Genomic DNA, 70,412 nt, shown 5'->3' on the forward strand with positions numbered 1-70,412 from the left:
GTGGTTTGCGGGGACAGCTGGAGCAGCTCATGGGTCGGCTGGAGGAGCGACGCAGCTGGTGGAGTGGAGCCGGTCGTGGTGAAGGCTGCAGCAGAACTCCACGGAGAGGCGGAGCAGTCAGCCCCGGCCCACGTAAGGTGCCCCTTAACACCCTGTGTGTGCCCCCCCCATTTCCACCCAGGCTGGGGGGTGTAAAACTCTGCAGATAAACTTTTGAACTCTGGGGTGGCACTGACCAGAGACAGAGACTTTTGGGTTGTTGGACTTTGGGGTGATTGGACTTAAGACCCTAAGGGGAAAAGGACATTGCCAAAACGTACTTGGTGGGTCTTTTGCTCATGGTTTACGTTATGAGTCCTGTTTGTGGTGTTTCCCCAATATGATGCCACATTGTTTCCCTCCTTTATTAAAAGGATTTTGCTACACTCAGACTCTGTGCTTGCAAGAGGGGAAGTATTACCTCCTAGAGGCGCCCAGGGGGTGGTATGTAATTGTCCCAGGTCACTGGGTGGGGGCTCGAGCCAGTTTTGCATTTGCGTTATTGAAACGGAACCTCTGGATACTGAACCCGGCCCCTGTTGCTGCCAACTCAGAGGGGCAGAAGGGTTACAGACGGTTGAAGGATTCTGAGGAGTTTGTGTTGCGTCTCCTGAACCTCTTCTAAGGGGATATCTTGACTGAGTGCCACCCTCCTAAAAAGTTCTTGAAATTGTTTGCAGTCGTCCACGGCCTGTGGAGGCGAAGGGAGGGGGGCTTCATCTGAGGCTAGTGGAGAGTTAGGGGTCAGTGAGTCAGGATATGGTGTGTAGCTCCCAATCTCAAGAGGGGGCTCAGGCACCATAGAAGTGGACGGAGCAGGAGACTGAGGCACAGAAGGAGGATGATTGGTAGGAGGATGTTGCCACGGGTACCACTGAGGCCAAGGCATAGGGTAGGAGAACCCACGTGCCGCCCACGGGAGGGCAAAGTAGAGAAACTGAGATTGGTGACCTTGAGCCATGACCTGAGGTGGCAGAGGCGCCTGTGGAGGAGAAGCAGGAGGGGAGAACTCCGCTTGCTGCTGTAAATCAAGGTCACCGTCAGTGAAAGCCAGTTCAGGTGGAGAGAGTGGCGGTTCAAAAAATGAGTCCTGTGTATCTAGGAGCGGAGAGTGAGGCTCAGGTGGCACTGAAATGTCACTTTGAGTGAGAAACTGTTGCTCCTGCTTCCTGGGCTGAGCTGAGCCTGCTCTCTGCTCTAGCTCATTAGTAGGAGAAAGTGAGAATGAAAGTATTGCTGCAGACTGCTTAGAGGTGCCCTGCAGGGGGTCTGCTGCTGGTGCCTGGGTAGAAGACAGGCTCGGTGCCGATCTTCTTCTCTGTGTGAAGGCTGAGCGCTCTGTCGGCACCATGGCTGTTTTAGCTGCTGAGGCTGAGCGCGCTGTCGGCTCCGCGGCCGTTTTCGGTGCTGAGGCTGAGCGCGCTGTTGGCAACGTGGCCGTTTTCGGTGCTGACGCTAAGCGCACTGTTGGCAACGCAGCCGTTTTCGGTGCTGAGGCTGAGTGCACTGTCGGCACCGCAGTCGTTATCGGTGCTGAGGAGGAGCGCGGTGTCGGCGATGTGGCCGTTTGCGGCGCCGAGGGGACCGGATTCACAAGGACCTTCCCGGCGTGGGAGGTCGGGTCCCTGCCTCTGTGCTCTGTCAGAGCCGTGGCTGAGGCATTAGAGCAGGCTGAGGCACCAGCCATTGGTGCTGTCAGCACAGAGGGTAGGGATCTCGCGGGAGACCTCCTACCCTTGTTAGAGCCTCTCCTGTGATACTGTTCTGCTTCTTGCCTCCGCTCCAGGGAGGGTGAAGCAATGTTTCCCACCGGTTCTGATCTGGCTGGGGAGCGTGAGGGAGCGGGTTTAGCCTTTCCCGTCTCTGAAAGTGGCTGTAAGGATTTTTCCATCATGAGGATTTTGAGGCGCAGATCCCTGTCACAACGAGCTCTTGACTTGAGGCTCGCGCAATGGAGACACTTCGTGGGGATGTGGGTGTCCCCGAGGCACTTCACACAGTGTGAGTGCCCAACTGACCATGGCATGGAGTCCTGACAGGAGATGCATCTTTTGAATCCTGAAGCTCCTGGCATTATGAATTAGAGATGGCCGAGGAGAGTGTCTCAACGGGAGACAAGCCCGAGGGTTTTTTGTTTTGTTTTGTTTATGTTATTTTTTAAACTAAGTAACTAACTATGTAACTATACTAAAGGAAGGGAAAAAAACTGGGAAGTAACTACTAATTATTTCTATGTTTTTTGTTACTGTTTCCTATAGAGACCAGGGAAGAAAAGGCAGTACTGCCCCGAGTCCTGTCTTCAGTAAAAGGAAAAGAGAAAACTCCAAAGAGGTTCCTCCTCCCGCTCACGTACGTGAACCCTAATACTCTCTATGTCCTCAAAAAGAGACCTCAAGAAGGAGACTTGCTGAAGCAGAGCCACAGGGGTCTCCGAGGTTTCCCTAGCCCTGTGCCCCTGTCCTGCTTCGCTGATGTCAGCATCTCTCTGTGAGGTCACCACCTCCCCACCACCTTTGACCAATAGGCTGAGGCCCTGGAAAAGGCCTTTGTGATGTCACTGCCACACCCACCAGTCCTCTGAAGTGCTAATGTCCTGCTGCTGGCCAGACACTTTCAATGTTTGAGCTACTCCCTGTGGATCACCCCACTCAATCAGGACCCACTCAATCAGCGTTCACTCCAGGAAGCAAGCCGGCTAGACAGTAACACACCAGAGGCTGCTCCCAATGCTACACTCAGTTTTTCCAACGTTCGTAGACTTTATGGCCAGAAGAGACCTTTAGAGCATCTATTCTAACCCCCCGCATATCACAGGCTTCCTGTATAGCACAATAGCTACTTTTGGGGCAAACACATTCCAGAAAGGCATCTAGTCTTCATTAAATGACATCAAGAGATGGAGAATCCACCACTTTCCCTTTTAGGGAGTCCCAGGGGGCTCCACTTCCCCTTCCACTAACTCCCCATTTACAGTGAGCCAGAGCAGTACCTGCAGCAGGGAGCAGAGGAGGTTGGCCAGGGAGGGGGCTCTAGCAGGGAGGGCAGGAGGGATTCTGGCAGCAGTAAAGTGGGTTGCAAGGAGGTTGAGTTCTTGCCCCAAGTCATCCCACACACTAATGCTGAAGCCACAGGATAGCAGCCCTGGTGAATGGGGCAGATTAGCAGCCCTGCTGACTGAATCCTCCCCTTTTCTCTAGGTGGTGGCCTGGTTGACATGGACACTAGGCCACTGGGAACTGAGTGAGGCCCTGTGGGACAGGAGAGGCTCGCAGAGGGCTCACTTAGGGGATTCGTCTGCTCTTCCCAAGAGCGAAAGCACTGTGCCCTAAGAACATAAGTCCATGAGGAGGTAATGCTTCTCATTAATTAGTCTTGCTAAAGAGCTGCGTTGGAGCTGCTCTGGGGACAAGCTGGTTTCCTCCTGCTCATGGAGGTGAATTCATCTCCCTTCCCAGTAGCACCTGCTCTCCCTCTCATTCCCCACCAGGCTCCTTGCCGCCAGGCCAGCGAATGGCGATAGGATGGCAATGAGGCCTGGGCCCCGCCCCAATCTCCTGAGTCTAATGTAGCTGCTTACCTTGTCCCCCATCAGCTGATGGGCTTCCCCCAGGAGGAAGTAGGGGAGGAGCAGCCCAGCCTAGCTGACACGCAGCCGGAGGTCGTGGATGGCCAGCACTGCCCTCCGTCCGGAGGAAAAATCTTCTCTGCCTCTCAGAGAAGAACTTGCTGAAGACCTAAAACAAAAAGGATGTGAGGCATCAGCAGATTGCCCAAGGCCAGGCTCCAAATCCTGGGGCTAGAACGGCATCTCCCTATAGTGGCCACAGGTGGCAGCCACTGCAGGGGACCCAGCCACCCCCACTCCCTGAGCTGTCTCATGCCCTGGTAGAATGTCATAAGAACATAAGAACATAAGAAAGGCCGTACCGGGTCAGACCAAAGGTCCATCTAGCCCAGTATCTGTCTACCGACAGTGGCCAATGCCAGGTGCCCCTGAGGGAGTGAACCTAAAAGGCAACGATCAAGTGATCTCTCTCCTGCCATCCATCTCCATCCTCTGACAAACAGAGGCTAGGGACACCATTCTTACCCATCCTGGCTAATAGCCATTTATGGACTTAGCCACCATGAATTTATCCAGTCCCCTTTTAAACATTGTTATAGTCCTAGCCTTCACAACCTCCTCAGGTAAGGAGTTCCACAAGTTGACTGTGCGCTGCGTGAAGAAGAACTTCCTTTTATTTGTTTTAAACCTGCTGCCTATTAATTTCATTTGGTGACCCCTAGTTCTTGTATTATGGGAATAAGTAAATAACTTTTCCTTATCCACTTTCTCAACATCACTCATGATTATTATATACCTCTATCATGTCCCCCCTTAGTCTTCTCTTTTCCAAACTGAAGAGTCCTAGCCTCTTTAATCTTTCCTCATATGGGACCCTCTCTAAACCCCTAATCATTTTAGTTGCTCTTTTCTGAACCTTTTCTAGTGCTAGAATATCTTTTTTGAGGTGAGGAGACCACATCTGTACACAGTATTCGAGATGTGGGCGTACCATGGATTTATATAAGGGCAATAATATATTCTCAGTCTTATTCTCTATCCCCTTTTTAATGATTCCTAACATCCTGTTTGCTTTTTTGACCGCCTCTGCACACTGCGTGGACATCTTCAGAGAACTATCCACGATAACTCCAAGATCTTTTTCCTGACTTTTTCCTGTCCTGTCCTTACTTCCCCCACCCTGGCCGTGTTCCTGTGGCTCAGGAGCCTGCTGTCCCAATACCACAACTCATCAGCCTCCTGGATGGTCAGCCCTGGAAAAGAGACACACACATGCATTTGGCATTCTGGTTGCAGTGCCTGTGTCCTTCCAATCCCATTGGTGGCTGCACAGTGGGCAGAGTCCTCGCTGCGTGCCTGGCCCAACAGAATTGCAGGGGAGGGGTGTAGAACAGAGAAAGAGACAGAGAAAGACTCATCCTCCAGCTGGGGTCAGTCTGAGAGAAATTGCCTGGGATCCCAGTCTCACTCTTCTATTGGGTGTCATTTCCCAGCTGGGTTCCTTACCCCTCTGGTGCAGCAGCAGCTGGTAGAGGCAGTAAAGCCCCTCCCTGGCCTGCCGGCTGAGGTCCTTGCCTGGGTCACTGATGAACAGAGCCAGCTGTGCCACATGGTGACCCAGCCTGGGGAATTCTGCGGAGTTCTAATGGAAGGGAGAGAGAGAGGGGACTCCATCAGCATTTTCCTGTCAGATCCCAGTTCCTCCTGGGCCAGGACTCTCTTTTTCCCCTCAGCCGCTCTGCGGGAGATGCTAGAGGATAGAAGCTAGAGCTAGATCCTTAATTTCCTCTGCCCCCAAGGGAGCCTGGAGAACAGGGATGTGGGCAGGGCCCTCCAGGAGGACTTGCTTCCCCAGCTGCTCCAGGATGACAGGGAGGCATGAACCTGGAGCATGAGCCCCTAAAAGCCCAATCACCACTTAACCAGGACAAGAAGAACTTGACTCAAGCCAAGCTCATTCCCTGCTCTGCCTCTGGCTCCCCAAGAGGAATACTCCTAACCCACAGCCCCTGCAGCAGCAGATCCTACAGCCAGTTGGAGCCAGCCCGCCTATGCCTGGAGTCAGGAAGCTGGGGTCAAAGGTCACTTACGTCAAACTCAGGAAGGGTGATGGTGTATCTGAGCAGGGCCGTGCTGCTCCTAATGGCCCTGGCTCTCTCCTGTGACACCCTGGACACAATCCAGTAGTTAATTTGCTGTGGGGAAAGAAGGCAATGGGCAGGTGCATGTGTTGTGTTAATGAGACCCTCCCCAAACTCAGGGGGCTGAGACATTGTGTGTATGGTGGAATATCTGATTCATTGATTGCAGAGCTTTAGAAGGAGATTGTTCCCCCCAGGACGATGCTTCTATTCTGCAGGTCACAACTTGTCATTGTCTCTCCAGATTGGGACAATGCTCGGTGTTGGGGCTGGTCCCATCCTCCCTGAACTCCTGATTCCTGAACAGCTCACCAGGAAGGAGACAGACCCCTCCCCCCTCCCTGGCTCTCAAGTCCTTGGTGGGTGAAGGGTCCTTCTGTTTCTCTAGGAAGGAGCCTGTGGCTCTTCCCTGAGGACCATCTTCTGCATTTCATAGGAGGGGTTCAGACTCTCACTCCCCAAGCCAGCCAGAGTCCCTGTGGTTAGTGCTCAACAGAACCAGGCAGAGCTCTGGCTTGAAGTCCCAGCTCCTTCCTCTGTCCTTCAAGGAGGAAGGGCCTGACACTGCATTGCACTCACTGCCCCGACCGAGGACGGGCCACTTGGGACCTAGCCAGGAGGATAGACCGGAAAATGGATCTAAGAGTTAAGGTAAAATTGCCCCATCCCTCTCATCGGGCTCACCTTCAAGATGTAGTGGAGCCTGTCAGTGTCTGGGGACTCTGCCAGCAGGTTCCCAAGCATGGTGTCCAGGAGGTCTGGCAAGACCCTATGCAGATCCTGCAAAGCAAGGGAGAGCCATGGGTCAGAGTTAAGGAAAGTGGGGCTACACCTACCACAGGATGGGAAGAGGGGTGTGGCGGGTTTTGTACCTCATCAACCCCTTTGATTCAAGAGGGAGAAAGAGAGGTTAACCCCGCCTCCCTGTATCTACGTCGGTCTTACTACTTCCCCGGTAGTCAGGGCTGTACGGCCCAATGGCCAGAGTCTCTCTACACCCTCTTCCCTGGGTCAGGTAGTGCGGCCCAGCGGCCGGAGTTTCTATAGTGTGTTCCTAAGGCAGTGTGGCCTAATGGCCAGAATCTCTCTAAATTCTTCTCCCATTGGGGGATAGCATGGCCCAGCGGCCAGAGTTCATCTACCTCATCTGGGGTGAGAGAGGGGTGGGTGAACTACATCATCCCCCAAAAGGAGGGAGGGGGGTAGATACCCCCAGTAGGGGAGGCTGGGCCCACTCGACTTCACCGGGCTCCGACCCAGGGCTCTGTCAGTGATGGCATGATCCACCACAAGTCAGCGGGGAATACTACCACAATACGCTGCCCTCATAATGGTGGGATACCACTCCTTTCCCTTCCATGGGTCACTTCCTACCAGTCCTCCAAACGTACCAGTTCTTGTGGCATCAGGGTTTTCAGGATCCTCAGCACCCGATGCTCCCTGGAATTCCCACAGCTGCCAGTCTCTGGGCCCGCTTCCTGGCTCCTCAGCTCCCTCCTTCCTTGCAACTGCTCCTGGGCTGCAGCTTCTGCAGAGCATCCTTCTTCCTGAGCTGCCAGCCCGAACTAAGCAGTTCTGCAGGCTTTTATGTTTGACTCCCGGTTGGAGCATGCGCAGCAGAGCCTCACGGGCATGGCTTCCTCTGTCAGCAGGGAAGGGTTAACTCTCTCAGTCCCAGTGCGGGGCCAGTCCGTCCCGTCACAAGGGGTCTCTGGGAAGCACTGGTGAGACCTCCAAACACATATCCTGGCCTCTGTAATTCACATCCCACTGCAGGCAATTAAAAATGATTTGTGGCAGGTTGACAGCTTGCTCTTCAAACCATGACTTTAGCATGATCTACCTGGACTTGGGTGGTGTCCTTCTCCGTGCCCAGGGTGAAGATGGCATGCAGGGCAGCTCGAAGGAGGTGGGTCTCCAGTTCTGGCTCCAGGGCAGGTGTCATGGTGCTGGCAAGAGACAGGAGCCGCTATTAGACTGTGCAATGCAGGGGTGGGACTGGCAGCAGTGCGGACGTGAAACTGCAGGGAAATAGGCAGAGGCTGGCGAGAATGGAAACAGGCACCGAGCCAGGGAATGACAAGGCCAAGGTTTCCCACACAGACAGTGGCAGGACAGGGATAGCACCTGTTCCCTGGACCCTGCTGCCCCTCCTCTATCTGATCCTGGGAGTGAGCCTCTCCCCTAAGCCATTGCAATGTTACTGGAGCGAGAAGAACAGCCCAGCCAGGAGAGAGGGAACCTTACCTCCACCTCTGCCACAGGAGCCACCCTTGGGAGTTGACCTGGGAGCAGGAGGGGCAGTGACTCCCAGCCCTGTGACTGAGCAGCACCAGGGTTAGGGGAACCAGGCGGGAGGGTCTCGGTACCTGAGGTTGCTCACAGTAATCAGGGAGTTAGCGAGGACGCCGCCTAGTGGAGAGTTATCAGGCAGCTCCTCAATGAGCTCCTGTGAGACCCAAAGGAAACAAAGGAGTCTGTAGATTCGGGCCTCACTAACTCCTCCCAGTGAGGAGATTACCCAGTCAGCACCGCACACAGCCAGCAGGATCCACCCACCTGCCTCCCGCTCCTCCGATTCCTACCCACTAGTGACCAAGCTCAGAATCTATCTCGTTTCTTCTCCCCAATCTTCAGCTCCAGCAATCCCTGCCCTCAGCTGCCCCTCCAGCACCAGCCATCCCCCATCCACTGGCCTGGGGAGACCCCTGCCCATCCCATGTCTCTGTCCTCCCTCCAGCTGCCCATCACCATGTCTCACTCACCACAATCCTCTCCGTCACAGCCGCCTTGCAGAAGTGTGGGTCCAGCATGTCCTGCCCTCTCTGTTGTGCAGTGAGACACGCGGGGTGGATGGTGTGCTGAAACATGAGATGCTGGGCTTCATCCTGCATCCACCAGGAGTGGGGTTAGGAGAGGGAGAGCCAGTTAGCCAGGGAACTCCCTACCCCAACCACACCAGCTGCAGGACTCAGGCTTGAATGGGAGTTAGTGGGGACCCACCCATTGTTCAAATCACCCACAACCCCTACACAAGCAGGGTCAGGAACTGGGACAGTGTCGGGGGGGGGAAGAGACCCTGGCTGGTGTGTGACAAACACCCCCAGCTTGGGGGTCCCAGATCATGGAGGAGATAGGTCCCCATTGGGGTGGAGGATCATTGGGGACAAGACCCTCTGCAGGGGGTCGTGATGCTGGGAAGGGGCAGGACAATCTCGGCTCCAGCACAGCTGGAAAACGTTTGTACCTTTTCTCAGCCCTGGAGCTGCTCTCGGATGTTCTTGAGAGCAGTCTCCTCTGTGGCCATGTCCACCCATTCCTCCTCCTCGTCCTCTGAGTCCATGGCCGTCCCTGCACCAGGGAGAGAAGGGGACAGGGTGATCCCTGCTGCCACTCGGGGGAAGGACAGGGACATGGTGGGGCAATGTGCCCCCTTCCCACCCCTGGGACCTAGGGCAGATTGGGCCAAACACTCCCGCCACTCAATGATGCCTTCAGCCCACAACTCCTTCAGAAGCCCATTGCAAAGACACCCCCTCACACACTGTCCTGGACTCCCTGGGAGGTGCCTGCCCCCGCAACTGGAGCACCAAGGACCAAAGTGGAAGCACCTAGTGTCAGTGGGGTTCATGTGGCTCAGGCCAGACCCCTGGGCTGAGGACCCGCCCCCATAGACTGGTCGAGTGCCTGGGCCAGGGTGTTCACAGCCCCCTCCTCACCCCTCCCTGAGCCCAGTCTGGCCCCTCACCTGGAGCAAAGCAGCGGCGCCCATTGGCCTCACTGCTGCCTGAGTCCCAGGCGCTGCTGCTATCCCATGGGAAGTGGGCTGAGCTGCTGGTGCTGGGATACGGATCCTCCACCTCCTGCCCTGGGGAGGCTGGAAGGTCCTCAGTGACCGGGCAGGGCGATGCCTCCTGCTGGAATCAGGTCTGGGCTGCTGGGGCCGGTGCTACTCACACAACAAGCCCCAGAGCCACCCTGCCCGGCTTCCCTCCTGGGCTGGGTCCTGCCGGCCCAGTTGCATCCTGGGCCAGCTCCATTTCGGCCTGGCTGGTGCCTCTCCCACCTCGGCCCCTGTGCCGGGAGCGGGTATCCTCTTGCCAGAAGGCTGGGCACTTCCACCTCCTGGCCTGGCCGGGAGCTCCAGGGGAAGATGGCAGCTGCTTACCTCAGGCTCTGGGGCCACCTGCAGAGCCTTCTTCCTGAACATCCTCAGGAGCCTGGACATCCTGGAACTGAGCAAGGAGCAGGCGTGAGTCTGGGGTCAAGGCAGCCTCTCACTAACGGGCCTTTTTGTTCCCTCCCCATCCCTGCCCCAGCCAGAGCAGCTCCTCCTCCCCGCACAGGGGTGCAGGCAGTGCAAGCTACACACATGGGCAGGGGTTCATTGGATGATCTGCTCCCAACATTCCCCTTCGTCATCCCTGGTGCTGCAATAACTGGGGAGTCTCATCCTTTTCGAGCACTGGGGTCAGTCACAAAGACCATTGGTCACTTTGGACAAGCAGCTCCCTCCTGCCATCCCAGGCCACACTCCCCGCTCCCAGGCTAGAGAAGGAACAGAACCCAGGAGCCTGGACTTCTCCTGGCAAACTATTTCCCACGTCAAAGTCCCTAGGCATAGCAAGCCCAGGGCCCCCTCGTTTCCCATTGACTTCCATGCTCGGCAGCTCACAAGGTCTGGCCCAGCTCAGAGACTTTCAGCCTGGGGAACAGTCTCCCACAAGGGAAGGGCTGGGAGCCCCATTGTTGGGACATTTCCAAACACACTGGAGACGGCTCTGGAGAAGCCCCTCCCCGGTCTGAGAGTGAGGGGCCCCTGGCGGCAGTTTTCAAATCGAATCTCCTTTGGGAGAGATTCTCTCCCCCTCTTTCTGCCTCTCCCCAGACAGACAGGGAAAGCCACCGAGGAACCCTAATGCCACTCACTTGCTCTGGGTGATGGAGCGATGGAGGGTGAATGTTCAGGGTTGCCAGCTGTCCCTGGCCCTCCTCCTCACTCTCCAAGCCCAAGGCAGGCTGGAGAGGGTGGTGACCTGAGGAATTACCCTGCCCAGCCAGCAGGCAGGGTGATGACACTGGGTGATCGACTGGCTGTGAAAACAAGAGTCTGTCTTATTGACAAGGAATGGGGAAACTCAGCCAGTAGCAGGGGGTGCAGAACACTGCCCTAGTGCAGGGGTGACAGTGCCTCCCAGCTCCTGACATCCCAGCACTTTGCACACCTCTCTGGAGCCTCCCAACCCCCTTGGGTTGTAGGGACTTGACCCCAACCCTACTGATGAGAAACAGGCCTGGGGAGGGGAAACAACTGGCTCAGTGTTGTTGTTGATAACTAAAAGTAAGAAATACAAAATGGAGTCTGTGACATGTGACTTCAGGATTCAATCCTTGTTTACCTCAGGGGCACTGACTCAGAACTAGCCCCAACTGGTTAGAAAAGACGGTTACTCACCTTTGTAACTGTTGTTCTTCGAGATGTGTTGCTCATATCCATTCCAATTAGGTGTGTGCGTGCTGCGTGCACGTTCGTCGGAATATTTTTACCCTAGCAACACTCGGTGGGTCGGCTGGGCGCCCCCTGGAGTGGCGCCGCTATGGCGCCGGATATATACCCCTGCCGACCCATCCGCCCCTCAGTTCCTTCTTGCCGGCTACTCCGACAGTGGGGAAGGAGGGCAGGTTTGGAATGGATATGAGCAACACATCTCGAAGTACAACAGTTACAAAGGTGAGTAACCGTCTTTTCTTCTTCGAGTGCTTGCTCATATCGATTCCAGTTAGGTGATTCCCTAGCCTTACCTAGGCGGTGGGGTCAGAGTGAGATGTTGCAGAATGCAAAACTGCTGAGCCAAAGGCTGCATCATCTCTGGACTGTTGAACCAGAGCATAATGTGAAGCAAAGGTGTGGACCGAAGACCAGGTAGCTGCACGACATATCTCCTGGATAGGTACACAAGCCAGGAAGGTGGCAGATGAAGCCTGAGCCCTGGTAGAATGTGCAGTGAGGCGGCTCGAGGGTACATGAGCCAAGTCGTAACAAGTACGGATACACGCCGTTACCCACGACGAGATTCTCTGGGATGAGACAGGTAGACCCTTCATTCGGTCTGCTACTGCGACGAAGAGCTAGGCCGTTTTACAAAATGATTTTGTCCGCTCGATATAAAAAGCGAGCACTCTACAGACGTCCAGGGAGTGCAATTGTTGCTCCCGTCATGATGAGTGTGGCTTTGGGAAGAAGACCGGAAGGAAGATGTCCTGGTTGACATGAAATGCCAAAACCACATTAGGGAGGAATGCCGGGTGTGGCCGTAACTGCACCTTGTCCTTGTGGAACACAGTATATGGTGGGTGCACCGTTAGAGCACGAAGCTCGGAAACTCATCTGGCCGATGTAATGGCTACAAGAAAAGCTGTCTTCCAGGACAGGTATAGCAACGAGCATGTTGCCAACGGCTCAAATGGGGGAGACATAAGCCTGGTTAGAACCAAGTTGAGGTCCCATGTTGGGGCGGGGCGTCGTACTTGTGGGTATAGGCGCTCCAGGCCCTTGAGAAATCTTTAGACCATAGGGTGTGAGAACACAGAGCGGCCACTCTCCCCTGGATGGAAGATAGAGATGGCCGCGAAGTGCACCCTCAATGAAGATATTGCCAGGTCCTCCTGTTTGAGAGACCAGAGATAGTCCAAGATGGTAGGGATCGAGGCCTCAGTGGGGATAACGCTGTGTGTCCCGCACCAGTAGGAGAAACGCTTCCATTTGGCCAGATACGTTGACCGGGTGGAAGGCTTCCTGCTACCCAGGAGTACTTGCTGTACTGAGGCAGAACAATGCAACTCTGTCTGGTTTAGCCATGCAGCAGCCACGCCTTGAGGTGAAGGGCCTGCAGGTCTGGGTGGCGAAGTCTGCCGTGGTCCTGCGTTATGAGGTGTGGGTGGAGTGGCAGGGTAATCAGGTTGGCTAGTAACAGGTTGAGCAGCGTGGTGTACCAGTGATGCCTGGGCCACGCTGAAGTGATCAAGATTAGGTGCGCTCTGTCCCTGCGGAGTTTTAGCAGGACCTTGTGAACCAGCGGGAACGGCGGGAAGGCATAAAGCAGCTGGTTCGTCCACGGCATCAGGAATGCATCTGAGATCGACCCTGGTGAGAGGCCTTGGAAGGAGCAGAACATCTGGCATTTCCTGTTCTCGCGGGAAGCAAACAGGTCTATGTGGGGAAATCCCCACCTCTGGAAAACCGAATGAATAACATCCAGGCGTATCGACCACTCGTGGTAGAGGAATGACCTGCTCAGTTGATCTGCCAGAGTGTTCCGAACCCCTGGGAGAAAGGACGCTACCAGGTCTATCGAGTGGGCTATACAAAAGTCCCAGAGTCTGATGGTCTCCTGACAAAGGGGGGAAGATCGAGTCCCTCCCTGTTTGTTTATATAGTACATGGCTGTTGTGTTGTCCGTAAACACTGAGACACCACGGCCTTGTAAATGTTGCGAACGCCTGGCACGCTAGGCGGACTGCTCTCAGTTCTCGGACATTTATGTGCAGCGTCAGCTCCTGATGTGACCAGAGGCCTTGCATACGAAGGCTTCTGAGGTGTGCGCCCCAGCCGAGAGAAGATGCATCTGTCGTCAGGGACACTGAGGGCTGAGGCGGATGGAACGGTAGCCCTGCACACACCAGGGAGGGAGTCAGCCACCAGTCTAGAGAGCCTAGAGTGCTCGGGGGAATGGTGACTATTGTGTCTATTGAGTCTGTGCTCAGGTGGTATACCGAGTTGAGCCAAGTTTGTAACAGACGGAGGCGGAGCCTGGCGTGCTTGGTTACGAACGTGCATGCAGCCATGTGACCCAAGAGACCGAGACAAGTGCGAACCGAGGTCGTCGGGAAATTCTGCAGACCGTGGATGATTGTTGCCATTGCTTGAAACCGCGGCTGTGGTAAGCAGGCCCTGGCTAGACTGGAGTCTAGGGTCGCTCCTATGAAGTCTAACCTCTGTGTGGGAACCAGAGAGGACTTCTCTATATTGATCACCAGGCCTAGATGAGTGAATAGGTCCCTGACGATGCCCACATGCTGGGTGACTTGTCTCTCGGAGGTCCCCCGGATGAGCCAATCGTCCAGATACGGAAACAAGTGTATCCGACATCGGCGGAGATATGCGGCGACCACGGCCATGCACTTCGTGAATACCCTTGGGGCTGTGGAAAGTCCGAAAGGCAGGACTGTGAACTGGAAGTGCTGATGGTCGGCTATGAAGTGGAGGTACCTCCTGTGCGGAGGAAAAATGGCGATATGAAAATATGCGTCCTTCATATCGAGGGCGGCATACCAATCTCCAGGATCCAAGGACGGGATAATGGTCCCCAGGGATACCATATGGAACTTCAACTTTACCATAAACTGGTTGAGTCCTTGCAGGTCTAGGATGGGTCTGAGACCACCCTTCGACTTGGGGATTAGGAAATAACGGGAGTAAAACCCCTTGCCCTTTTCATTCTTTGGCACCTCCTCTATAGCCCCCATGGCGAGGAGTGATCGCACCTCTTGCAAGAGGAATTGCTCGTGAGAGGGGTCCCTGAAGAGGGACGGGGTGGGAGGGTGGGGTTGAAACAAATTGGAGGTGATATCCATATTCCACCGTGCGTAGGACCCAGAGATCCGAAGTCAACTGGGACCACGCCAGGAGGAAGTAGGAGAGACGGTTGGAGAAGGGAGGAGAAGGATCCTGGTCTGTAACTGGTACGCCATCCTCGGGCGCACCTTCAAAAGTTAGATTTTCGTCCCGCTGGTGGTTTCGAGGGACCTTGATTTTGGCCCCTTTGGGGTCCTGACTGGCGTCTACGCCGACCTCGTCCGCGCCATCTGTCAAAGTCCTGTCTGTGTCTAGGCACAAAGTACGGGCGGGGAGGTTGGGGGCGGAAGGGCCTGTGTTGGGTCATTGGCGTGTGCATGCCTAGAGAATGCATTATGACCCTATTGTCCTTCAGGCTTTGCAGCCTAGGGTCAGTCTTCTCCGAGAAGAGGACTTTACCATCGAATGGCAAGTCCTGGATGGTGTACTGCAGCTCGGGCGGGAGGTTGGAAACCTGAAGCCATGAGATACGCCTCATGGCAACACCTGAGGCCAGAGTCCTGGCTGCTGAGTCGGCTGCATCGAGCGAGGCTTGGAGGGAAGTTCTGGCCACCTTTTTTCCTTCCTCCAAGAAGGCCACAAACTCCTGGCGGGAATCCTGAGGGAGTAGTTCTGTAAATTTCCCCACCTCCGCCCATGTTTTGTAACTATAGTGGCTGAGGAGGGCTTGTTGATTCGCCACCCGGAGCTGTAAGGCACCTGCCGAGTACACTTTACGTCCGAGCAGGTCCATTCGCCTAGCCTCCTTCGATTTTGGGGCTGCCGCCTGCTGGCCATGGCGTTCCCTCTCATTAACTGACTGAACAACCAGTGGGCCGGGAGGAGGATGGACATACAAATATTTGTACCCCTTAGAGGGCACCATATATTTACGCTCGACTCCCCTGGCCGTAGGTGGGATGGAGGCCGGCGATTGCCATATAGTGTCGGCATTGGCCTGGATGATGCGAATAAACGGTAGGGCCACTCTGGTGGGAGCATCTGCTGACAGAATGCTCACTACCGAGTCCTCTACCTCTGGGACCTCCTCCACCTGGGGGGAGGGATAGCTCAGTGGTTTGAGCATTGGCCTGCTAAACCCAGGGTTGTGAGTTCAATCCTTGAGGGGGCCACTTAGGGATCTGGGGAAAAAATTGGTCCTGCTAGTGAAGGCAGGGGCTGGACTAGATGACCTTCCAAGGTCCCTTCCAGTTCTAGGAGATTGGCATATCTCCAATTATTATTACCTTTATTACCTGGAGGTTCATGTTGAGTGCTACCCTCCTGAGGAGGTCCTGGTGGGCCCTCAGGTCAATTGGAGGAGGGCCCGAGGAGGATGTCCCTGCCACCGCCTCATCTGGAGAAGAGGAAGAGGAGACACCTGGGACGAGAGGGTCCTGCATGGCCACTTGCTCCTGAGCAACCTCCTGCTCCAGTGGGACCGGGGAGTCCGGTGGGTAGACTGGAGCTTCCTCCGCACCAGCTGGAGGGGGACGGCTGAGTGTCGCCTCTGGCACCCGGTGCTCTGATGGTGCCGAGCGGGACGGGACTACTGGTGCACCTTGGACCTGGTGGTACGCCCAGGGTGTCCAGAAGGACCAGTGGTGTGGGCCTAGGTCCTGGGCCTGTGCCTCTTGGAAGACCCCTGTGGGCACATCGGACTTGCGGTCCTGCGCATAATAGCTGTCCGCGCGGGACCACATTGAAGCGTGCCTGGATGGCCATGGAGGAGCGGAGAGGCCCTGAGCAGAGTCCCTGTCTCTAGCTGGCCTTGCACTACTCGGCACTGGAGACCGGTACCGGGAGGTATACCGGTACTGGGAGCGAGATCGGGACCTGCAACCGGAGCGGTGCCAGGAGGTCGACCGGGATCTCAAGGCTCGACGCCGGGAGCAGCTACGGGAATCTCAATGCCTGTAGTGGTGCCAGGAGCCGGAGCGGTGCCGAGAATAGCGGGCCGGCGAACGGGATGCTGACCGGGGCTGCAAGTGCAACCAGTACCGAAGAGGAGAACGGTGCTGGGACTGCGAGCGGCGACGGGAGCGGGAGCGCCGTCGGGACCTGGAACGTCTGCGGGACCGTGATCTTGAACGGTGCCGGTCCGCTGTGCCGACAGAGGGTGGCCGTATCAAGGCCGGCTTGCCTATAGACTGTATCACCCGCACCGGCGGTGCCGGGGGTGGAGGCAGCGTTGACTCTGTCATTGCAATGAGATCCCTCGCCATGGAGAATGTCTCCGGTGTGGACGGGATAGTAAGCTCTACCACGGGTCTAGCCGGGGAGCTGACAGGCATCGGACTCGACGGCCCTTGTGGGACTGGAATCGATGGTGCCGACGTCGTCAGTGCCGTGGCGGGTGCCGGTGCCGGGTGGTCCGACTTCGACGAGCTCTCTGGCTGCGGTGCCGGTGGCACGGAAGCAGCAGGAGTCTTAGTCTTTCTCGACCTCGGGGAGAGGGAGCGGCGTCGAGCCGGCCTCGGTGCCGGTGACGGTTGGTGCCGAGGAGCCTTGGCCATACCGGCGCGGTCCGGTGCCGAAGAGGTGCTTCTGCTCGTAGATTGACCAGCGCTCGGTGCCGAAGGCGGAGGGGTGAGAGCTGCCTCCATGAGTAGCTGCTTTAGCCTAAGGTCCCGCTCCTTTTTTGTTCTTCGCTTAAAAGCCTTGCAAATGTGGCACTTAGCTGTCAGGTGCGATTCCCCAAGGCACTTCAGACAGGAGTCGTGTGGGTCTCCTGTCGGCATCGGCTTGCGGCAGGCCGAGCACGGTTTGAAACCTGGTGAACCGGGCATGGGCCCCGGCACCGGGTGTGGGGAAGGGGCTATTCCCCGAACCCCTCTTAACTATGTTATACTAAATATACTATAAAGTGATAACTGAGTTGAACTATATAAAAAGTTTTTAACTATATACACAAGAATTAATGAGAGAACTACGAGTAGCTAGGGAAGTGGAGGTCAGCTAAGCCGCGCTCCACTGTTCCAACGACCGACATGGGCGGTAAGAAGGAACTGAGGGGCGGATGGGTCGGCAAGCGTATATATCCGGTGCCATAGCGGCGCCACTCCAGGAGGCGCCCAGCCGACCCACCGAGTGTTGCTAGGGTAAAAATCTTCCAATGAACGTGCACGCAGCGCGTGCACACCTAATTGGAAACGATATGAGCAAGCACTCAAAGAAGAACTGGATTTTCCCACCTTTGGGCTCCAGACATTCCATCTGTTTTCCCGCCCAAATCCCTGAAGGGTCTATTACCTCAGATTTACTTCAGACTTGTTTGGCATTGCCATTTTGGAACAGTCCATTTTTTCCTGCCTTGACATCTAAAAGGACTGACTCCTGTGCGAATGAAGCTGCTTTCCATCTGAGCGGCAGCCTGTGCGCGGTACAGGTCTCATCGTGCTTCCGACCATATCGACGAGAGTGACACCCATCCCGAAGACACCGGAGAAGACCTTCAACACCTACCTTATCCTGCTGCTCCATCTCCAGAAGGCTTCTCTTCCATGGAGATCACCATTCATCCATTGGACTCCTCAGAGTTCCTCCTTGACAGCTTTCCACTAGCCTGATAGTAGATGTCCTGAGCATCGCCACCACACACAACCCAGCACCTAGACGGAGTAGGAAGACATCTATTTTGTTATAGGGTATTTGTCCAAGGGAGGGATTTATCTGAGTCCGGGCTTCATGCCCCACTGAAGTCACTGTCACTATTGTTATTGTCATTGGTTCTAGTACAACCAGGCCCTCATGTCCGGTCCCCCTGCCTTTGAGAGGGAATGTACATTTCCCTAGTTTGCTTGTGAGAATGTCCTATGGGACTGTGTCAAAAGCCTTATTAACACCAAGATAGATCACGTCTACTGTTTACCCACCTCCACTAGGCCCGTAACCCTGTCAAAGGAGGAAATAGGATTGGTGTGGAAGGATTTGTTCTTGACAAATCCATGCTCACTAGTCCTAAGAACCAAATTATCCTGTAGGTGCTGACAAACTGATGGTTTAATAATGTGCTCCAGTATCTTTCCAGGTATGGAAGTGAAGCTAGCTAGTCTGTAAGTCCCAGGGTTCTCTTTGTTCCCCTTCTAAAGATAGGTCCTGTCTTGTTAATGGATGGGAAGATGTTCTTTTTTGGGGATCTCAGACGAGAACTGGGGCTCAGCACCTGGTTTGTTAAGGCCACAAGAATGGAGGCAGGCACCTCTTCTCTCCTGCTGGCAAAGAACCCCAAGTACCTAAAAGAGTGGAACTCACATCCCTGAATGGGCTTTTAAAAAAACAACCATTTCTTGTTTCCGCAGACTAGACATTTTAGCAAAGCTTAGAATTTCTTGGTGCTAAACACTGTGAAATTCCCCTTTCTCCTTCACAAAGGGCTTTTATGCCCCTTATCTCACCCAGGCTCACAACTGCCCAGAGTTCGAGAATTGTCCCTGTTCCCGTTGGACAGCTCGGGAGCCTGAGGTACAGAGAAGGGAAGTGACTTACCCAAGGGCCTACACGGCAAGGCGATGCCAGAGCCAGAAAGAGAAGCCACCAGTCCTGACTTCTGTTCTAATAGACAACAAACCTCCCGGAGCAGGAATCGAGATCGTAGCGAAATGTCATTGAAACCATTTCTGTCAGAAAATCCCATTCAGCCTAAACCAGTTTGTTTCTTGAAATCATAACAAGTGATGAAAATTCTTTGCAAAAATATTTTGTTGCAAAACAAAAGCATCTCCTGTTTGTCACAGTGTGCTAAACTGTCTCGTCACACACAAAGAAGAGACACTTAGATCTCGAAAATTAGATAAGATGCTTCAGTCTGAGCTAAGTAGTTGCTGCTCTTAACCATTTCAAAATAATAAAATACAAATAAAATCGAATATTTCAGCTATTCTATTATGTCATAATCTGATCTGAGTAAACATGATAGGACACCTCGTATTATGCTCTGCTCCTAGTGACACTCTCCAATGGATCCCCATCCTCCACCCATGGGGAGGCAGGTCGGAGCGGATAGTTATCCATACTTGAAAGAAGGAGCAGCTAACTTTTAGAAAGAATTGACTTGTCTTAGGTCGTCACACAGCCAGTCAGTGGCAGAGTTGGGAGAAGGACCTAAGAGTCATGACTTTCAAACTAACCATCACATCTTGAATTTCATCTATTGAATACAATTCTGCCACCTTAAACTAGAGTTTTCCATGCCTAGAATTCAGCTGGCACCAGATGCATTAGACTGAGCAGGTTCCAAACCTCTCGGAGGCTCTTACCTTCTAAACAGGGACGTCTGTTTTCTAGTAAAGTCAGTAAAAGGAAAGGAGAAAACTCGAAAGAGGTTCCTCCTCACGCTCACGTACGTGAACCCTAATACTCTCTAAGTCCTCAAAGAGAGATCTCAAGTAGGAGACTTGCTGAAGAAAAGCCACGGGGGTCACCGAGGTTTCCCTAGCCCTGCGCCCCTGTCCTGCCTGGCTGATGTCAGCATCTCTCTGTGAGGTCACCACCTCCCCACCACCTTTGACCAATAGGCTGAGGTCCTGCAAAAGGCCTTTGTGATGTCACTGCCACATCCACCCCTCCCCGAAGTGCTAATGACCTGCCACTGGCCAGACACTTTCAAGGTTTGAGCTACTCCCTGTGGATCACCCCACTCAATCAGTGTTTACGCTAGGAAGCAAGCCAGCTACATAGTAAAACACCAGAGGCTGCTCCCAATGCTACACTGAGTTTTTCCAAAATTAGTAGACTTTATGGCCAGAAGAAACCTTTAGAGCATCTATTCTAACCCCCTGCATATCACAGCCTTTCTGTATTGCACAATAGCTACTTTTGAGGCAAACACATTCCAGAAAGGCATCTAGTCTTCACTAAGTGACATCAAGAGATGGAGAATCCACCACTTTGCCTTTTAGTGAGTGCAAGGGGGCTCCATTTCCCCTTCCACTAGCTCCCCATTTACAGTGTGCCAGAGCAGTACCTGCAGCAGGGAGAGGGCGGGAGTTCCTCGTGGCCTCAGAGGCACAGCCCCTGCTGTACCTTAGACATCCAGCGATGACATCCTTACACACCTTCCCGGAGCCTGCTGAACTTAACAATTTCAAAATAATAAAATACAAATAAAATAGAATACTTCAGCTATTCTATTATGTCATAATCTGATCTGAGTTAACGGGATAGGACACCTTATATTATGCACTGCTCCTAGTGACACTCTCCGATGGATCCCCATCCTCCACCCACCATGAGGTAGGTAGGAGAGCATTGTTATCCCTACTTGAAAGGGGGAGAAGCTAAGGCTGAGAAAGGAGAATTGACTTGTCTTAGGTCGTCACACAGCTAGTCAGTGGCAGAGTTGGGAATAGGACACAAGAGCCCTAACTTTCAAACTAACCATTGGCTCTCGAATTTCATACATTGAATGACCTGAACAAAGTGCTCTCAAATGAGCTCCAGACCAACAACAGTTCATGAACTGCTCAGAGACAATTAATGCAGAGAAGCAGCAAAATTCATCAACCATAGGAATGGTTATGATTTATTTACTTGGTCTTAAAAGAGAACAACAAGGACCTGAGTCTCCTTTCTGTCAATAACCCCCTGCTCAGCCAATCAGGGTAGAGACTGAGGGGCGGAAGGCTGAGGGTTCTCATAGTGTGGATAAATGTAAAGTAATGCACATTGGAAAAAATAACCCCAACTATACATACAATATGATGGGGGCTAATTTAGCTACAACGAGTCAGGAAAAAGATCTTGGAGTCATCGTGGACAGTTCTCAGAAAATGTCCACGCAGTGTGCAGAGACGGTCAAAAAAGCAAACAGGATGTTAGGAATCATTAAAAAGGGGATAGAGAATAAGACTGAGAATATATTATTGCCCTTATATAAATCCATGGTACGCCCACATCTCGAATACTGTGTACAGATGTGGTCTCCTCATCTCAAAAAAGATATACTGGCACTAGAAAAGGTTCAGAAAATGGCAACTAAAATGATTAGGGGTTTGGAGTGGGTCCCATATGAGGAAAGATTAAAGAGGCTAGGACTCTTCAGCTTGGAAAAGAGGAGACTAAGGGGGGATATGATAGACGTATGTAAAATCATGAGTGGTGTGGAGAAAGTGGATAAGGAAAAGTTATTTACTTATTCCCATAATACAAGAACTAGGGGTCATCAAATGAAATTAATAGGCAGCAGGTTTAAAACAACTAAAAGGAAGTTCTTCTTCACGCAGCACACAGTCAACTTGTGGAACTCCTTACCTGAGGAGGTTGTGAAGGCTAGGACTATAACAGCGTTTAAAAGAGAACTGGATAAATTCATGGTGGTAAAGTCCATAAATGGCTATTAGCTAGGATGGGTAAGGAATGGTGTCCCTAGCCTCTGTTTGTCAGAGGATGGAGAATGATGCAGGAGAGTGATCACTTGAACGTTGCCTGTTAGGTTCACTCCCTCTGGGGCACCTAGCATTGGCCACTGTCGGTACACAGATACTGGGCTAGATGGACCTTTGGTCTGACCCGGTACGGCCGTTCTTATGTTCTTATCAGAGAGCCCAAAGGATGGCCCGAGTCACCGGTGGGGATCACTGTTCGAGCACTATATCAGCCCCACATTTTTGGATGGACCTCCCACAATGGGAAATGCAGAGCACCCCCCGCAACACACACACACACCTCTCCGGGTGGTGGGAGGGGAACAGGGGAAAGGACAAAAAAAGTAAGAGATGAAGAGAAAGCTAGGAGGGATGGAGGAAAAGGTAAAACAAAAAGGACAAACCCTAATGTCCCCAATAATTCTATGGGATAAAATCCCAGGTGGGGAATAAAATTCTGACACCTTAAACGAGTTTTTTCCATGCCTAGAATTCAGCTGGCACCAGATGCATCAGACTGAGCAGGTTCCAAACCTCTTGGAGGCTCTTACCTTCTAAACAGAAACGTCTGTTTTCTAGTAAAGTCAATAAAAGGAAAGGAGAAAACTCGAAAGAGGTTCCTCCTCGCGCTCACGTACGTGAACCCTAATACTCTCTAAGTCTTCAAAGAGAGACCTCGAGAAGGAGACTTGCTGAAGGAAATCCACAGGGGTCTCCAAGGTTTCCCTAGCCCTGTTCCCCTGTCCTGCTTGGCTGATGTCAGCATCTCTCTGTGAGGTCACCACCTCCCCACCACCTTTGACCAATAGGCTGAGGTCCTGCAAAAGGCCTTTGTGATGTCACTGCCACGCCCACCCCTCCCCTAAAGTGCTAATGTCCTGCCGCTGACCAGACACTTTCAAGGTTTGAGCTACTCCCTGTGGATCACCCCACTCAATCAGGACCCACTCAATCAGTGTTCACTCTAGGAAGCAAGCTGGCTAGACAGTCAAGCACCAGAGGCTGCTCCCAATGCTACACTCATTTTTTCCAAAGTTAGTAGACTTTATGGGCAGACGAGACCTTTACAGCATTCTAACCCCCTGCATATCACAGGCTTCCTGTATAGCACAATAGTTACTTTTGGGGCAAACACATTCCAGAAAGGCATCTAGTCTACATTAAATGACATCAAGATATGGAGAATCCACCACTTGCCTTTTTAGTGAGTCCCAGGGGGCTCCATTTCCCCTTCCACTAGCTCCCCATTTACAGTGAGCCAGAGCAGTACCTGCAGCAGGGAGCAGGCGAGAGTTCCTGGTGGCCTCAGGCACCTGGCACATCACTTTGGCCGTGACATCCTCCTGCTGCAAGGGAACGAGAACCTGTCAGAGACTCAAACGCCCCGAGAAATCAGGGGCAATTAGGGGCACTTGGAACCTGCAGCATTTCCACCCAGCACCTGCACACCTCTGAGGGATGGATTCACCTCCTGACCACCAGAATGGAGTCTTCTGTTGCATCGCAGAGGAGCAGGGACAGAGTCTGACAACCCATGTGATCATAAGCAGAGAGTACTTTATTCATTTCCAGCATGCTCTTTATACTCTTAAAGCAGACAAGCAAGCAGTTGCTAATTGGTTAACAAATTTAACACACCCGCAGCTGTAACTTCATAGAACTAGCCAAGGCCAACTTCTCAAAACAAAGCTCAAAGCCTAATTAACCCATCCTAAAAACCTAAACATCTTAGCTTCCCACACTACCAGCTGCCAAGCTAGCAAAATATTCTCAACACCTCCCCCCTCCACCCAAAATCAAAAAGGAGGGGAAAAAAAAAAGGGATAAAAACATTAGCAAAACATTTCCAACTTATAACAACATAACACCACAATCTATCACAAACCAAAATTAAAACTTTATAAAGCCAACCTATATAACCATGCAATTCTTAACATAACCCCAACAACACCAAACAAAAACAAAGCACAACAAATAAATGGTGTAAATTCTACAGGATTCCCCCCTACTCAATAGCACACCAACTTGTGGCAAACTTCTATTACCAAATTATCCCTCAGATGTCAGGCAATCAAACTGACACTGAGGGAGGGGGGGGTCCTAGAAAAAACACAACATAAACCACATAAAACACAAAAAACAATCCTGGCCAGAAAAAAACAAACAAACAAACACCACAAAACAAAACAAAAAACACATAACATAAATTTAACTCTGTAAATAAATGCATGGTACATAAAATGCTATGCAGCTAACACCAATTTTCTTAATATCTAAAAAACAAAACAAAACTACCCCTACTGGGCAATCAATCATTACATACAATATACAAATACCCTTAGTACCATCAGGCAAAAAAGGAAAATTACATCATCAATTAAATCATTTACAGTAATACAATTGCATCCTAACTTACTTCTAAATTCAACTGCTATTCCCTCCAGCAACCACAGAGTTAACTTTGTACTCTGCCTAACATTACTCGCTAGTAATTAATTACCTTTTCTATCAACTACACCCTCAAGGTTATCAACCAGTATTCCAAGCTTGTTGTCTGTTGCCCGCCGCCTGGGCCCGATCCTTTTTTCCTCCTCAAGTTCTCTATCTATTGCGTGCCTGCCTGGGCCCGATCCAAAGCACTTTACATAAAGGTATTTTGGGTCACATAAATTCAAAGCCATTCTCCCAAATTTCCTAGATTTATGCCTACAACTCCCCGCTTTAAGAATACTCAACAAACCTTTAGGCCGAATTTTCTCAAACTTTAAAAACAAAAAACAAATAGGCTCTAAAAAACAGGGGTTAGTAATGGGGAGGGGTAATATCATTTACAATCCAATTAGGGAGGGCAATACATGCTAAAAAAAAATTCCACAACACAGGGCGCAGCCTGCAAAATAAACCCCAAAATCCAATCAATACCACAGTTTTTAGCAGGAGTCCCAAATTTTTTCCTGCCAGTGTGCAATTCTTTGCTTCTTTACCAGGGTCAGTTCTCAATGTCTTTTTAGTCAGGAATTTCTAGACATTGGCAATATCAATAATGTAAGTGTTTTTTCTCCTGTTCCACCACCATCGTGGTTCAAGTTCTACGGGGGAAATTATCAGGACATCATCCTATACATTCAGGCAAAGCAAAAATTATCTCAATCAATTAAATCATTCAGGGAGGATCAAACAAAAAGAATCCTGGCACAGCTAACAAGCAGTTGTCCTCCAGGGGCTCAGGGTGTGTACATCTTGTTGCTTTCTCAGTCATTCCATCCACCATTGCAGCAGTCATCTCTAATACTGACACTGTTGCAGTTTCTTCAGTCCTACTGTTTGCAGCCTCAAATCCCGAATGAGCAGTGGTAATATCTTGGACTAGTTCAGGAAATAGTTTTCCAGGCACTGCTTCTAAAGGCTTTAAAGTTTCAGCTGAGGTTTCCATAGATGTTACAGTTTCTGCAATGATTTATTCTTCAATTGCTGCAGCTGTAACAGGCACAAATGTTTTTTGAGCCCCAGAGCTTTCAATACTAAAAATGGGTGAGCCAGTATCTGCCAGCTGCACAGCTAAATTCCCTTGCTCCTCTTCGTCTCCCTTTCCACACACAGGCAGTTCTTGAGGACACATGTCGCTCTGTAGAGGGGCCCCATTTACAACTGCCCCTGGGCATTCTGATACTAGGTTAGATGGCGCATCTCCTACATCATTCTGCATGGGGGCCTCAGCTGCAACCGCTTCAGTGGGCGCTGATTCCAAGGTAAACACAGTATCTTCTACCTCTGTCGTCCCAGGTGCCTCAGTTACCCCACTCTGCATTGCATCCCCAATAAAAGCTTCCTGAGTGATCTGCCGCCCATCGGATCCCTGAAGCCGAGCGGTTCGGGTGGGCTTGCGCGAAGTAATGTGCATAGCAAAGGCAGTTTGGGGAGGGCCAGTGGATCCAAACCCTCGAGACCCGCGGTCAATTGGGGTCGATCGGGGCACACATCCCTTGAAAGGTATTAACTGAGCAAGACGTGTACCAGCAGTTATAGTCACAGGGGGACAAAGGGCGCGTACCATTATCCCAATATTCCCCGTATGGTCGGCATCAATAAGGCCAGGCAAAACAAAAATACCTTGTTTCGATGTCGACGAATGGCCAATCAAAAGGGCACTCAGTCCAAATCCTAATGGACCATCGGTGTTGGAAGGAAGAACTTGAACCTCGTCAGTGTCTAAAACTACATCTGTCGCTGTGGCCAAGGCCACTCCGGCACTGCCACGGGTTGCTCCGGTGAGGTGTTCCAGGCAGCCGGGTTGGCGGGTGGAGGCACTTGTGTCGTCGCGCTCCTCCAAGGGGCGCTCCATGATCCGTTTCCCGGCAGCGGTGTTCCATCCTTCGTGTAACGCGCCCAACAGTCGGCGGCGCGATGTCCAAACTTATCACATCGTGTGCAAGCGCCAGTTGCAGCTTCGGGTGACACATCAAGAGGCCCGCTGCCCATTTTGCATAGGGCAGTTCCGCCGGAAATGCCCGGGTTTTCCACAACCAAAACAGGGGCCGGCTGGCCGGGTCGGTCTTCTAGCCCCCCGCTGTCCCCCGAGCAGGGGTTGTAACGCCACGGCCAGTGCAGAGGCCTGTGCCTTAGCATGAATTGCTGCCTTATCCGTCTCCTCAAGCATAGCGGCCCTACCACATGCCTCGATCATTTCCATCAGGGTCGCAGTCTTGGGCAAGGTGGCTAATATACGGCGGCAAGTGGGATTTGCATTCTGGGTTGCAAGATCAAGTCCAACTGCAGTTCTGGCCTCTGGCGTCAGATTAGGAGATCTATCAATAGCCTCTCGAAGGCGATCCAAAAAGGTGGAATACGGTTCCGATGGGCCTTGTGTAATTTTAGCATAGGGAGGGACCGGCTTTCCCATCTGGGGCACCGCTTTAAAGGCAGCCAAAGCTAGTTCCTGTGATTGCTGCAGGATCCGGGGCTCAAGGCGAGCTTGCAAGTGCGGGTCAACAAAGCGACCGGCTCCCAAAAACATATCAGCAGTGGCCAGGCGCCGAGGATCATCATCCGGTAAATCCAAATTGCGGACAAGAGCCAAGTCAACTCTCTTAGCCCAATCATCTTTCCACAACAGTTTCTGTGTAGGTGTAAGAAGCATGTCAGCTAGCTTAATCGCATCGTACGGACACATTGCTTGGCCAACAAATATCTGTTCAATGATAGACTGTACATACGGATTATCTAGTCCATAAGCCATGATCGATTTCTGTGCCTCACGGATCAACTTCCAGTCCAAAGGGGCCCACCGTCTATGATTAGGGTGTTGAGGGTCTGGCGTAATCACCGGAAAGGCCTCAGGTGTTAGACCTTCAAGGATGGCTTCTCTTAAAACTCCATGCCAGCGCTGTACCGGATCCGGAGGGTCCCCAGTTGGAGGGTCCCCGGGGCCAGGCGGGGCGGGGGGGCGAGTCGAATGAAAGCACTTGTGAAGATGCGATCGCGATGATCCAGGTGGAAGACCTTCCAATTGGTCCAACTTGTCACATATATGCTGCAGCTGTCGACCCTGGCGCTCCATCTCCTTATAGAAGGCATCAGACTGAGTAAACTGAGGAAACGTAGTCAAATCGGGATATGGGTTCGATGGCACATGTTCCACCCGAGCCTCTTCTGTCCCCCCGCAATCGTGGCACCCCCAGGCCCCGTGGACACGGCATGGCTTTGGAGGGGGTGCATACGGCAAGGCTGTCTCCATAGGCTCGGGCGTATCGGGGGTTACGGGACCGTAGCAGGATCAATCATGTCGGGGCCGATAGCCACATTGGAGGGTAGTGGGGCCGTAGCAGGGGCAACATCATCCATAGGGTAGGGGTTGGAAGCCAAAGGTATCACCGTGTCCTCACCACCGAAAAACTCTCTGGCTCCAACCGGCAACACAGAAGGCATTCCGGGCGTTGGGCGGCAAAGCTCAGAAAGGGCCGCCTGCACTCCTGCCTCGGCCACGAGAGTTTCTACTATCTCCTTCGCCTTATTCCATACTGGACTCAGGGAGAAGGCCTCCTTATCGCCCCGAGCCACCGACTTCCAAAGCTCGGAGCCTAGCCGCTCCCAAACAGTTTTATCAAAAATTGTACTTGGTTGAACAGAAAGTCCCCTTCTCCGTCCCCACCGCAGCAGACGGGATAACTTATCAGAGGGGAGCTTCTCTCCCTGCCGCTCCGCGATGCGCATCAAATATTCATGCACTGTCCTTTCTTCCGCTGATGCAGCGGTTCCCATGTTAGCTGCTCACCTCTGGGCTGGGGTGTGCCTCCCTTTTCAGACGCCCTGCGGCTTGCCGCTCGACACTGAGCTCAGGTGCGCCCCTCTTTTCGGACGCCCTGCGGCTCCTAGCCGCTCGACACTGAACTCAGGTGCGCCCTTCTTTTCGGACGCCCTGCGGTCGCCGCTCGACACTGAGCTCAGGTGCGCCCCTCTTTTCGGACGCCCTGCGGCTCCTAGCCGCTCGACACTGAGACTCAGGTGCGCCTCCTTTTCCTCCTTTCAGTTCAGGCCACCAACACTGTCCTCATTCAATCACGTCGGGGTCACCATTTGTTGCATCGCAGAGGAGCAGGGACAGAGTCTGACAACCCATGTGATCATAAGCAGAGAGTACTTTATTCATTTCCAGCATGCTCTTTATACTCTTAAAGCAGACAAGCAAGCAGTTGCTAATTGGTTAACAAATTTAACACACCCGCAGCTGTAACTTCATAGAACTAGCCAAGGCCAACTTCTCAAAACAAAGCTCAAAGCCTAATTAACCCATCCTAAAAACCTAAACATCTTAGCTTCCCACACTACCAGCTGCCAAGCTAGCAAAATATTCTCAACAGTCTTCTTCTCCTTTCTAGTGACCTCCATTGCCAGCCCCCCTCCTTGTAGGCAGAGCTCCTGCCACCTCCCACTCAGTGCCCTTGACAGCTGTTCCACCTCCAAACCACAGCTCAAGTTCTCAGAACCCTCTCCTCCACCCCCACCCAGGTTGGCCAGGGAGGGGGCTCTAGCAGGAGGGGCAGGAGGGACTCTGGCAGCAGTGAAGTGAGTTCCAAAGAGGTTGAATCTTCCCCCAAGTCATCCCACACACTAATGCTGAAGCCACAGGATGGCAGCCCTGGTGAATGGGGCAGATCAGCAGCCCCTGCTGACTGAATCCTCCCCTTCTCTCTAGGTGGTGGCTTGGTTGACAGGGACACTAGACCAATGGGGAAACTGGATGAGGCCCTGTGGGATAGGAGAGGCTCGCAGAGGGCACTTAGAGGACTTGTCTGCTCTTCCCAAGAGCAAAAGCACCGTGCCCTAAGAATATAAGTATGTGAGGAGGTAATGCTTGTCATTTAATTAGCCTTGCTAAAGAGCTGGGTTGGAGCTGCTCAGGGGACAAGCTGGTTCCCTCCTGCTCTTGGAGGTGAATTCATCTCCCTTCCCAGTAGCACCTGCTCTCACTCTAATTCCCCACAAGGGTCTTTGCTGCCAGGCAATAGGATGGCAATGAGGCCTGGGCCCCGCCCCAATCTCCTGAGTCTAATGCAGCTGCTTACCTTGTCCCCCATCAGCTGCTGGGCTTCCCCCAGGAGGGAGCAGGTGAGGAGCTGCCCAGCCTGGCTGACCCAAAGCAGGGGGTCGTGGATGGCCAGCACTGCCGTCCGAATGGAGGAAGAATCTTCTCTGCCCCTCCGAGAAGAACTTCCCGAAGACCTAAAACCAACAGGATGTGAGGCATTAGCAGATTGCCCAGAGCCAGGCTCCAAATCCTGGGGTTAGAACGGCATCTCCATCTAGTGGCCACTGCAGGGGATCCAGCCACCCCCACTCCCTGAGCTGTCTCATGCCCTGGTAGAACGTCCTTACCTCCCCCACCCAGGCTGTGTTCCTGTAGCTCAGGAGCCTGCTGTTCCAATACCACAGCTCTTCGGCCTCCTGGATGGTCAGCCCTGGAAAAGAGACACACACATTCATTTGGCATTCTGGTTGCAGTGCCTGTGTCCTTCCAATCCCATTGGTGGCTGCACAGTGGGCAGGGTCCTCGCTGCGTGCCTGGTCCAGCAGAATTGCAGGGGAGAGGTGTAGAACAGAGAAAGAGACAGACAGAGACACATCCTGCAGCTGGGGTCAGTATGAGAAAAATTGGCTGGGATCCCAGTCTCACTCTTCTATCGGGTGCCATTTCCCAGCTGGGCTCATTACCCCTCTGGTGCAGCAGTAGCTGGTAGAACCGGTAAACACCCACCCTGGCCTGCCGGCTGAGGTCCTTGCCTGGGTCACTGATGAACAGAGCCAGCTGTGCCACATGGTGACCCAGCCTGGGGAATTCTGCTGAGTTCTAATGGAAGGGAAAGGGAGAGGGGACTCCATCAGCATTTTCCTGTCAGCTCCCAGTCCCCCCTGGGCCAGGATTCTCTTTTTCCCCTCAGCCGCTCTGCGGGAGATGCTAAAGGATAGAAGCTAGAGCTAGATCCTTAATTTCCTCTGCCCTCAAGGAAGCCTGGAGAACAGGGATGTGGGGCAGGGCCCTCTAGGAGGACTTGCTTCCCCAGCTGCTCCAGGATGACAGGAAGGCATGAACCTGGAACATGGTCCCCTTAAAAGCCCAGTCACCACTTAACCAGGACAAGAAGAACTTGACTCAAGCCAAGCTCATTCCCTGCTCTGCCTCAGTCTTCCCAAGAGGAACACTCCTAACCCACAGCCCCTGCAGCAGCAGATCCTACAGCCAGTTGGAGCCAGCCCGCCTATGCCTGGAGTCAGGAAGCTGGGGTCACAGGTCACTTACGTCAAAATCAAGGAGGGTGATGGTGAATCTGAGCAGGGCCGTGTTGCTCCTAATGGCCCTGGCTCTCTCCTGCGACACCCTGGACACGATCCAGTAGTTAATGTGCTGTGGGGAAAGGAGGCAGCTCAGGATCAATGGGCAGGTGCACGTGTTGTGCAAATGACACACACCCCTCCCCAACCTCCAGGAGGCTGAGACATTGTGCGCAGGATGGAATATCTGATTCATTGATTGCAGAGCTATAGAAGGGGATTGTTGCCCCCAGGACAATGCTTCTATTCTGCAGGTCACAACTTGTCATTGTCTCTCTAGAGTGGAACAGTGTTCGGTGTCGGGGCTGGTCTCATCCTCCCTGAACTCCTGATTCCTGAACAGCATACCAGGAAGGAGACAGACCCCTCCCCTCTCCCTGGCTCTCAAGTCCTTGGTTGGGTGAAGGGACTGAATGTGAGCACAATCCCCCCAGGAATCTCGGAGCCCGTCGAAGAGAAGGGCTGATTCTCTGGGGTCCTTCTGTTTCTCTAGGAAGGAGCCCGTGACTCTTCATAGAGGACCATATTCTGCATCTCAGAAGAGGGCTTCAGACTCTTACTCCCAAAGCCAGCCAGGGGCCCTGAGGTTGGTGCGCAAAAGAACCAGGCAGAGCTCTGGCTTGAAGTCCCAGCTCCTTCCTCTGTCCTTCAAGGAGGAAAGGCCTGACACTGCATTGCACTCACTGTCCTGACTGAGAACGGGACACTGGGGACCCAGCTAGGAGGGCAGACTGGAAAATGGATCTAAGAGTTAAGGTAAAATTGCCCCCACACCTCTAATCGGGCTCACTCTCAAAATGTAGTGGAGCCTGTCGGTGTCTTGGAGGCTCTGCAAGCAGGTTCCCCAGAATGGCATCCACGAGGTCTGGCAAGACCCTATGCAGATCCTGCAAAGCAAGGGAGAGGCATGGGTCAGAGTTAGGGAAAGTGGGGCTACATCTGCCACAGGATGGGAAGAGGGGTCTCTGAGAAGCATGAGTGGGAAACCCAAACACATATCCTGGCCTCTCTCATTCATATCCCACTGCAGGCAATTAGCCAGGATTCTTGGCAGGATGACAGCTGGCTCTTCAATCTATGACTTTAGCATGATCTACCTGGACTTGGGTGGTGTCCTTCTGGGTGCCCAGGGTGAAGACGGCAGCTCGAAGGAGGTGGGTCTCTAGCTCTGGCTCAAGGGCAGGTGTCAGAGTGCTGGCAAGAGAGAGGAGCCGGTATAGGACTGTGCAGCGCGGGGGTGGGACTGGCACCAACACAGTCATGAAACTGCAGGGAACTAGGCAGAGGCTGGCGAGAATGGAAACTGAGGCACCGAGCCAGGGAATGACAAGGCCAAGGTTTCTCAGACAGACAGTAGCAGGACAGGAATAAGACGGTTACTCACCTTTGTAATTGTTGTTCTTCGAGATGTGTTGCTCATATCCATTCCAATTAGGTGTGTGCGCGCCGCATGGACGTTCGTCGGAAGATTTTTACCCAGCAACACTCAGTGGGTTGGCTGAGGCGCCCCCTTGAGTGGCGCCGCTATGACACCGGATATATACCCCTGCCGACCCATCCGCCCCTCAGTTCCTTCTTGCAGGCTACTCCGACAGAGGGGAAGGGGGGGGGGGTTGGAATGGATATGAGCAACACATCTCGAAGAATAACAGTTACAAAGGTGAGTAACCGTCTTTTCTTCTTTGAGTGCTTGCTCATATCGATTCCAATTAGGTGACTCCCAAGCCTTACCTAGGCAGTGGGGTCGGAGTGAGATGTCGCGGAATGAAGTACTGCTGAACCAAATGCCGCATCATCTCTGGACTGCTGCACTAACGCATAGTGTGAAGCGAAGGTGTGCACCGGGTCACTGCCTTACAGATCTCCTGGATGGGTACATGGGCCAGGAAGGCGGCAGATGAAGCTTGAGCCCGAGTGGAGTGGGTGGTGACGTGGCTAGTCGAAACGTGAGCCAAGTCATAGCAGGCATGACGTCGCCCAAGATGAAATTTGCTGCAAGGAGACCAGCAGGCCCTTCATACAGTCTGCCACTGCTACAAACAGCTGGGGTGTCTTTCGAAAAGGCTTTGCTCGTTCAATGTAAAAAGCGAGAGCCTTACGAACATCCAGGGAATGCAGCTGTTGCTCTCGACGTGAGGAGTGCGGTTTCGGAAAGAAGACCGAGAAGAAGATGTCCTTGTTGACGTGAAAGGGAGACACCACCTTAGGGAGGAAGGCGGAGTGTGGACACAGCTGTACCTTATCCTTGTGGAACACCGTATATATGGGATCCGCTGTGAGGGCCCGAAGTTCCAACACTCGCCTCACTGACGTGACAGCAAAAAGGAAGGCTGTCTTCCAGGAAAGGTACAGTAGTGAGCAGGTGGCCGTCGGCTCAATGGCAGCACCCATGAGCCTAGATAGAACTAGGTTGAGATCCCACGTAGGGGCCGGATGAGGACCTGTGGGTACAAACGCTCTAGGCCCTTGAGGAACCTGGTGACCATAGGGTTAGAAAAGACTGAATATCCGTTCTCTCCTGGATGGAAGGCTGAAATGGCTGCCAGGTGTACCTTGATGGATGAGACCGCTAGACCATGCTGCTTCAGGGACCAGAGATACTCCAGGATGGTAGGAACTGGTACCTGCATGGGGACAGCATCGTTCTGGGCACACCAGCAGGAAAAACGCTTCCACTTGGCCAGGTACGTGGACCTAGTGGAGGGCTTTCTGCTTCTCAGGAGCACCTGTTGTACAGAGGTGGAGCAATGCAGCTCGGACTGAGTTAACCATGCAGCATCCATGCCGTGAGATGGAGGGACTGCAGGTCTGGGTGGCATAGTCTGCCGTGCTCCCGAGTTATGAGGTCCGGCCACAGCGGTAGGGGAATTGGTAGGGGAATTGGTTCGGTCACCGACAGGTCGAGGAGTGTGGTGTACCAATGCTGCCTCGGCCACGCTGGAGCGATCAGGATTAAGCAGGCCTTGTCTCTGTGTAGCTTGAGGAGGACCTTGTGTACAGTGGGAATGGAGGAAAGGCACAGAACAGATGGTCTTTCCAAGTTATCAGGAATGCATCCGACAGGGAGCCCAGGGAGCGCCCCTGGAGGGAGCAGAACACATGCCACTTCCGATTCTCGCGAGAGGCAAAGAGGTCTATGCGGGGAAATAGAAAGTTACTCACCTTGCAGTAACTGAGGTTCTTCGAGATGTGTGTCCCTGTGGGTGCTACACTCTAGGTGACAGTGCATCCCGGCGCTGTTGATCGGAGATTTTCGGTAGCAGTGCCTGGTTGGGGCGCACACACTCAGATGATATCTCCCGTCTAGTTGGAATCTTCCTGAGTGCGTGCGGCCCACACCCTCCTCAGTTCCTTCTCTACCGTGGAGAATCATACCAGTACTCCAAAGTAGAGGGGAGGAGGGCGGGGAAGGGAGCACCCACAGGGACACACATCTCGAAGAACCTCAGTTACTGCAAGATGAGTAACTTTCGCTTCTTCTTCGAGTGCTGTCCCTGTGGGTGCTCCACTCTAGGTGAATGTATAGCAGTACCCACTATGGTTGGTGGGACTTTGGAGATGCAGCAGTGAGTACTGTAGATAGTACTGTATGGCCTACTATTGTGTCTGCCGTGGTGTCTTGCGTTAGAGCATAGTGTTTTGCAAACGTGTGTTCAGATGACCATGTAGCCACTTTGCAGATATCAGGAATGGGAACGTTGTGTAGGAAGGCAATGGATGCCGACATGGCTTTAGTGGAATGAGTTCTAATGTCATCAGGCGGTTGAAGATTTTTCGCACGGTAACTGGATCTGATGCAGTCAGAGATTCACTTGGATAGGCGTTGTTTAGAGATAGCCGTACCTTTCGATCTTTCAGCAATGGAAACAAAGAGTCGTGGAGACTTGCGAAATGGTTTAGTCCTGCCTAAATAAAAGGCAATTGCTCGCCTGACGTTGAGAGTATGCAGAGTTACCTCTTGCGGAGTTTTGTGAGGTTTGGGTTAGAAAGTAGGTAAATTTATAGGTTGGTTGAGGTGGAAGATCGATACCACCTTAGGAAGAAATTTAAGATGTGGTCTCAAAGTGACTTTATCTTTGGAGAAGATTGTGTAGGGAGGGTGGGCCATCGGGGAGCTCATTTCACCAACTCTTCTTGCTGATGTTATGGCAACTAAGAAAGCCACCTTCATGGACATATGGAGATGAGAGGAGGTAGCCAAGGGCTCAAATGGAGGTTTCATGAGAGCATGAAGAATGAGGTTAAGATTCCATGTAGCAATTATTGGGTGAATTTCAGGGTAGAGATTTTGCAGGCCTGTGAAAAAGCGTTTAATGGTGGGGCGGGTAAAGAGTGAGTATCCATCTAATAGGTCATGGAAAGTGGTAAGCGCCGCCAGGTGCACTTTGATGGAGCTGAGCGAAAGTCCGTCCTGTTTTAGTTTCAGGAGATAGTCTAGAATGTTAGGGAGGGTCACGTTATTGGGTGCTAAGTGATTATGTGAGCATCAGAGAGTGAAACGCTTCCACTGCTGTGCAGGAGGACATATTGGACATGCTCAGAACAGGCTAGTTCATGGGTTTGGAACCATGAAGGAACCAGGCTGTGAGGTGGAGCTTTTGGAGCTGGGGGTGAAGAACTCGTCCGTTGTCCTGGTAAAGGAGGTCTGGCCTGTTGGGGAGAGCCCGTGGGTGACGGGAGGACATGCAGAGAAGGTAGGGATACCATGTCTGTCTTGGCCAAGCCAGGGCAATAAGGATGACCTGGGCCTTGTCATCTGCAATCTTCCAAAGAACCCTGTGTAACAGAGGGATTGGTGGAAAGGCGTACAGGAGGTAGTTGTTCCATGGGATGAGGAAAGCATCTCCTAGGGATGCAGTCCCAAGTCCTGCTCTGGAGCAAAACGGGGCATTTTCGGTTTTGGGTCGTGGCAAAGAGATCTATTGACGGGGTTCCCCAGTGGGAGAAAAGCTGTTGGAGTATTGCGGGGTGCAGTTCCCATTCGTGTTCTGTCGAGAAGTGCCTGCTGAGTGCGTCGGCAGTAGTGTTGTGGCAACCTGGTAGGTAGGAAGCGATGATTTGTATTCGATGTCGTATGCACCAATTCCATAGTCGAATGGCTTCCATGCAAAGGGAATGTGATCGGGCTCCCCCTTGTCTGTTTATGTAATACATACATGCTATGTTGTCTGTTAAGACCCGCAGATATTTGTTCTTTATGAGGGGAAGAAAGTGAAGGAATGCTCGCCTCACTGCTCTGAGCTCTAAGAGATTTATGTGTAGATGAGTCTCTGCTGCGGACCACAAGCCTTGTGCCCTGTGTCCCCCCTAGATGCGCTCCCCAACCGATTAGGGAAGCGTCCGTGGTGAGCAAGAGCGTTGGGGATCGTTGCTGGAAGGAAACCCCTGTGCAGAGGTTTTCTGGACTTGTCCACCATTGTAGGGAAGCTATAACACTGGGAGGAGGAGTTAGCAGCATCCCTAAGGGGTGTCTGTTGGGTTTGAAACTGGAGTTGAGCCAGCCCTGGAGACATCTCATATGTAGCCTGGCGTGTTGAACCACGAAGGTGGTGGCTGCCATGTGACCGAGGAGCTGTAGGCAGATTCTTGCTTGCGTCCTGGGATGAATAGAGAGTGTGCATATGAGCTGCGTGATAGCGAGGAATCTGTTGTACGGGAGCGAGGCCCTGCTCTGGGTTGCGTCGAGATGTGCTCCGATGAACTCGATCTGTTGCGTAGGTGTCAGGGTGGATTTTTGGATATTTATTTGGAGGCCTAGGCTGTGAAAGAGGGAGATGGCGAAACGTGTGGCTTGAAGTGTCTCACCATAGGAGTTGCCCTTGATGAGGCAGTCGTCCAGGTAGGGGAACAGTGTGACCTCATGTTTGCAGAGGTGAGCCACAACCACGGCTAGAGTCTTGGAAAAAACTCTTGGTGCTGTGGAGAGTCCGAAAGGAAGAACTCTGTATTGAAAATGGTCCTGACCAATTGTGAATCGTAGGAAGCGTCTGTGAGCTGGATGAATTTATATATGGAAGTAAGCATCTTGTAGGTCGAGGGCTGTGAACCAGTCCCCTTGATCCAATGCAGGTATTATTGTGCCCAGTGTGACCATCTTGAATCTTTGTGTCCTCACGAATTTGTTCAGTCACCGTAGGTCTAGTATAGGCCTCCATCCTCCGGTCTTTTTCTGAGTTAGAATGTAATGGGAGTAGAAACCTGTCCCTTGGTGTTGCGTCGGCACAGGTTCCACTGCCCCTAGTTGCAGAATATGTGCCGGGGAAGGGGGAAGGGTAGGAGGGAAGGATATAAAAGGGATGGAGTAACCGGTCTGAACTATTTCGAGGACCCAGCGGTCCTGTGTAATCCGCTGCCAGGCATGTTGAAAATTCTGGAGGCGGTGGCCAAATGGGAAAGTAAACGGTGGAATCAAGGGGTGGTTGTGCAGGCCCTTGACCAATGTTTCAAAACTGTTGTTTATTGCCCGATGGACGGAAGGTGGTGGCTTGATTTTGATTTTGTCTGCACTTGGGGGGTCTAGTACGATTCCTAACTGTGTCGTATGGTCTGGGTTGAAGACGATAGTACTGATGTGTGCGTGGTCTTTGGTAGGGTTGGTATCGTTGTCTTCTGGGAAGAGATGGGTGAATGCCCAGGGTGCGCAGTGTCGCTCTAGAATCTTTCATGGTGTGGAGGAGTTCATCAGTTTTTTTTGGAGAAGAGTTTGTCCTTATCAAAGGGGAGATCCTCCACTTTGGTCTGGAGTTCTTTAGGAATGCCGGACACAGAGAGCCATGAGCATCTGCGCATAACCACAGCAGTTGCAGTGGTACGGGCTGCTGTGTCCACCGTGTCTAAAGACACCTGTAGGGCCGTTCTGGAAATCAGTTGTCCTTCAGTCAGGATTGATTTGAAGTCTGCTCTTCTGTCCTCTGGAATGTAGGAGGCAAATTCGGAAAGCTTATTGTAATTATCAAAATCATAACTGGCGAGGAAAGCAGAATAGTCTGCAATCCTGAATTGTAGTGTAGAGGATGTATAAACCTTGCAGCCCAGGACATCAAGGCGTCTAAGGTCCTTGTCTTGCAGGGTGGGTCGATATTGTGACTGTTTGGTCCTCTGTGCAACTGCATCCATGACAAGAGAGTTCAGTGGTGGATGAGAAAATAGGAAGTCTGCGTCCTTTGCAGGAACATAGTATTTACGTTCAGCCTTCTTGCAAGTTGGTACTAGAGAAACTGCGGTTTCCCAGAGTGTGTCAGCTGGCTCCATGAGTGCTTCATTTATAGGGAGCACAATTTTCAAGGGCGCAGACAGTTGAAGGATTTTGAGGAGTTTGTGTTGCGTCTCCTGAACCTCTTCTAAGGGGATATCCTGACTGAGTGCCACTCTCCTAAAATGTTCTTGAAATTGTTTGCAGTCGTCCACGGCCTGTGGAGGCGAAGGGCGGGGGGCTTCATCTGAGGCTAGTGGAGAGTTAGGGTTAGGTGAGTCAGGATATGGTGCGTAGCTCCCAGTCTCAAGAGGAGGCTCAGGCACCCTAGAAGTAGATGGAGCAGGAGATTGAGGCACAGAAGGAGGATGATTGGTAGGAGGATGTTGCCACGGGTACCACTGAGGCCAAGGCATAGGGTAGGAGAACCCAGGTGCTGCCCACGGAGGGGCAAAGTAGGGAAACTGAGGTTGTTGACCTTGAGCCATGACCTGAGGTGGTAGAGGCGCCTGTGGAGTAGAAGCAGGAGGGGAGAACTCCGCTTGCTGCTGTAAATCAAGGTCACCGTTAGTGAAAGCCAGTAGAGGTGGAAAGAGTGGCGGTTCAAGAAATGAGTCCTGTGTATCTAGGAGCGGAGAGTGAGGCTCAGGTGGCACTGAAAGGTCACTTTGAGTGAGAAACTGTTGCTCCTGCTTCCTGGGCTGAGCTGAGCCTGCTCTCTGCTCTAGCTCATTAGTAGGAGAAAGTGAAAATGAGACTATTGTTGTATTGTGCTTAGAGTGCCCTGCAGGGGGTCTGCTGCTGGTGTTCGGGTAGAAGACTGGCTGGGTGCCGACGTTCTTCTCGGTGCCAAGCTTGAGTGCGCTGTCGGCACCGCAACTGTTTTTGGCGCCGAAACTGATCGCGCTGTGGGCACCGCGGCTGTTTTCGTTGTTGCTGCTGAACGCGCTGTCGGCACCGCGGCCGTTGTCGGTGCCGAGTAAGAACGCGGTGCCGGTGCTGTGGCCATTTGCGGTGCCGATGAAGAGTGAGGTGTCCGCGCCGTGGCCGTTTGCGGCGCTGAGGGGACCGAATCCACAAGTACCTTCCCGGCGCGGGAGGTCGGGTCCCTGCCTCTGTGCTCTGTCAGAGCCGTGGCTGAGGCATTAGAGCAGGCTGAGGCACCTGCCTTTGGTGCTGTCAGCACCGAGGGTAGGGATTTCGCAGGAGACCCCCTACCCTTGTTAGAGTCTCTTCTGTGAGACTGTTGTGCTTCTTGCCTCTGCTCCAGGGAAGGTGAAGCAACGCTCCCCACCGGTTCCGATCTGGCTGGGGAGCGTGTGGGAGCGGGTTTAACCTTTCCCGTCTGCGACTGCGGCTGCAGGGATTTTTAGTCACAGATCCCTGTCACGGCGAGCTCTTGATTTGAGACTCGCGCAATGGAGGCACTTCGCGGGGATGTGGGTGTCCCCGAGGCACTTCACACAGTGTGAGTGCCCATTTGACCATGGCATGGAGTCCTGACAGGAGATGCATCTTTTAAATCCTGAAGCTCCTGGCATTATGAATTAGAGATGGGAGAGTAGAGTGTCTCAATGGGAGACGACCCTGAGGGGCTCTTTTTTTTTTTTTAAACTAAGTAACTAACTATACTAAAGGAAGGGAAACAACTGGGAAGTAATTAATAATTATTTCTATGTTCTTTGTTTCTATTTCCTATAGAGACCAGGGAAGAAAAGGCAGCACTGCCCCGAGTCCCGTCTTCAGCCAAGGACGGTTGAGAAGGAACTGAGGAGGGGGTGGGTCGCACGCACTCAGGAAGATTCCAACTATACGGGAGATACCATCTGAGTGTGTGCACCCCAACCAGGCACTGCTACCGAAAATCTCCGATCAACAGCGCCGGGATGCACCGTCACCTAGAGTGGAGCACCCACAGGGACAGCACTCGAAGAAGAACCCCCACTTCCGGAAGACGGAATGGATAACGTCCAGACAAATCGACCACTCATGAGTTAGGAAGGATCTGCTGAGGTGATCTGCCAAGGTGTTCTGGGCTCCTGGGAGAAAGGACGCCACCCGATCGATTGAATGGGCTATACAAAACTCCCAGAGGTGTATGGCTTCCTGGCAAAGAAGGGAGGAGCATGCTCCGCCTTGTTTGTTGATGTAAAACATGGTCGTTGTGTTGTCTGTGAAGACTGTAACACAACGGCCTTGAAGATGTTCGTGGAACACTTGACATGCGAGACATACTGCCCTCAGTTCCCTCACATTGATGTGCAGGGTTACTTCCTGCGCAGACCAGAGGCCTTGCGTACGGAGCCCCGCAAGGTGAGCACCCCAACCTAGAGATGACGCGTCTGTGGTCAGGGCTAGCGAAGGCTGTGGGGCATGGAATGGCATCCCTGCACAGACCAGGGAGGAGTTCAGCCACCAAGTCAGCGAGGCTAAGACGTCCTTGGGTACAGTGAGAATCGCATCCCGGCTGTCGCGGCCCGGCTGGTACACTGAGGAAAGCCAGGTCTGAAGTGGGCGGAGGCGTAGTCTGGCATGTCTGGTCATGAAAGTGCAGGTGGCCATGTGGCCTAGGAAACCAAGACATGTGCGAACTGTCGAGGTTGGGAAGCTGTGGAGGTCCTGAATTATGGCTACCATTGCCTGAAAGCGGGGCTGTGGTAAGCACGCCCTGGCGAGATTTGAGTCTAGGATCGCTCCAATTAAGTCTATTCTCTGTGTGGGCACCAAAGTGGGCTTTTCGGTGTTGAGCATAAGGCCGAGTTGCTCGAACAGTTCTCTGACGAGATGCACATGATGCCACACTTGCGTCTTGGAGGGACCTCGAATGAGCCAATCGTCGAGGTATGGGAAGACTTGTATGCGACGTCGACGGAGTGAAGCCGCGACGACAGCCATACACTTTGTGAAGACTCTTGGCACCGTGGAGAGGCCGAATGGAAGGACCGCAAATTGAAAATGCTGCTGGTTGACCACAAAGCGAAGGTATCGCCTGTGCGGTGGGTAAATCGTGATGTGGAAGTATGCGTCCTTCATATCGAGGGCGGCGTACCAGTCTCTAGGATCCAGGGAAGGGATAATGGTTCCCAGGGATACTATGCGGAACTTCAACTTTACCATGAATTTGTTGAGTCCATGCAGGTCCAGGATGGGCCGCAGACCCCCCTTTGGCTTGGAAATTAGGAAGTAGAGGGAGTAAAACCCCTTGCCCCTCAGGTCCTTCGGGACCTCTTCTACTGCTCCGATGTGTAGGAGCATCTGCACCGCCTGTAAGAGGATTTGCTTGTGAGAGGGTCCCTGAAGAGAGACAGGGAGAGGGGGTGCTGAGGGGGGGGGGCAAAACAAACTGAAGATGGTATTCAAATTCCACCGTGCATAGAACCCAACGATCTGAGGTTACGTGGGATAATGCAGGGAGGAAATAGGAGAGATGGTTGCGGAAGGGTGGGAAAGGATCCGGGAAGGAGACTGGTGCTCCGTCCTTGAGCGCACCTTCAAAAGTTTTGTTTGGGCCCCGTCGGTGGCTTTGGGGGGGCCCTGATTCTGGCCTCCCTGGGGACCAGATTGTCTCCTGCGGTTACCCCGGCCCCCCTTCTAGTGAAGTCCTGCAGCGGCTGAGGGTTAGGGTAGGTGCATTGAGGCAGAGGGCGGAAAGGTCTGCACTGAGTTACCGGGGTATGCATCCCCAGTGAGCGCATTATAACTCGGTTGTCCTTGAGGCTCTGAAGCCTGGGATCTGTTTTAACCGAAAACAGGCCTTGGCCCTCGAAGGGCAAGTCCTGAATTGTCTGTTGAAGTTCTGGCGGAAGGCTGGACACCTGTAGCCAGGAGATGTGTCGCGTGGCCATTCCTGAGGCTACAGTTCTGGCTGCCGAGTCCGCCGCATCTAAGGACGCCTGAAGAGATGTCCTTGCCACTTTTTTGCCTTCTTCCAGTAAGGCAGCAAACTCTTGTCTGGACTCTTGGGGAACAAGTTCTTTAAACTTCCCCATGGAGGTCCACATGTTATAGTTATAGCGGCTCAGGAGAGCTTGCTGATTAGCTACCCTAAGCTGTAGGCCCCCAGCTGAGTAGACCTTGTGCCCGAATAAGTCCAAGCGCCTAGCCTCCTTGGACTTAGGGGCAAGCGCTTGCTGGCCATGCCGCTCCCTCTCGTTCACCGACTGTACGACCAGCGAACAAGGGTGAGGGTGCACATAGAGATACTCATAGCCCTTGGATGGTACCATATATTTCCTCTCCATCCCTCTGGCAGTGGGAGGAATAGATGCTGGGGACTGCCAGATCATATCTGCATTGGCCTGTATGGTCCTAATGAAAGGCAAGGCGACCCTTGTAGGTGAATCTGCTGACAAAATGTCAACCACAGGATCCTCTACTTCCACCACCTCCTCCACCTGTAGGTTCATATTCTGCGCCACCCTGCGCAAGAGATCTTGATGAGCCCGGAGGTCTATTGGTGGGGGACCAGAAGAGGATGTGCCTGCCACTGCCTCGTCTGGGGAGGAGGAGGAAAGCCCAGGTACCAGTGGATCCTGGGGAAGTTCTGGCTGTGGAGGATCCTGGTGATTGAGGTCCGATACAGCCGGGGCCTGAGTGTGGACTGGCGGGACAGCACCGCATCTGGGTCCAATGGGGGAGAACGGCTCACCGTGACCTCAGGTATCCGATGGTCGGAATGGGCTGACCGAGAGGCACCTGAGGGGGCACCTTGGGCTTGATGGTATGCCCAAGGTGTCCAGAAGGACCACTGTGGTGGTCCCTGATCCTGATCCTCATATTGGGCTTGACTAGTGCCCTCTACGTCATGGCCCTGGATATAGTAGCCGCTCTCCGCCTGAGACGATGACGAGTTGTGTCTTGAAGGCCAAGGAGGGGCCAAGCGCCCATAAAAGTCTGCACCATCCCGCGCTGTCAGGTCACAAGTTGGAGCTGAAGATCGGTGCCGGGACCTTCGGCGGTACCGCGATTGAGATTGGGACCAACAGCTATAACGGTACCGGGATGCCGACCTAGATCTTGATGAGGATCTGCGGCATTGGGATCGGCTGCGAGGACACCGGTGCCGGGATCGGTGCCGAGACTCGGATCGGTACCAACTGTACCGGGAGGATGTGCGTGAGGTAGAACGGCGCCGTGAGTACGACCGGCGCCGCAATGGAGAGCGGTGCTGGGACTGCAAGCAGTGCTGGGACCGGGACCGTCGGTGGGATCGGGACCGCGATCTGCACCTATCTGTCACTCCCAAGGAAGTGGGCCTCGTCAAGGCAGGCTTGCCTATCGACTGAACAGCCCGCACGGGCGGTGCCGGGGTGGTCCAAGTTCCGTCAATGCGATCAGGTCGCGGGCAGTGGAGAAGGTCTTCGGAGTGGACGGGAGGCTGAGCTCAACCACGGTACGCACCGGGGAGCTTGTGAGCACCGGACTCGACGGCCCCTGTGGAGCCAGAATTGACGGTGCCGAAGTCAGCAGCACCGGAGCTGAAATCCTGGCAGGACGGTCCAGTCTGGGCTGTTGCTCCGGTGGCGGCACAGGCGGTGCCGAAGCAGCAGGTGGTTTATGCTGCTTCTTAGGCCGTGGAGACAGTGAACGGTGCCGCGATTGTATCGGTGCCGGAGAAGGCTGGTGACGGGGTTCTTTAGCGGTGCCGGATCACTCCAGTGCCAGAGGGGCGCTTTGGACCGAAGGCGTCTGTTCCGTGCGCGGTACCAAAGGCACCGGGCTAAGTGCCGCTTCCATTAGGAACTGTTTTAAACGAAAGTCCCGCTCCTTCTTTGTTCTAGGCTTAAAAGCCTTGCAAATGCTGCACTTATCAGGCTGATGGGATTCCCCGAGGCACTTCAGGCAGAAGTCGTGGAGATCTCCCGTTGGCATCGGCTTGAGGCACGCCGAGCAAGGTTTGAAGCCCAGTGACCTGGGCATGGGCCCCGGTACCGGGGTGGAGGGAAGGGGATCATCCCTGATCCCCCTAAATACTATATACACTATATGTATATATATATATATATGTATACACACACACACACACACACACAAATCACTAAATAAGTAAGTATAACTATAAAACTAATTAACTATTCACAACTATCTATAGAAAAACGAGGAAAGCTAGGGAGGTGGACATCAGCTAGGCTGCGCTCTACAGTTCCAACGACCGTCACAGGCGATAAGGAACTGAGGGGGAGATGGGTCGGCAGGGGTATATATCTGGTGCCATAGTGGTGCCACTCCAGGGGGCGCCTCAGCTGACCAACCGAGTGTTGCTAGGGTAAAAATCTTCTGATGAACATGCACGTGGCGCGCACACACCTAATTGGAATCGATATGAGCAAGCACTCGAAGAAGAAAGCACCTGTTCCCTGGACCCTGCTGCCCCTCCTCCAGGGGCGGCTCCAGGCACCAGCATGCCAAGCACATGCTTGGGGCGGCAAGCCACTGGGGGAGCTCTGTCGGTCGCTGCGAGGGCGGCAGGCAGGCAGGCTGCCTTCGGCGGCTTGCCTGCAGAGGGTCCGCTGGTCCCGCGGGTTTGGCAGACCTCCCGCAGGTGCAGGCTGCCTTCGGCAGCTTGCCTGCGGAGGGTCCGCTGGTCCCACGGCTTCGGTGGACCTCCCGCAGCTGCGGGAGGTCCATCAATGCCGCGGGACCAGCGGACCCTCCGCAGGCAAGCCGCTGAAGGCAGCCTGCCTGCTGTGCTTGGGGCAGCAAAATGTCTAGAGCCGCCCCTGCCCTCCTCTATCTGATCCTGGGAGTGAGCCTCTCCCCAAAGCCATTGCAATGTTACTAGAGCGAAAAGAACAGCCCAGCCAGGAGAGAGGGAACCTTACCTCCACCTCTGCCACAGGAGCCACCCTTGGGAGGTGACCTGGGAACGGGAGGGGCAGTGACTCCCAGCCCTGGGCCTGAGCAGCACCGGGGTTAGGGGAACCAGGCGGGAGGGTCTCGGTACCTGAGGTTGCCCACAGCAATCAGGCAGTTAGCGAGGACGCCGCCAGGTGGAGAGTTATCAGGCAGCTCCCTCAATGAGCTCCTGTGAGACCCAATGGAGACAAAGGAGCGTGTGAGATTCGGGCCTCACTGACACTTCCCAGTGAGGAGATTACCCAGTCAGCACCCCACACAGCCAGCAGGATCCCCCCACCTGCCTCCCACTCCTCCGATTCCTGCCCACTAGTGACCAAGCTCCGAATCTATCTCGTTTCTTCTCCCCAATCTTCAGCCCCAGAAATCCCTGCCCTCAGCTGCCCCTCCAGCACCTTAAAATTCTGCCACCTTAGTGTTTTCCATCCCTAGAGTTCAGCTGGCACCAGGTGCATCAGACTGAGCAGGTTCCAAACCTCTCGGAGGCTCTTACCTTCTAAACAGGGACGTCTGTTTTCTAGTAAAGTCAGTAAAAGGAAAGGAGAAAACTCGAAAGAGATTCCTTCTCGCGCTCACGTACGTGAAATCTAATACTCTCTATGTCCTCAAAGAGAGACCTGGAGAAGGAGACTTGCTGAAGCAGAGCCACAGGGGTCTCCGAGGTTTCCCTAGCCCTGGACCCTGTCCTGCCTGGCTAACGTCAGCATCTCTCTGTGAGGTCACCACCTCCCCACCACCTTTGACCAATAGGCTGAGGTCCTGCAAAAGGCCTTTGTGATGTCACTGCCACACCCACCCCTCCCCTGAAGTGCTAATGTCCTGCCGCTGGCCAGACACTTTCAAGGTTTGAGATACTCCCTGTGGATCACCCCACTCAATCAGTGTTCACTCCAGGAAGCAAGCCGGCTAGATGGTAAAACACATAGAGGCTGCTCCCAATGCTACACTAAGTTTTTCCAATGTTCGTAGACTTTATGGCCAGAAGAGACCTTTAGAGCATCTATTCTAACCCCCCGCATATCACAGGCTTCCTGTATAGCACAATAGCTACTTTTGACGCAAACACAATCCAGAAAGGCATCTAGTCTTCATTAAATGACATCAAGAGATGGAGAATCCATCACTTTCCCTTTTAGTGAGTGCCAGGAGGCTCCATTTCCCCTTCCACTAGCTCCCCATTTACAGTGAGACAGAGCAGTACCTGCAACAGGGAGCGGAGGAGGTTGGCCAGGGAGGGGGCACTAGCGGGGGGCCGGGGAGGGCAGGAGGGATTCTGGCAGCAGTGAAGTGGGTTGCAAGGAGGTTGAGCTCTTGCCCCAAGTCATCCCACACACTAATGCTAAAGCCACAGGTTGGCAGCCCTGGTGAATGGGGCAGATCAGCAGCCCCTGCTGACTGAATCCTCCCCTTCTCTCTAGGTGGTGGCTTGGTTGACATGGACACTAGGCCACTGGGAACTGGGTGAGGCCCTGTGGGACAAGAGAGGCTCGCAGAGGGCTCACTTAGGGGATTCATCTGCACTTTCCAAGAGCGAAAGCACCGTGCCCTAAGAACATAAGTCCGTGAGGAGGTAATGCTTCTCATTAATTAGCCTTGCTAAAGAGCTGCGTTGGCCACTGCAGGGGACCCAGCCACCTCCACTCCCTGAGCTGTCTCATGCCCTGGCAGAATGTCCTTACTTCCCCTACCCTGGCCGTGTTCCTGTAGCCCAGGAGCCTGCTCTCCCAGCACCACAGCTCTTCAGCCTCCTGGATGGTGAGCCCTGGGAAAGACACACACACACACATTTGGCATTCTGGTTGCAGTACCTGTGTCCTTCCAATCCCATTGGTGGCTGCACAGTGGACAGAGTCCTCGCTGCATGCCTGGCCCAACAGAATTGCAGGGGAAGGGTGTAGAACAGAGAAAGAGACAGACAGAGACTCATCCTCCAGCCGGGGACAGTCAGAGAAATTGGCTGGGGTTTCAGTCTCACTCTTCTATTGGGTGCCATTTCCCAGCTGGGTTCCTTACCCCTCTGGTGCAGCAGCAGCTGATAGAGCCGGTAAACCCCCTCCCTGGCCTGCCGGCTGAGGTCCTTGCCTGGGTTACTGATGAACAGAGCCAGCTGAGATAGTGTGCGCAGGGTGGAATATCTGATTCATTGATTGCAGAACTTTAGAAGGGGATTGTTGCCCCCAGGACGATGCTTCCATTCTGCAGGTCACAACTTGTCATTGTCTCTCTAGGGTGGAACAGTGTTCCGTGTCGGGGCTGGTCCCATCCTCCCTGAACTCCTGATTTCTGAACAGCTCACCAGGAAGGAGACAGACCCCTCCCCACTCCCTGGCTCTCAAGTACTTGGTTGGGTGAAGGGACTGACTGAGTGTGAGCACAATCCCCCCAGGAATCTCAGAGCCTGTCGGAGAGAAGGGCTGATTCTCTGTTTCTCTAGGAAGGAGCCTGTGGCTCTTCTCTGAGGACCATTTTCTGCATCTCACAGGAGGGGTTCAGACTCTCACTCCCCAAGCCAGCCAGGGGCCCTGAGGTTAGTGCGCAACAGAACCAGGCAGAGCTCTGGCTTGAAGTCCCAGCTTCTTCCTCTGTCCTTCAAGGAGGAAGGGCCTGACACTGCATTGCACTCACTGCCCTGACTGAGGACGGGACACTGGGGACCCAGCTAGGAGGACAGACTGGAAAATGGATCTAAGAGTTAAGGTAAAATTGCCTCTATCCCTCTCATCGGGCTCATCCCCAAGATGTAGTGGAGCCTGTCGGTGTCTCGGGGCTCTGCAAGCAGGTTCCCCAGAATGGCATCCAGGAGGTCCGGCAAGACACTATGCAGATCCTGCAAAGCAAGGGAGAGCCATGGGTCAGAGTTAGGGAAAGTGGGGCTACATCTGCCACAGGATAGGAAGAGGGGTCTCTGGGAAGCACTGGTGGGACCCCCAAACACATGTCCTGGCCTCTCTCATTCATATCCCACTGCAGGCAATTAGCCAGCATTCACGGTAGGATGACAGCTGACTCTTCAATCCATGACTTTAGCATGATCTACCTGGACTTGGGTGGTGTCCTTCTGGGTGCACAGGGTGAAGATGGCAGCTCGAAGGAGATGGGTCTCTAGCTCTTGCTCAAGGGCAGGTGTCCGAGTGCTGGCAAGAGAGAGGAGCCAGTTTAGGACTGTGCATCGCGGAGGTGGGACTGGCATCAACACAGTCGCGAAACTGCAGGGAACTAGGCAGAGGATGGCAAGAATGGAAACTGAGGCACCGAGCCAGGGAATGACAAGGCCAAGGTTTCCCAGTCAGACAGTAGCAGGACAGGGGTAGCACCTGTTCCCTGGACCCTGCTGCCCCTCCTCTATCTGATCCTGGGAGTGAGCCTCTCCCCAAAGCCATTGCAATGTTACTGGAGCGAAAACAACAACCCAGCCAGGAGAGAGTGAACCTTCCCACCACCTCTGCCACAGGAGCCACCCTTGGGAGGTGACCTGGGAGTGGGAGTGGCAGTGACTCCCAGCCCTGGGCCTGAGCAGCACCGGGGTTAGGGGAACCGGGCGGGAGGGTCTCGGTACCTGAGGTTGCTCACAGCAATCAGGGAGTTAGCGAGGACGCCGCCGGGTGAAGAGTTATCAGGCAGCTCCTCAATGAGCTCCTGTGAGACCCAAAGGAGACAAAGGAGAGTGTGAGATTCGGGCCTCACTGACTCTTCCCAGTGAGGAGATTACCCAGCCAGCACCCCACACAGCCAGCAGGATGAGAAAGTTAATCACCTTGCAGTAACTGAGGTTCTTCGAGATGTGTGTCCCTGTGGGTTCTACACTCTAGGTGACGGTGCGTCCCGGCGCTGTTGTTCGGAGATTTTCGGTAGCAGTGCCTGGTTGGGGCGCATGCACTCAGTTGGTATCTCCCATCTCATTGGAATCTTCCTGAGTGCGTGCGACCCACACCCTCCTCAGTTCCTTCTCTACCGTGGAGAATCATACCAGTACTCCAAAGTAGAGGGGAGGAAGGCGGGGAGTGGAGCACCCACAAGGACACACATCTCGAAGAACCTCAGTTACTGTAAGATGAGTAACTTTCTCTTCTTCTTCGAGTGCTGTCCCTGTGGATGCTCCACTCTAGGTGAATGTATAGCAGTACCCACTATGGTTGGTTGGACTTTGGAGATGCGGCAGTGAGTACTGTAGATAGTACTGTATGGCCTACTATGGTGTCTGCCGTGGTGTCTTGCGTGAGACCATAGTGTTTTGCAAACGTGTTCAGATGACCTTTTAGGCGCTTTGCATATGTCAGGAATGGGAACGTTGTGTAGGAAGGCAACGGATGTCGACATGGCTCGAGCGGAATGAGTTCTAATGCCTTCGGGCGGTTGAAGATTTTTTGCACGGTAACAGGATCTGATACAGTCAGAGATCCACTTGGATAGGCATTGTTTAGAGATAGCCATGCCTTTCGATCTTTCAGCAATGGAAACAGTCGTGGAGACTTGCGAAATGGTTTAGTCCTGTCTAAATAAAAGGCGATTGCTCGCCTGATGTCGAGAGTATGCAGGGTTGCCTCTTGCAGAGTCTTGTGAAGTTTGGGATAGAAAGGAGGTAAATATACAGGTTGGTTGAGGTGGAAGGTCGATACCACCTTAGGAAGAAATTTAGGATGTGGACTCAAACTGACTTTGTCTTTGGAGAAGATTGTGTAGGGAGGGTGGGCCATCAGGGTGCTCATTTCACCAACTCTCCTTGTCGATGTTATGGCAACTAAGAAAGCAACCTTCATGGACATAGGGAGATGAGAGGAGGTAGCCAAGGGCTCAAATGAAGGTTTCATGAGAGCATGAAGAACGAGGTTAAGATTCCATGCAGCCGCTGTTGAGTAAATTTCAGGGTATTTTGCAGGCCCGTGAGAAAGCGTTTTATGGTGGGGTGGGTAAAGAGTGAATACCCATCTAATAGGTCATGGAAGGTGGTAAGCGCCGCCAGGTGCACTTTGATGGAGCTGAGCGAAAGTCCGTCCTGTTTTAGTTTCAGGAGATAGTCTAGAATGTTAGGGAGGGTCACGTTATTGGGTGCTAAAGTGATTATGTGAGCACCAGAGAGCGAAACGCTTTCACTTCTGCAGGTAGATTTTACGAGTGGAGTCTTTCCTACTGTGCAGGAGGACATATTGGACTTGCTCGGAACAGGCTAGTTCATGGGTTTGGAACCATGAAGGAACCAGGCTGTGAGGTGGAGCTTTGGGAGCTGGGGGTGAAGAACCCGTCCGTTGTCCTGGTAAAGGAGGTCTGGCCTGTTGGGGAGAGCCCATGGGTGACGGGAGGACATGCAGAGTAGGGATACCACATCTGTCTTGGCTAACCTGGGGCAAAAAGGATGACCTGGGCCTTGTCATCCGCAATCTTCCGAAGAACCCTGTGGAACAGAGGGATTGGTGGAAAGGTGTACAGGAGGTAGTTGTTCCATGGGATGAGGAATGCATCTCCTAGGGATGCAGTCCCGAGTCCCGCTCATTGGAAGAAAACAGGGGACATTTTCAGTTTTGGGTTGTGGCAAAGAGATCTATTGACGGGGTTCCCCAGAGGGAGAAGAGCTGTTGGAGTATTGCAGGGTGCAGTTCCCATTTGTGTTCTGTCGAGAAGTGCCTGCTGAGTGCGTCGGCAGTATTGTTGTGGCAGCCAGGTAGGTAGGAAGCGATGATTTGTATTCGATGTCATACGCACCAATTCCATAGTCTAATGGCTTCCATGCAAAGGGAATGTGATCGGACTCCCCCTTGTCTGTTTATGTAGTACATACATGCTATGTTGTCTGTTAAGACCTGCAGATATTTGTTCTTTATGAGGGGAAGAAAGTGAAGGCATGCTCGCCTCACTGCTCTGAGCTCTAAGAGATTTATGTGTAGGTGCGTCTCTGATGCGGATCACCGGCCTTGTGCCCTGTGTCCCCCTAGATGCGCTCCCCAACCGATTAGGGAAGCGTCCGTGGTGAGCATGAGCGTTGGGGATCGTTGCTGGAAGGAAACCCCTGTGCAGAGGTTTTCTGGACTTGTCCACAATTGTAGGGAAGCTATAACATTGGGAGGAGGAGTTAGCAGCATCCCTAAGGGGTGTCTGTTGGGTTTGAAACTGGAGTTGAGCCAGCCCTGGAGACATCTCATGTGTAGCCTGGCGTGTTGAACCACAAAGGTGGTGGCTGCCATGTGACCGAGGAGCTGTAGGCAGATTCTTGCTTGTGTCCTGGGACGAATAGAGAGTGTGTGTATGAGCTGCGTGATAGCGAGGAATCTGTGATATAGGAGTGAGGCCCTGCTCCGGATTGAGTCGAGATGAGCTCCGATTAACTCAATCTGTTGTGTAGGTGTCAGGGTAGATTTTTGGATGTTTATTTGGAGGCCTAGGTTGTGAAAGAGGGAGATGGCGAAACAGGTAGCTTGAAGTGTCTCGCCATAGGAGTTGCCCTTGATGAGGCAATCGTTCAGGTAGGGGAACAGTGTGACCCCGTGTTTGCGGAGGTGAGCCACAACCACAGCTAGAGTCTTGGAAAAAACTCTTGGTGCTGTGGAGAGTCCGAAAGGAAGAACTCTGTATTGAAAATGGGCCTGACCGATTGTGAATCGTAGGAAACGTCTGTGAGCTGGACGAATTGATATATGACAGTAAGCATCCTGTAGGTCGAGGGCTGTGAACCAGTTCCCTTGATCCAGTGCAGGTATTATTGTGCCCAGTGTGACCATCTTGAATCTTTGTATCCTCACGAATTTGTTCAGTCAGCGTAGGTCTAGTATAGGTCTCCATCCTCCGGTCTTTTTCTGAGTTAGAAAGTAATGTGTGTAGAAACCTGTCCCTTGCTGTTGCGTTGGCACAGGTTCCACTGCGCCTAGTTGCAGAAGATGTGCCACCTCTGTGCGAAGTAATTGTTCGTGAGAAGAGTCCCTGAAGAGGGACGGGGAAGAGTAGGAGGGTAGGATATAAAAGGGATGGAGTAACCGGACTGAACTATTTCGAGGACCTAGCGGTCCTGTGTAATCCACTGCCAGGCATGTTGGAAATTCTGGAAGTGGTGGCCAAATGGGAAAGTAAGCGGTGGAATCAAGGGGTGGTCGTGCAGGCCCTCGACCAACATTTCAAAACTGTTGTTTATTGCCCAATGGACGGAAGGTGGTGACTTGATTTTGATTTTGTCTGCGCTTGGGGGGTCTAGTATGATTCCTAGTTGTGTCATATGGTCTGGTTTGAAGACGATAGTACTGTTGTATGAGTGGTCTTTGGTAAGGTTGGTATCGTTGTCTCCTGGGAAGAGATGGGTGAATGCCCAGGGTGCGCAGTGTCGCTCTAGAATCTTTCATGGTGTGGAGGAGTTCATCAGTTTTTTTGGAGAAAAGTTTATCCTTATCTAAGTGGAGATCCTCCACTTTGGTCTGGAGTTCTTTAGGTATGCCGGATGCGGAGAGCCATGAGCATCTGTGCATAACCACAGCAGTTGCAGTGGTACGGGCCGCTGTGTCCACCGTGTCTGAAGATGCCTGTAGGGCCGTTCTGGAAATCAGTTGGCCCTCAGTCAGTATTGATTTGAAGTCTGCTCTTCTATTGATATAATAGGCATCACAGAAACCTGGTGGACTGAGAGCAATCAATGGGACACAATCATTCCTGGGTACAAAATATATCGGAAGGACAGAACAGGTCGTGCAGGGGGAGGAGTGGCACTATATGTGAAAGAAAGTGTAGATTCAAATGAAGTAAAAATCTTAAGCGAATCCACATGTTCCATAGAATCTCTATGGATAGAAATTTCATGCTCTAGTAAAAATATAACATTAGTGATCTATTTTCGAGCACCTGACCAGGACAATAATAGTGATGATGAAATGCTAAGGGAAATTAGAGAGGGTATCAAAATTAAGAACCCAATAATAGTGGGGGATTTCAATTATCCCCATATTGACTGGGAACATTTCACTTCAGGACGAAATGCAGAGATAAAATTTCTCAATACTTTAAATGACTGTTTCATGGAGCAACTGGTACGGGAACCCACAAGGGGAGAGGCAACTCTAGATTTAATCTTGAGTGGAGCGCAGGAGCTGGTCCAAGAGGTAACTATAGCAGGACCGCTTGGAAATAGTGACCATAATACAATAGCATTCAACATCCCTGTGGTGGGAAGAACACCTCAACTGCCCAACACTGTGGCATTTAATTTCAAAAGGGGGAACTATACAAAAATGAGGGGGTTAGTTAGACAAAAGTTAAAAGGTACAGTGACTAAAGTGAAATCCCTGCAAGTTGCATGGGCCCTTTTTAAAGACACCATAATAGAGGCCCAACTTCAATGTATACCCCAAATTAAGAAAAACAGTAAAAGAACTAAAAAAGAGCCACCATGGCTTAACAACCATGTAAAAGAAGCAGTGAGAGATAAAAAGACTTCCTTTAAAAAGTGGAAGTCAAATCCTAGTGAGGCAAATAGAAAGGAGCACAAACACTGCCAACTGAAGTGCAAGAGTGTAATAAGAAAAGCCAAAGAGGAGTTTGAAGAATGGCTAGCCAAAAACTCTAAAGGTAATAACAAAATGTTTTTTAAGTACATCAGAATCAGGAAGCGTGCTAAACAACCAGTGGGGCCCCTTGACGACCAAAATACAAAAGGAGTGCTTAAAGACGATAAAGTCATTGCGGACAAATTAAATGAATTCTTTGCTTCAGTCTTCACGGCTGAGGATGTTAGGGAGATTCCCAAACCTGAGCTGGCTTTTGTAGGTGACAAATCTGAGGAACTGTCACAGATTGAAGTGTCACTAGAGGAGGTTTTGGAATTAATTGATAAACTCAACATTAACAAGTCACTGGGACCAGATGGCATTCACCCAAGAGTTCTGAAAGAACTCAAATGTGAAGTTGCGGAACTATTAACTAAGGTTTGTAACCTGTCCTTTAAATCGGTTTCGGTACCCAATGACTGGAAGTTAGCTAATGTAACGCCAATATTTAAAAAGGGCTCTAGGGGTGATCCCAGCAATTACAGACCGGTAAGTCTAACGTCGGTACCGGGCAAATTAGTTGAAACAATAGTTAAGAATAAAATTGTCAGACACATAGAAAAACATAAACTGTCGAGCAATAGTCAACATGGTTTCTGTAAAGGGAAATCATGTCTTACTAATCTATTAGAGTTCTTTGAAGGGGTCAACAAACATGTGGACAAGGGGGATCCGGTGGACATAGTGTACTTAGATTTCCAGAAAGCCTTTGACAAGGTCCCTCACCAAAGGCTCTTACGTAAATTAAGCTGTCATGGGATAAAAGGGAAGGTCCTTTCATGGATTGAGAACTGGTTAAAGGACAGGGAACAAAGGGTAGGAATTAATGGTAAATTCTCAGAATGGAGAGGGGTAACTAGTGGTGTTCCCCAAGGGTCAGTCCTAGGACCAATCCTATTCAATTTATTCATAAATGATCTGGAGAAAGGGGTAAACAGTGAGGTGGCAAAATTTGCAGATGATACTAAACTGCTCAAGATAGTTAAGACCAAAGCAGATTGTGAAGAACTTCAAAAAGATCTCACAAAACTAAGTGATTGGGCAACAAAATGGCAAATGAAATTTAATGTGGATAAATGTAAAGTAATGCACGTTGGAAAAAATAACCCCAACTATACATACAACATGATGGGGGCTAATTTAGCTACAATGCGTCAGGAAAAAGATCTTGGCGTCATCGTGGATAGTTCTCTGAAGATGTCCACGCAGTGTGCAGAGGCGGTCAAAAAAGCAAACAGGATGTTAGGAATCATTAAAAAGGGGATAGAAAATAAGACTGAGAATATATTATTGCCCTTATATAAATCCATGGTACACCCACATCTCGAATACTGTGTACAGATGTGGTCTCCTCACCTCAAAAAAGATATTCTAGCACTAGAAAAGGTTCAGAAAAGGGCAACTAAAATGATTAGGGGTTTAGAGAGGGTCCCATACGAGGAAAGATTAAAGAGGCTAGGATTCTTCAGCTTGGAAAAGAGAAGACTAAGGGGGGATATGATAGAGGTATATAAAATCATGAGTGATGTTGAGAAAGTGGATAAGGAAAAGTTATTTACTTATTCCCATAATACAAGAACTAGGGGTCACCAAATGAAATTAAAAGGCAGCAGGTTTAAAACAAATAAAAGGAAGTTCTTCTTCACGCAGCGCACAGTCAACTTGTAGAACTCCTTACCTGAGGAGGTTGTGAAGGCTAGGACTATAACAATGTTTAAAAGAGAACTGGATAAATTCATGGTGGCTAAGTCCATAAATGGCTATTAGCTAGGATGGGTAAGAATGGTGTCCCTAGCCTCTGTTCGTCAGAGGATGGAGATAGATGTCAGGAGAGAGATCACTTGATCATTGCCTGTTAGGTTCACTCCCTCTGGGGCACCTGGCATTGGCCACTGTCGGTAGACAGATACTGGGCTAGATGGACCCGGTACGGCCGTTCTTATGTTCTTATGTTATCCTCTGGAATGTAGGAGGCAAATTCAAAAAGTTTATTGTAACTATCAAAATCATAACTGGCGAGGAGAGCAGAATAGTTTGCAATTCTGAATTGTAATGTAGAGGATGTATAAACCTTGCGGCCCAAGATGTCAAGGCGTCTAAGGTCCTTGTCTTGCGGGGTGGGTCGATATTGTGACTGTTTCGTCCTCTGTGCAACTGCATCCATGACAAGGGAGTTCGGTGGTGGAGGAGAAAATAGGAAGTATGCGTCCTTTGCAGGGACATAGTATTTACGTTCAGCCTGTAGTAAATGCAGGCCCTGATAAAGGCCTGGTATGAGGCCTGAGGCCTAAACTAAAGTAATGGTCAAGACTTTGCTAACATAAAGCAAAGTTAATCTGTGAGCCAGAGGCAGGCCCTGCTCACAGAAGCTGGCAAGGAAAGGGCTGATGCTGCAAGAAGATACATACCTAAAAGGTACTGAACACTAGATATCAGAACATTCACATACTTGTACATTCCACACAGATAACAAAGAACAGGCTGGCCCATCCCAATGACGGGGGCAAAAGGGTAATATGATGCATAGAGTTGTTTTGATCGAACCAACATGTACAAGGTGAAAGGCGGCACCTTAATACGTAGAGGGGTTGTACCTTGCTACGTGGAGGGGTGGCACTTCAATACGTCAGGAGTGATGTGTAACTTGTTTGTACCTGTGTATAAGAATGTACCCCTGGGGCAGTGTCTTTGTCCAGCCGAGGGGGCAGTGGAAAGTCCCGCCACTGACTGAGCTGAGTCCATTGCGAAGAGGCATTTTGTCGCAGTATGCCCGGTAGACTAAGTAATCTACGGGGACCCTGCCAGGGTGTCCGAGGTCGCAATAAACCTAGCCGACGTGGCTTTGCATCTTACTGGACTCTGTGGTTATTGGGGGTTCTCGTCGGGTCTGCTGTGTAAGCTATCTGCAGAGCTGGGGCAGCACACAGAGGGAACTCACGCACGCAGCCGAGTGATATCAACAAGGAGAAAGCAGAGCACCACACCAGTACAACTCTGACAACACAGCCTTCTTGCAAGTTGGTACTAAAGAAGCTGGGGTTTGCCAGAGAGTGTCAGCTGGCTCCATGAGTGCTTCGTTTATAGGGAGCATGATTTTTGAGGGCATAGATGTGTAAGCAGAGTCAGGATGAGCTCTACCCTGACATCTGGTGGTGAATTATGGGGAGTGTGGAAAGGAATTTCAGGTATTTGCATTGGCACACCCACCCCACTTAGCGTAGCCCACGGCAGCCTGGGATGGTTATTTTGACAGCTCTGGGATCCCCAATTTCTTTGTTATTGGGGCAGGAGGAATAAAGTGTTGTCACCCTGATTATGTGAATGAGGAACTATGAGACTGCTTTATGACAGTCAATTAAGTAGCACTTGCTAGACAAGGGACATGGGTGCCAAAATCCAGTGAATTGAGAGAGGTTGGGGACTGGTGTGTGTACCTGATGATATGGGCCCCTTTTGAGGGCCTGGAACACCAATTGCACATCCTCCTCTCTCCATTGTTGAAGAGTAGAGCTAATTTTGATTCCATTAGGAGTCCATCTTGAGGCTGCTAAGCTGCATTCAATTTGGGCCAATGGTGCACCAGCACTGGGGCTCTCCTACTACAAGCTGAAATCACTAAGAGCTGAAATCACTAAAACAGCTAAGCTTACTGAGCTGAGATCACTGAGTGCTGTGTTAGCTAGTGGGGGAGCCTGAAGATCTATTGCTAAGTAGCTGGCAGAGCGGAGCAATTTGCAGCACGTTGGAGCAGCCCGCGGAGCGGAGCGGTTTGCGGGGACAGCTGGAGCAGCTCATGGGTCGGCTGGAGGAGCGACGCAGCTGGTGGAGTGGAGCCGGTCGTGGTGAAGGCTGCAGCAGAACTCCACGGAGAGGCGGAGCAGTCAGCCCCGGCCCACGTAAGGTGCCCCTTAACACCCTGTGTGCCCCCCCCATTTCCACCCAGGCTGGGGGGTGTAAAACTCTGCAGATAAACTTTTGAACTCTGGGGTGGCACTGACCAGAGACAGAGACCTTTGGGTTGTTGGACTTTGGGGTGATTGGACTTAAGACCCTAAGGGGAAAAGGACATTGCCAAAACTTACTTGGTGGGTCTTTTGCTTATGGTTTACGTTATGAATCCTGTTTGTGGTGTTTCCCCAATATGATGCCACATTGTTTCCCTCCTTTATTAAAAGGATTTTGCTACACTCAGACTCTGTGCTTGTGAGAGGAGAAGTATTGCCTCCTAAAGGTGCCCAGGGGGTGGTATGTAATTGTCCCAGGTCACTGGGTGGGGGTTCGAGCCAGTTTTGCATTTGCGTTATTGAAACAGAAAAGACGGTTACTCACCTGTAGTAACTGTTGTTCTTCGAGATGTGTTGCTCCAATCCATTCCAGTTAGGTGTGCGCGCCGCGCGTGCACGGCTCTTCGGAAGATTTTTACCCTAGCAACTCCGGCGGGCCGGCTGGGCGCCCCCTGGAGTGGCGCCGCTATAGCGCTGAATATATACCCCAGCCGGCCCGTCCGCTCCTCAGTTCCTTCTTGCCGGCTACTCCGACAGTGGGGAAGGAGGGCGGGTCTGGAATGGATTGGAGCAACACATCTCGAAGAACAACAGTTACTACAGGTGAGTAACCGTCTTTTCTTCTTCGAGTGATTGCTCCAATGCATTCCAGTTAGGTGATTCCCAAGCCTTACCTAGGCGGTGGGGTCGGAGTGAGACGTGGCAGAGTGTAAAACTGCTGAGCCGAAGGCTGCGTCGTCTCGAGACTGCTGCACCAACGCATAGTGGGAGGCGAAGGTGTGGACCGAAGACCATGTGGCCGCTCGACATATGTCCTGGATGGGGACCTGGCTCAGGAAGGCGGCAGACGAGGCTTGCGCCCTCGTGGAATGAGCGGTGAAGCGGCCCGGGGGCACGCGAGCCAGCTCGTAGCATGCTCTGATGCACTGAGTTACCCAGGAGGAGATGCGCTGGGAAGAGACCGGCTCGCCTTTCATGCGGTCGGCGACTGCTATGAAGAGTTGTGTAGAACGCCGAAAAGGTTTTGTACGCTCGATGTAAAAAGCGAGCGCTCTACGGACGTCGAGGGTGTGGAGCTGTTGTTCCCTTGGCGAGGCATGGGGCTTCGGGAAGAAGACCGGGAGAAAGATGTCCTGATTGAGGTGGAAAGCCGAGACCACTTTTGGCAGGAAGGCCGGATGCGGACGAAGCTGCACCTTGTCCGTGTGGAAGACAGTGTATGGCGGACCTACCGTCAGCGCCCGGAGCTCCGAGACTCGTCTGGCCGATGTTATGGCGACGAGGAAGGCCGTCTTCCAGGAGAGGTAAAGAAGAGAACACGTGGCCATCGGTTCGAATGGCGGACCCATGAGTCTGGACAGGACGAGGTTCAAATCCCAGGTTGGGGCCGGACGCCGCACCGGCGGGTACAATCGGTCCAGGCCTTTCAGGAAGCGGGAGACCATCGGATTGGAAAAGATGGAGCGACCTTCCAGGGAAGGACGAAAAGCGGACACCGCTGCCAGGTGTACCCGCAATGAGGAGACCGCCAGACCTTGCTCCTTAAGGTACCAAAGGTAGTCCAAGATGGTAGGGACGGGTACGATGAAAGGGTTGAGCCCTCGTTGGTCACACCAGAGCGCGAACCTCTTCCATTTCGCCAGGTAGGTGGAGCGAGTGGAAGGCTTTCTGCTCTCAAGCAGGACTTGCTGCACGGCCGCCGAACAGTCCCTCTCTGCGTGGGTCAACCACGCAGGTACCAGGCTGTAAGATGGAGGGACTGCAGGTTCGGATGGTGGAGTCTGCCGAAGTCCTGCGTGATGAGGTCCGGCCATAACGGGAGGGAGATGGGATCCCGAACGGAGAGCTCGAGCAGCAGGGTGTACCAATGCTGTCTCGGCCAGGCCGGAGCCACGAGTATGACGGTGGCTCGATCCCTCCTCAGCTTCTGGAGCACTCTGTGCACGAGAGGAAAGGGAGGGAAGGCATAGAGGAGGTGAGTCTGCCAGGGATACAGGAACGCGTCCGACAGAGAGCCCGGCGAGTGACCTCGGAACGAGCAAAACTGGAGACACTTCCTGTTCGCCTTGGAGGCGAAGAGGTCGACCCGGGGAAACCCCCACCTCTGGAAAATCGTATGTGCAACGTCGGGACGAAGGGACCACTCGTGGGAGAGAAACGACCTGCTGAGATGGTCGGCCAGCGTGTTCTGCACTCCCGGAAGAAAAGACGCTTCTAGGTGAATGGAGTGGGTCACGCAGAAGTCCCACAGGAGGATCGCTTCCTCGCAGAGGGGAGAAGAGCGGGCTCCGCCCTGCTTGTTCACATAGTACATCGCAGCGGTGTTGTCCGTGAGTACTGTTACACAACGGCGTTGTAGGTCGGAGCAGAAGGTCCGGCAGGCGAGGCGGATGGCACGGAGCTCGCGGACATTGATGTGTAGCGCGAGTTCCTGGGGCGACCAAAGGCCTTGGGTGTGAAGCTCGCCCAGGTGGGCCCCCCAACCGAGCGCTGAGGCATCCGTCGTCAGCGTAACGGATGGGCGAGGAGGATGGAACGGGACCCCCGCACACACGACCTCCGGGGTGAGCCACCAGCGGAGGGAGTCGAGGGCCTTCCTGTTGACCGTGACCACCATGTCGATGGGGTCTCGATGAGGCCGGTACACCGTCACGAGCCAGGACTGGAAGGGGCGAAGATGGAGCCGCGCATATGCGGTGACATACGTGCAGGAGGCCATGTGACCCAGAAGGCGTAGGCAGGAGCGCACGGTTGTGGTCGGGAAGGCGACGAGATTCCGGATTATGGAGGTCATTGTCTGGTGCCGGGCGGGGAAGAGAGGCCCTGCCAACCGTGGAGTCGAGAACCGCTCCGATGAACTCCAGCCGCTGCGTTGGGAGCAAAGTGGACTTCTCGGTGTTGATGAGAAGACCAAGCCGCTGAAAGAGAGACAGAATTTCTGCCATCTGTTCTATCACGAGCTGACGGGACTGAGCTCGGACCAGCCAGTCGTCGAGATACGGGTAGACGTGCATCTGACGACGGCGGAGGGCTGCTGCTACGACTGCCATGCATTTTGTGAATACCCTCGGTGCCGTGGAGAGTCCGAATGGCAACACGGCGAACTGGTAGTGGGCGTTGTTGACCACAAACCGAAGGTAACGCCGATGAGGAGGATAGATCGCGACATGGAAGTAGGCGTCCTTCATGTCGAGGGCGGCAAACCAGTCTCCCGGATCCAGGGAAGGAATAATGGTCCCCAGGGTTACCATACGAAACTTGGGCTTGAGCAGATATTTGTTCAGCTCGCGAAGGTCCAGGATAGGACGTAGCCCGCCTTTCGCCTTGGGGATGAGAAAATAACGTGAGTAGAATCCCCTGCCCCGCCTGTCTTGAGGCACTGCTTCTATGGCACCCACGCTCAACAGAGTCCGAACCTCTTGCAAGAGGACTTGCTCGTGAGAGGGGTCCCTGAAGAGGGACAGGGAGGGTGGGTGGGAAGGCGGGGGCGAAACAAATTGAAGGCGGTATCCCGACTGGACTGTTTGAAGCACCCAGTTGTCCGATGTTAAGCGGGACCACGCCGAAAAGAAATGGGAAAGGCGGTTGTAAAATAAAGGGGAAGGATCCGGTAGGGAGAGTGATGGGCCGTCCTCGATCGTCCCATCAAAAGGCCTGCTTAGCCCCCTGCGGGGTCTTGGAAGCGGCCTGGCCCTGGTTGCGGCGGTTGCCGGACGGACGACGGCGATTTTGGGTCGGACGTCTGCTGGAGTAGGGGCGATAACGCTGTTGATAGCGGGAGGGCTGCGGCCGGAAGGGCCTGCGCTGCATCGCCGGCGTGTGCATTCCGAGCGTGCGGATGGCAACACGCCCGTCCTTCAGGGTCTGGATCCGAGCATCCGTCTTTTCGGAAAACAGACCCTGGGTGTCGAAGGGGAGGTCCTGGAGTGTATATTGCACCTCCGGCGGCAGGGTGGAGGACTGCAGCCAGGAGATGCGCCTCATTGTCACGCCGGATGCCAAGGTCCGAGCCCCGGAGTCCGCGGCGTCGAGGGCGGCCGTAATAGATGACCGAGAGGACTTCTTCCCCTCGTCCAGCAAGGCGGAGAACTCCTGGCGTGATGTGGAAGGCAGGAGCTCCGAGAACTTCGCCAGGGACGTCAGAATGTCAAAGACGTACCTGGCGAGGAGGACCATGATGTTTGCGATCCTCAGCTGCAAACCCCCGGCGGAGTAAACCTTACGGCCGAGCAAGTCCATGCGCTTGGCTTCCTTGGATTTAGGCGCAGCGGCAGGTTGGCCGCGCCTCTCCCGGTCGTTAACAGATTGGACCACGAGGGAGTCCGGGGTTGGGTGAGAGTAAAGGTACTCATAGCCTGATGGTGGGGCTGAGTACTTCCGCTCGACCCCGCGTGCTGTGGGAGGAATAGAAGCGGGAGTCTGCCATAGCGTAGTAGCGTTCTTTTGAATGGTCCGGACGAAGGGCAACGCCACACGGACGGGCGCATCCGCACCCACCACGTTGGTGATTGGGTCCTCATCCTCCTGGACCTCCTCTACGGGAAGATTCATGGATGCCGCCACCCTGCGAAGCAGGTCTTGGAAGGCCCGGAGGTCAATGGGCGGGGGTTCGCTGGTCGCAGCCCCTGCCACCGCCTCGTCCGGCGAGGATGACGAAGATGCACCCTGCAGAACCGGCTCCGGCTCTACGTCCGGTGGGTGAGCCTCCTCCGAACCGTGAAGCGTGGGCGATTGGCGGACCGGGTGAGCAGATGGCTCGTGCGGAGGAGAGGGAGGCGGCCGACTAATAGTCGCTTCAGGGACCCTGGTGCTGGTGGTCACATCCCTCCTGGGAAACGGGATACCTTGACCTTCATGCTGTCCCCACGGGACCCAGTAGCCCCACTGCTCATGTGGAAGTCCTTGTGGGGTAGGCCACCGGTGGGTAGTATCATCGGCACCGGAGGCTACGGAAGCCGTGCGGGATGGCCAAGGCGGTGCTGTAGTGCCGACGGACTGAACCGCTGACGGCGGGAGGCCATGCACCGACGGCACCGAGGGTCGATACGCCGAGCGCCGACGGGACGGTGACCGTGAGCGTGGACTCCGACGGTGCCGGGAGCTCGACCGGCGCCGGGAGCTCGACCGGGACCGGGATCCGCGGTGCCGGGAGTGACTCCGGGAGTCGCGGTGCCGAGACGACCTCCGACGGTACCGACGGTACGGTGACCTGGATCGGTGCCGGGAGTGCGACCGGTACCGAGATCGAGAACGGTACCGGGACTCAGACCGGCGTCGGGATGGTGCTCGGTGCCGCGAGGAGGAGCGGCGACGAGACTCCGAGCGGCGGGACGGGGACCTGCGCCGGGACCGGGACCGGGACCGGGACCTCGACCGTCTTCCGCGCCCCTCGTCAACTGAGGGCGGTCTAGTCATCCTGGCTGGCTTGCCGAGAGAGACAACAGCCCGCACCGGCGGTGCCGGGGGCCGGAGGCTCGGAGCCTCTATGAGCCTGATGAGGTCTCTGGCCGAGGAGAATGTCTCCGGCGTTGAAGGCAGCCTTGGCTCCACCTCGGTCGGTGCCGGGGAGCGTGGCGGTGCCGGACTCGACGGCGCTTGCGGAGCCGGAGTCGAGGGCTCAGGGCCCGTTTTACGCACTGCCGCAGCCACTCTCGTAGTGGACTCTGTGCGTGCCTTCGCCACAGCCTTCGCCAGTCTCTGCTTGCGTGCAGGCGAGAGCGAGCGGTGCCGGGTCGTCTTCGGCGGCGGTTTAGGTACCGTGGCCACGGTGCCGGCGCCGGTCGGTGCCGCGGGTGCACTCTGCACCGAAGAAGCCCTTGGTGCCGGCGCTGACGGTGCCGGGGGCTGGAGGGACGCCTCCATAAGGAGCTGCTTGAGGCGACTGTCTCTGTCCTTACGCGTCCGCGGCTTAAAAGCCGAACAAATGGCACACTTATCTGTACGGTGTGCCTCGCCCAGGCAACGGAGGCAGGAGCCGTGAGGGTCACCCACTGGCATAGGCCTCTGGCACGTTGAACAGGGCTTAAAGCCCGGTGCCTTGGGCATGAGCCCGCACCGGGGAGGGGGAGGGAGAAAATACTCCCCCTATCCTTATCTAAACTAACTAACTATTAAAACTAACTATACTAACAGTAAAAAACTATATACAAAACCAGTAGAGAGAGCTAGGGATGTGGAGGACTACTGAGCACTCCACAGTTCCGACTGCCGTCACGGGCGGGAAGAAGGAACTGAGGAGCGGACGGGCCGGCTGGGGTATATATTCAGCGCTATAGCGGCGCCACTCCAGGGGGCGCCCAGCCGGCCCGCCGGAATTGCTAGGGTAAAAATCTTCCGAAGAGCCGTGCACGCGCGGCGCGCACACCTAACTGGAATGCATTGGAGCAATCACTCGAAGAAGAACCCTTGGATACTGAACCCGGCCCTTGTTGCTGCCAACTCAGAGGGGCAGAAGGGTTACAGACGGTTGAAGGATTCTGAGGAGTTTGTGTTGCATCTCCTGAACCTCTTCTAAGGGGATATCTTGACTGAGTGCCACCCTCCTAAAAAGTTCTTGAAATTGTTTGCAGTCGTCCACGGCCTGTGGAGGCGAAGGGCTTCATCTGAGGCTAGTGGAGAGTTAGGGGTCGGTGAGTCAGGATATGGTGCGTAGCTCCCAGTCTCAAGAGGGGGCTCAGGCACCCTAGAAGTAGATGGAGCAGGAGATTGAGGCACAGGAGGAGGATGATTGGTAGGAGGATGTTGCCAAGGGTACCACTGAGGCCAAGGCATAGGGTAGGAGAACCCACGTGCCGCCCATGGGAGGGCAAAGTAGGGAAACTGAGGTTGGTGACCTTGAGCCATGACCTGAGGTGGCAGAGGCGCCTGTGGAGTAGAAGCAGGAGGGGAGAACTCCGCTTGCTGCTGTAAATCAAGATCACCGTCAGTGAAAGCCAGTTCAGGTGGAGAGAGTGGCGGTTCAAAAAATGAGTCCTGTGTATCTAGGAGCGGAGAGTGAGGCTCAGGTGGCACTGAAATGTCACTTTGAGTGAGAAATTGTTGCTCCTGCTCCTTGGGCTGAGCTGAGCCTGCTCTCTGCTCTAGCTCATTAGTAGGAGAAAGTGAAAATGAGAGTATTGTTGTATTGTGCTTAGAGGTGCCCTGCAGGGGGTCTGCTGCTGGTGCCCGGGTAGAAGACAGGCTCGGTGCCGATGTTCTTCTCTGTGCCGAGGCTGAGCGCTCTGTCGGCACCACGGCTGTTTTAGCTACTGAGGCTGAGCGTGCTGTCGGCACCACGGCCATTTTTGGTGCTGAGGCTGAGCGCTGTCAAAGTTAGACTCAGGACTCACAGTTTGTCAGACCACTCTGTTTTATTAGCAGAGCGCTGTGCTAATAAAACAGAGTGGTCTGACAAACTGTGAGTCCTGAGTCTAACTTTGACAATTTGGAGGTCCCACTGAGATGGCAACCGTCTTCACTGGGGCTGTGTGATTCCAGACCGTTTTTGTAGGACGACCGTGACAGCCGGCACCTGGGCATTTGGCCCGAGCGGTCCTCCACCAGAACGGAAAGGCGCACGACCACAGTGAAGTCTACGCCATCAAACCTTTTGGTTCCCACTCTGTTCTGGTAGGAATCGCAGGATCTGACATCAGGAATCTGGTCAGGTAATTATTTCTGTGTTTTGTCCGGACTGAGGACTGTCCTGTCTCTGTGTCTATCCGTTCTCCTGTGGAGTGTTTGAGTCTGGGTGCCGTCTCCGTCTGGGGATCGGCCGACCAAGGGGTTCCTGTCCCTGCGGTCTGAGTGAGTGGAATCTGCACAATCGCAGCCGCACCGCACATTGGGTAAAACCCTTGATGTGAAAGCAAGGGTGATTGAGACAGTAGCCTGTGGGCTCCTTTTGTGTGTTGCACCGGGCATCGCTCTGACGAACCCGAATTTCCTTCTTGTGTGATTGGTGTGTGAAGTCCTCCTGTATGGGTAACCAGACGTCTAAGTCGGGACAGTTCCCTAAATGAACGCCGGCTCATTTATGTATTTTAGGATGGGTCCAGACTCTTGTAAAAAGGGTCCGGACTCCTGTAAATTTCTGGAAAAATGGTCTAGGCTAACTCAGGGGGATCCCAAAACTCAGTGGCCACTGTTAAAATCTTGGAACAAAGACTGAGTGGACGTCTTAAAGGACAAACTCGGCCAACCTACAACTAAATTGGCTAAAGGAGAGGTTAACTGTTTCATGCAGTGGTGGGAAGAGGCAAATCGTAGGTGGACAAAATCAAAACTCGCCTCTCTCAAATATTCAAATAATAAGTTAAAAGCTTTATTAAAAGCCTCCTCTCCCACCACCAGACCAAGCCCTCCCCTTTACCCCGTTCTCCAACCCCGGATCGATCCAACCCCCTTAATACTCCCATCTCATTGTAAAAAGGACAAAAGTCCCCTTGTTCTGTTCCCCTTTGTTGTCTGCCTCAAAAACTGATTCTTTAGTGTTCCACTACCAATTCAGCAAGGGGTGGGGGGGCTCCTCAACTAGCCCCCACCCTTACTGGTCCCTTTCCTTGAACATTTCTTTCAAAATTGTGAAATGACCACAATATCACTCACAAACGGTTCATTAGAAAAAGCAGGATCGGGCCCAGACAAGCAGGCAAGCAACAGATAAAGAAATTGAAAAACAGATTGGAAGCCCTAAGGGCATAGTGTCAGGAGTAAGAAAAGCAGTAGGTGCAGGCATGAACCCCTGGAACAATACTTAAAATGGTGAAATCTGAGGTAATAAAGGTGTCATTTTGGGAGATAAACAAGTGATTTAAGGAAAAAGAGTGAAAAGTTAACTCTACAGAGGCTGGAGAGAATTAAGCAGTTAAACTTTGTGAAAATGTTAAAAAGGACCATGTTAAAGAGAGAGAATTCTTGGTTTCTTTGCAGCCAATCTGAAGGGAAAATGGGCCCTTTTCCAGAAGAATGCCTGTAAATAATCCAAATATATATACAGCTATGTAAAAACAAAGCAGTGTAAAGGAATGTTAAGGAAAAGAAAATGAGTATGTATCTATTTGTCTGTGAAAATATGTAAAGTTCTAAGAATCTAAACCAGCACATCTGGTTTGTAAAACTCCTGTTTTGTAGGTGTAAGATAAATTGGTTTTGTTTTTAATGCCACTAAAAATTCATTTGACTCGTTAATTCAAAGTTGCAAAACTGACAGACCTTTTTGCAAGACACAGGTAATTAGTGTTGTTTGGCTTTGGGATTTAGCATTTAACCCTTAAGGGGTAACTTGATTCTTTACAAAATTTAAAATGTTTTTAAATAAAGACCAAGTCATGGCTGCAATAGGGCAGTCAAAATCAGGAGAATAGGGAGAGATTCTAGAGTCTTTGGTTGGTTGGTTGGTTTTTTTTTGTAACAATAGCAGATAAAAGCTGTAGTGAAAGAATAAAAAATTAACAGTGACCTTCTGAGGCAACAGCAGAGGTGAGGTGCACAAAACAAAAAGAAGCAATGTTAAAAACACTGAGCCTTAAAATGGCTCTGTGTAATCAGACTGTCACTTTGATAAGGGTACATGAAAACTCTGTAAGAACAAAAGAAACAGTTACACCTTATGTAAAAATTGATATGGCTAATGTTTAAAAAAAGTTGTAGTATAAAAGGAATGTGCATTTTCCCTAGGACATGTGCAGTGTACATTGTAGAAAGGGGTAAAAGAAATGCAAATGAAACTTGCTACTGGAATTAAAATCCTATTAGGGCTCCAAAAAGAGCCGCAATAGACTGTGTTTTCTTTTTCAGATCTCTGTGTGTTTTGTAAGCAGGAGTTAAAAGTGGAAAGAAATCAAAACTCTGGTGGAAGTTGATTGTGTCCCTTTTAAGACAGAGTCTCTGAGCTCTGCTGATGGCTTTGAATCCAAGCCTGTGTTGATGCAAATTACCTAACTGATAAAGGAAGGTGAAAACTGCCAGCACAAAAGAAATTGCCTAAATACAAGACATGGTATAACAAGATCCCTTTAAGAGATTTGATGCTAAATGTTATTGTTAATATTAAACATTGAAATAAATTTAATGTTAGTAAGTACCCCTGTAACACCGTATAGTGTGTATGATTTTTGGAAAAATCCTTGAAGGTAATATGGTAATGATGCTTCTCAGCTATTACCTGTGAATAAACTTAAAGCTTAACACAGCAGGAAAAACATTACAAACTTGGTCTGCTATATAAGAAGAAAAACTTGAAGTACACCACCTCATGAATTTAATAACTAAACAGTGGAACAATTTTCCCATAACCCTTAAAAAGTAGAACCCATTAAAACCTGGCCTGCCTATAGAACAAAAAACACAGGAAAATATGGGGGTAATTCCTCTGTTTTGCCTGCAATCAGCAATGGTATTTGTAAAAGAAAGGAATCTTTTAAGTGATAATCAATGCCACCCCGAAAGGGGTAGAAAAATGTTTTTTGTCTTTCAGAAAATCAGAAAAAGCTAATACCAGCTACAGAACAACCTATTACAAAAACAAATGAAAGTAAAAAAACATACTGCAATAGCTATGGAATGTACTGAAATGCAGATATTTAGAACATAAGATGTTTTGGGTAATATCAGAAAATATTAAGGTTTTGATGCATCTGTTAAAGCAAAGGAAAAATCATTGTTTGATACCTATCAATATAAATAAATGCAGTATGTCTCCAATACGGTGAGAAAAAATTTGTTAAGTGAAGAAATTGTTCTTAAAATTGCACACCAACAGGCTCTGGGAGCAAAGATATTGAAGGTTAGCCCACTTCCCAAATTGCACCTGGGATCTTTCTGGCTGTCCTGGACCTCAAGCCAGTGGGCTGGGGAGAAAGGGAAACTATTGGACACCAGAGGTTGTACCAAGTGGACTCCTCAAAAGTGGGTATGCTTATCCATGCCTGTTGCTCCAAAGCCCTGTAGTAAAGACATCTCACTAGGATCCTGTATGTGGGATAAAATTAATAATGAGACCACAGTACTGTATAATGGGCTCTGTGTATGTGTTAATTCTTGGGGAAAAGTGTTTTAAAAGTGTTAGTAACCCACCAGAAGACAAATGTAAATGTAATATAAGTACTGTGTTTACCAATAATCACATTTACTATTTGCCACAACAACAACAAAAAAAGAAAGTCTCATCTTACTGTAAGCCCTGATTTAGCTGAGTTCTCTATCAATCTTGGCATTGAATGGCAAATAGTTACCAATAATCTGTTAAAAGGTAAAAAGGTAACATAGTTCCTAGAAAAGAAAAAAAAACAATGTGGAAAACGGGACCATTCATATTATACACGCAAATGGGGACATGTTAAGAATTGCCACTGCAGAAAAACATAACAGCTTACCATTGGTATAACATTTTCTGGATGGTCTCCCACAACTACTGGCATACTAATGTTACTACCCCTAATTGTTTTTGGTTTTAAATTGTATGTGTTTAATTGAAATGTTTAAAATGTGCTGGTGGATAAAACAAATGTATGCAAAGCTAAAGCCACGGGCCCAAATCACCTCCCAGTATTTTCTATTACGTGGACTAAATAAGAAGTGACACTAGCGATTAATAATCTTAGTGTCAAAAGGGGGATACGTAGGAGCAGGATTTTATAATGTCCCATAAGAATTAAAGTATAATTCGATTTCATCCTGCTAGCCACCCTTTTTGAATAGCAGAAAGGAATGACCCTCTGGGACTATAAGATTCTGTTTTCCCATATGCATTACAAATTGGGCCCTCTCTAACTCTTTGTTTTAAGATTTAGGTAGTAAGAGACAGGATTCTCTATTGTGTCTATGTTAAGTAAATTAGAAAAACATTGAAGGCCTGGGTCTCAGTGTAAATTGTCTTGGTTATTAATTGTAAAACTTAGCAAGATTTAATTTGCAATGGTTTTTTGCTTGATATAAAATACTACAGTTTGTATTCTCAATCTGTTTGTGTGAATGAGGAATGTATGCATCAGGAAAAGATAAGGTGTGAAGGCCATTGTTATAGCCAGAGTCAAGGAAGAAGTAGTAAAGAGACTTAAAGAACGTCAAAGAATCATCAGGCACTGCTTACTAGCCAGACAGCTGTTAAACTGTCTGGCATCGCAGAGTGGATACATGTTTCGCAGTGTAAGAATGCACCACCCCCAGCGAACCAATCACCACCTCAGGACCACGCAGAGTCAATTTTGACTCCAGAAGAAGATGTAGAGGAACAGCCTGCAATACCTTACAATCTACGTTCTCCTAAGGGTTGCCAGAAGCAGACGACAACCTAAAGCAAGGCCCAAGAAGAAGCAGTAGCGAGCCTAGCGCCTGCTGCCAGGTGGACGTAAAACCGTGACTGCGGTTTCCTCAGTTGAGGTTGTCAGAACCAGAAGGGCCCTGCCTCTAACATGCGCCTCTGGTGGCGCCTGTTCCTCGTCTGCTGGTGTCTTAAGGTCTGGGGAGTCCACAATGACAATTCTTTTATCCAGCAGCAAGTGTGGATAGCTCAGACCCTTATTATTTCTAAATGCTGGGTCTGCAGCCACATCCCAGGCCGCTCTCAAACTGGTGTTCCTGTCCTGGCTATCCCACTCAATTCCCCAGACCTCACTGGAGGACCTTGTCCGTTTAACACAATATGGAACAGTAATGACACCTGGGAAGAGGCTATTGGCAGTTCCTTTATCCCACTTGGGGGAGTAATACACCAGGCAAAAAGGCTCCTGAGGTTACAAGCAGTAGTTAAAATAATGGCAAATAAAACTGGAGAAAGTTTAAGAGCCCTGGCCAAAGAAACAGGGGCGATCCGACAGGTGGCCCTCCAAAACCGTCAGGCATTGGACATAGTGCTGGCGGCCAAAGGAGGGATCCGTGCACTCATTGGAAAACAATGTTGTGTGTTTATACCTGACGATACCAATGAGGTAATAGATCGCTCTAGCCACTTAGAACAAATCTCATATCTTCCCCATGAAGAGCCAAGTTCTTTATGGAAGTGGATAAGTAACCTGTTCAATTTCTCTGGCATAGGAAACTGGTTGTTTCAGGGAGCCCTGACTATCCTGTTTGGAATCCTAATAATTTTTGTATGTTTTCAGTTAGTCTCCTGTTGTATCCAAAATCAGGTAAGGCATGCCACCCAGGTGAATGCCCCAAAACAGAGTGCTAATATGATGATGTTGAATATCGCTGATGAACAAAGAGATAAAGAACGGTTAATATGTGGAACCCAGTAAAATGTTGGTCATGGCGAAAGCTTGACCAAAAGGAGGGATTGTGAAAGTAGAATTAATTATATTGTAAAAATAAGAA

The 70,412-nt window shown here is 52.1% G+C and overlaps 1 protein-coding gene and 1 long non-coding RNA gene across 3 annotated transcripts; both read right to left on the minus strand.

The window, feature by feature from the left end:
* Nucleotides 1–3,622: 3,622 nt before the first annotated feature.
* Nucleotides 3,623–10,909, minus strand: LOC123363558 (maestro heat-like repeat-containing protein family member 7). The gene is made up of 9 exons (XM_045004684.1): nt 10,675–10,909; nt 9,914–9,980; nt 8,993–9,096; nt 8,511–8,633; nt 7,137–7,694; nt 6,430–6,525; nt 5,695–5,799; nt 5,111–5,246; nt 3,623–3,773 (listed from the first exon to the last, which is right to left on the minus strand). The coding sequence occupies exons 5-9, from the start codon at nt 7,149–7,151 to the stop codon at nt 3,751–3,753; spliced, it is 375 nt and encodes a 124-aa protein (XP_044860619.1). The 5' UTR covers nt 7,152–7,694; nt 8,511–8,633; nt 8,993–9,096; nt 9,914–9,980; nt 10,675–10,909; the 3' UTR covers nt 3,623–3,750.
* Nucleotides 10,910–22,926: 12,017 nt separating this feature from the next.
* Nucleotides 22,927–44,827, minus strand: LOC123363561. Of its 2 annotated transcripts, none has more exons than XR_006576807.1 (6): nt 44,685–44,827; nt 31,324–31,436; nt 30,518–30,622; nt 29,596–29,678; nt 29,286–29,442; nt 22,927–23,069 (listed from the first exon to the last, which is right to left on the minus strand). It is a non-coding gene; the product is annotated as an uncharacterized LOC123363561 (long non-coding RNA). The 2 variants fall into 2 exon arrangements; XR_006576806.1 differs by lacking the exon at nt 44,685–44,827 and adding an exon at nt 31,647–31,886.
* Nucleotides 44,828–70,412: the final 25,585 nt, after the last annotated feature.

Source organism: Mauremys mutica, chromosome 2 (genome assembly GCF_020497125.1).
Source record: "Mauremys mutica isolate MM-2020 ecotype Southern chromosome 2, ASM2049712v1, whole genome shotgun sequence".
NCBI lineage: Eukaryota > Metazoa > Chordata > Testudines > Geoemydidae > Mauremys > Mauremys mutica.

Excerpts from the sequence above, each read along its gene's own strand:
- LOC123363558 (XM_045004684.1), bottom strand. Across the intron at positions 5,800-6,429 it reads GGCTCCACTACATCTTGAAG|CAAATTAACTACTGGATTGT; the intron begins GTGAGCCCGATG and ends CTTTCCCCACAG. Across the intron at positions 5,247-5,694 it reads TCACCCTTCCTGAGTTTGAC|AACTCCGCAGAATTCCCCAG; the intron begins GTAAGTGACCTT and ends CCCTTCCATTAG.